The sequence below is a fragment of the Carettochelys insculpta genome, chromosome 1 (genome assembly GCF_033958435.1).
Source record: "Carettochelys insculpta isolate YL-2023 chromosome 1, ASM3395843v1, whole genome shotgun sequence".
NCBI lineage: Eukaryota > Metazoa > Chordata > Testudines > Carettochelyidae > Carettochelys > Carettochelys insculpta.
In genome coordinates this window covers 228,321,772-228,375,801 of record NC_134137.1, presented here as the reverse complement: position 1 = coordinate 228,375,801, position 54,030 = coordinate 228,321,772, and the positions used below count along the sequence as shown (strand labels likewise).

The 54,030-nt window shown below is 44.7% G+C and overlaps 1 protein-coding gene across 2 annotated transcripts; it reads left to right on the top strand.

Annotated features, from left to right (window-relative positions):
• Positions 1-6,725: 6,725 nt before the first annotated feature.
• On the top strand, positions 6,726-45,284 carry SPICE1 (spindle and centriole associated protein 1). Of its 2 annotated transcripts, XM_074983580.1 has the most exons (17): positions 6,726-6,842; positions 10,267-10,314; positions 11,364-11,510; positions 14,023-14,125; positions 15,400-15,521; positions 16,957-17,063; positions 19,707-19,843; positions 22,038-22,178; positions 24,435-24,700; positions 30,098-30,229; positions 31,065-31,200; positions 33,982-34,206; positions 37,580-38,052; positions 39,689-39,860; positions 41,379-41,481; positions 42,525-42,612; positions 43,383-45,284. In XM_074983580.1, exons 1-17 carry the CDS (start codon positions 6,750-6,752, stop codon positions 43,434-43,436), a joined length of 2,547 nt encoding a protein of 848 aa, XP_074839681.1. In that variant the 5' UTR covers positions 6,726-6,749; the 3' UTR covers positions 43,437-45,284. The 2 variants fall into 2 exon arrangements, with proteins under 2 accessions (XP_074839681.1, XP_074839680.1); XM_074983579.1 differs by lacking the exon at positions 33,982-34,206 and having other exon boundaries at positions 6,730-6,842.
• The last annotated feature ends 8,746 nt before the right edge of the window (positions 45,285-54,030 follow it).

Here is a 54,030-nt window from a genome sequence, read left to right as displayed (position 1 = left end):
CCTGCTGCTCTGCAATGAGTTCAGCTGGCCCCTTTGCTACAAACAGACTAGCGGCATAAGGGTTCTGAGGGCTTCTGGATGCCAGTAGCAGCTGAGTTCCCTGTGCTGTTGTCACTCTCTGGAGTCAGATACCAGCCTAAATCACCATTGCCCATAAAGAGGGGCATCATGGCTGCAGCCCATCACAGCTCCCAGGCTTGGCGGGGTCAGTCTTGCTGACAACTCCATGGGAAATGGTGGGGTGAGCTGGCTTTCCTGCTCCTGAAACCCAGTGATCCTGATCTCAGTGAGCCCCCTCAGTGATCCATCCCCCATCTCATCCTGAAAGTGGATGTAGAGGGGCCAGGGACACTGACATTTTCATGTAATACAAGGGTCTGACTTCCCAACTGTGCCTCTCACTGCGTTGTCTTATGCTTTGCTGTGTCCATCGTAAACAGTATAGAGCATAACAGGTGCTTGTTCGAGCAATCCCATGTCCTAGCATAAGTAAAGGCACCAGCAGTGGCACAGAAAAAATACAGCTTGACATTTAAATACAATTGGCTTTTGGAAACTGTGGAAACCAAAACAATGTCCTGTAAAGGGTCCTTTGAAATATGGGACTTTTTTTTTGGTTCAGTCAGTATTAGATTGGAAGTAAATTTTATTCTGAAGCTAAAGCTAAGTGAACAGAGACTGGACTGTCTAAAATGTCTCTTATTATCTTCAGAGAGCTCATGTTGATGCAGTGAAAACTCTACTCAGGTGGAACTATGGCTTTGGAATTCAACATTTAGCAGCAGAGTCTACCGCAAACTGAGAGAAGCATGTTGAAATGGGGAAGGGGTGGTGCATATGAGGTCATGTGCAAACACCATGGGCAGGAGGAGCAAGGGGCTAGTCAGCAGCCAGTGAGGGAAGAAGTTGGGGGGCTTGGTGCACACAGCAGGGGTCTGTTTCCCCCTCCACCCCAGCGCTCACTGGCAGTAGAACAGAATCAGAACAACATGGCACAAGCTCACTTCACTATCCCAGGTGTGGGTCACCCCCACACTCACCAGTGGGAAGTGGAGCAGCACAGCCGGAAGAGCAGAATGACCTGTGGACGCATTGCTCTGCTTTTGTTGCCTCCGCCAATAAGTGCAGGCGGGTGGACCCCAGCTGCTGGTGCTGGCTCTGCTGTTTTCCCCCGGATCCTTCGGTTGTCCCCTTCCCCAAGCTGGGGCAGGGGTGCCATGTGGGCGGTGCCCCCCACCTCAGGTCCCCCTCACCAGTTGTTCCTGATATGAGGGAATGTCTGTGAGCAAGCTAGGCAAAATGAAAACACTGTTAGATAATGTACTCTTTGTTATGAAAATAAATTAAGCCATGAGGTCCATGCAGCACATTGGAGAACAGGGTGTGAAATAAGTTAATCTTCCTACCTACCAGCTGAAGAAGTATATGACTACATTAGTCCAAAGTGACACCACAGCAGCTCTCTGTAATTCATGCTTAGGTAGTCGACTAGAACACTAAGTGTGTAGGCCCCAGAATGTTAACCTTTAGTAGGATGTTTTTAGCTCAGAAAGCTACCAACCACAAGACTGCCTCTGGTGGCGTTACTCTGCCATGCACTGTTGGGCGTATAAAGAAACAGTTCTACGTGGATCACAATCTGGATATATAGTCAGTAGTGATGATCATGTCAGATGGCACCTCCAGATGGCAAGCATAACAGTGTAGGTGTACTAAGAGAATGTGTACCACACTTACCAGAACAGTGCGGGCTGTCCTATAGAGAAGACCCTACCGATGCGTGAAAACACATACCCAGGAAGGAAAGAAGTGGCAACATTATGACGTGCTGTATGTACACAATATTGAGCAGATCAGCTGTTAAGAAAGCTAGCGTATTGGAAGTTAACATATTGTTATTCAAGCTTTTGAATGACGTGCACTGGTTATCACATGACTGCTGTAAATGTCATTCTGAAAAATCATGAAAAACAAGCAGTCCTGTAGTACTTTAAAGACTAACAAATTTATTTATTAGGTAATGAGCTTTCATGGATAAGACGAAAGCCCATTGCCCGATAAATAAATTTGTTAGTTTTTAAGGTGCTACAGGACTGCTTGTTTTTTTGTGAAGCTACAGACTAACATGGCTATCCCTCTGAAAAATCATGATGTAACGGCAGACAGCTGTATTGTGGACACAAATGAGAATAATGATGCTGTAACCAAGAACTGTCTCATAAAGCTTACAGGTCCCCAGTACTGTACAGCACTGACTCTGCTTCATCATATTTGGAAGGAACTATATCTCAGCCATACCAAATTTTTCAGAGACATTATCTCACTACCATTGAAGTATTTAGTTATGCTAATGCCAAAATAGCAAAGTTTTGTCACCAAGTCTTGCAGAAAAAACCCTTTGCAGTGAGGAAGTAAAGAAACAAATGGCATCTCCTGCCAATACCATTATTACAATAGGTGTTCTCCATTTTATTATATAACTCTGTGAACATTTAGACTGTTGATTCCCAGAGAATGAGCTGCAAGAGTGGCCTGCATTTGATACTGAAGCACTGGTTTCATCTGAATTTGATTACTGCATAGAACGTGTTAGGCAGCTCATGGGCAAGTACGAAGTAGTCTTGAATCTACCAAGGCAACAGGTGGATCAATAATGGGATGCATCTGCAAGCAGAATGCACAGGGTGAATTTATCATTGTGGAAAAGTGAAATCAGATGCAATAAGAACATTTGCTGACGTGGTAACTAATGTGCTGAAATAAAATCAGTTTATAGGCCAGGCTGTTTGTTGATAGACGTGGCACTTTTCAAGCTGCGAGGGCTGACTGTGAATGTGAGTTTAGTTTAATGAATCGGATCAAAACTAAGTCTTGCAACAGACGAGACATTAACCATACAGGCCAGCTTGTAGGAATTAAATATTTTCCTGCCTCTGCCTAAGAGATGGCAGAGACTGAAAAGCAGCATATTGGACTGGGAGGTTTTAACATTATAGAATGGAGAAAAAGGCATGATGGGAACTTGATATTGAGGTCCCAGAAATTGCTGGCATCCCACAAACCACTGCAAAAATGTCTTACAAAGCATTGAGCTGAACAATGGCATGGAGTACCTGGGGGTTCCCACCTGCAGTGTATTTTTCATGTATGCAGCTATCCAAGGTGAGTATGGAAGCAGCCAGCCATCCTGTGCACATGCCCAAGCTATATACAAAAGTCAGCAGCTGTATGCAGACAAAACTTGCATTGACTGAATTTTGTAGTATAAACTTAGACCTAATCCAAGGGATACTTTTACTCCAGAATAAGAATATCTACACACAGAGTTAATCATGATGAACTAGTCTACTTGAAAATCACACCCTACCTTATTCTGGAATAATTTTCATCTATAGACAAACCCAACTGTTCGACAGAGGGATTCTTTTGGTTGATCCCTTTCACATCTTTCTTCAGGTGCTCAATGGCACACCTCTAGTGGCAGATACTCTGGTTTCATTCTTAATATGAATTCCAGACACTTCTATTTGTTTTTTCTGGAAAACATTGGAGATAATTCTCCCACATCCTCTTGAAATAGCACCCAGTCTTGAGCTCCCTGAAAGCAGAACAGTTCCTTTCTCATTACAGTGACCATGTGTCCCGTATTGGGTGGAACAGTCCCATATTTGAGACTCCAAATGAGAGTCCTGACTTATTTTTAAAAAGGGAATAATTGTCCCATATTTCGGCCATCCTCCCCCTGACCCCCACTGACCTTTTCTGCCTGCAGCTGTACAGGTGGAACTGCTAGCAGAAGTCACTTCCCTGAGCCTCAGGGAAGCAGGGGGAGCGTGGGCAGCTGCTGCTTCCTAGGTTCCTGGGAAGTACCGGCAGCTGTGGCTTCCCTGGGCTCTGGGGCAGAGTTGGTGGCTGTGGCTTCCACAGGGCTCCGGAGGAGGGCCAGCAGCTGCCACCTCCTTCCCAGTTCCCCAGGGCTTGTTGGAGCTGGGAGGAGCTGCCCTTCCCTCCCCCCATATCTCCCTGACCCTGCCCTATTTCTCATGGAATCAGGTGTAAGGAGCCTCTGAGTTGTGAGGCTTGTGGTACTAGCATTTCCCTGCCAGCAAACCAGAAGCTATTTGTGTCTGCTATTGAAAACCAATGTCTGTCCTTTGCCAGCTCACTCAGACTTAGGCTAAGGGGGCGTTTAAGTGCCATGTAAATGTTCAGCCCCCAGGGTGGAGCTAAGTTCTAGGACTACTGAAAGAGGAGTGTGTGAGTCAAGAGAACAAGAAGAAGTCTTGTGGCACTTTATAGACTAACAGAGATTTTGGAGCATAAGCTTTCGTGGGCAAAGACCCACTTCATCAGATGCATGAGTGGGGGAGGGTGGTTTCAGAGGGGTATTTAAAGAATGGGGTCCCAGAAAAAGGGAGGGCCAGAGCTGACAGGGTCTATTCAGCAAGGTGGAAATGTTTCAGATCCCAGAACAGCCATTCCTGTTTTCTAATCAAACAAAAGGCTATGAATACCCCCATCTACAGGTCAAAACCTGCAAGTGTTGTTACCACACAAGCCCTCAGTTTAGTGCCCTTTCTTGTGCTGTGATTAGCACATACAATATTTATAGCTGAATTCTGCTCAGGCAGTTTTCAGTCTAAGGTTGAGACAGTCTGCACAGAGGGGAAAAGTCAGTCCAAGCTATGGAACCTGAAATACATTAGGAGCATAACTCAAATTGACATAGCTTAGATCTATTTATCATGGGATCCACATTGTACTGGTTTGATGAGAGAAACTCCTCTGCCAACTCCCCTTACTTCTCTTGTTCCAGTGGAGTAACGGAGTCAACATTTGAGTGGTGGATGGTTAATCCCCTTTTGGTAAATCGGCACAGTGTCAATCCTGGCTGTAGTGGAGACAAGGGCTGTGTCTGCACTAGCTCCCAACTTTGCAGGGAGCATGGTAAGTAGGGTGTTGGGAGATTACTAATGAAGTGCTGCAGTGCACGCAAGCCAGCACTTTGAAGTTTAACACTTTGGAGTTGCTGCAGAGGAGAATTGGCTTCATGAAGTGCTGCATATGCAGCACAGCACTTCATTAGGAATCTCCCAACACCCTGCTTACCATGCTCCCTTCAAAGTTGGGAGCTAGTGTAGACACAGCCAAGTTGTATCCTCCCCTGTCCATTTGCAGGCCTGCTCCAGCTAGAACTCAGCTACTCCCAGGGCTTCCGGTTACCTGTTCCCAGCAGATTGCTGCCTCGGGTCCCTTCTCCCCACTGCCAGCCCTGATTTTCCACCTTGCTCCCACCTGGGCTGCTGCCTGGGCTCCCCACACTCAAAGCCAGGGGTCCCAGCTCCCCAAGGAGATCCCAGCTGCTCTGAGCAGAGACAATAGCATCAATTTCACTGCTGGTAGGTTCTATGCTGTGACACTGAGTATGCAAAAGGCTCTCAGCTGTGGCTGTCACTCCAGGGTGGATGGGTGGGCTCCAGCTGTGAGCCCCATCTGGCTGTCAGTGACTCACACTCAGTTGTCAGGGTCCCACAATACCCCATTTCATGTAGATAGGAATGGTGTTCCTACCTCTGTCAGAGATTGGAAACGGATGACAGGAGAGGGATTGCTTTGGTGATTACCTGTTCTGTTCATTCCCTGTAGGGCATCAGGCATTGGCCTCTGTGGGAAGACAGGACACTGGGCTAGATGGACCTTTGGTACCTTTAGTACAGCTGTTCTAATGTTCTTATGCAGTGCAAGCACCCCGGGGAGGATGGGTTCCACCAGCAGCAGAGCAGTACCAATGCCAACAGCCCAATGAATAACTGCAGTGGCTGTAGACTGACCTAAATTGTCAGCCTAATTCTGTAGTGTAGCCAAGCCAGGAGACTTCCATAACATTGTCCACAGCCCACACACTGAGTTTCCAAAAAGGCCTACAACTCCTCCATTCAAAAATTTGTAGAGGCCCACACATGAAAAAAGGTTGAGAAGCCTTGGTCTGCACAGCAGTTAAACAGCTCCTAAGCTGGAGCCCCAGACAGCTGGCACGGAGCAACCACAGGTGTCTAATTGCCATATAGCTATGTCCTGGAAGCTTTCCTTCTTACGTCCTCCCATAAGAAAATCAGGAGGAAGTGATGGGGAGTGAGGACAGTGCCCTGAGCTGAGAACAGTGTGGGAGCATTGGGGATCTGTGAGGGGCAGTGAAGAAGATCTTTGGGGGTGCAGATGGGACTGGTAGTTTGGGTAAGGAGCAGTAGTAGGGTGGCTGTGGGGAGGACTGAGGGTGGAGAGGGAGTAAGCAGGGTCAAGAGAGGCCGGGTGCATTAAGGGCAGCATCATTGCAGTACTGAGCATGCAAGTGGGGAGGATAACGAAGCAGTGGCACGTAGAAGGCTGTTGGGGCAGCTGTGGAGCTGGATGGGGTGGGGGTAAGGCGGGGAGCGGATCTGTGGCGGGTACTGAAGCAATGGTGAGCATGCGCAGAGGTCAGCGGGGTGCACTGGGGTGGGCGTATGTGGGGCAGTGAATAGTGGGGGCGGGGGCTGGGCCACATGGGGGGCAGTGGAGTGGCGCAATGGCTATTGCATAGGGCACCGGGGGCAGTGAGCAGTACGGGGGGGGTCTCCTGCCGCTGGGGGCGGGTCGCTGGCCGGGGCGGGGTTTCCCTGGTGACGGGCGGGACTGGGCTGCGGGCGGGGTCAGGGCGGCCTCTAACGGCGGCGAGCGGCGGCGCGGCTGGCAGAGCGACGCTTCCCGCCATGTCCCTGCTGAGGCTGCCGCGGCCCCGCGCCCCGGGGAAGAAGCCGCCGAAGGCGAAGAAGAAGCCGCCGCCGGCCCGGCGTGACTGGGACGTGAGTGAGGCCGCCCCGCTTCCCCCACTCCCCCCGCGCCGTGCAGCCGGGGAAACTGAGGCACGGGGCGGGCGGCGGCCCCCGTCCGCTTCCTCGTGCCGGTCTGTGGCCCCGCCGCCCCCTCGCGTTGCCCGGCCGGCGGCTCCTCGTCCCGCTGGCAGGGGCTGGGCTTGGGAGGACCTAGGGACGGGGCCTCCCCTTTGACCTGTGCCCTGTGCTGCCAGCACTACCCCTACGGCCCCGAGCTGCGTGGGGCCCCGCTTGGCTTGGGGGAGCTGGTGGAGAGCCCAGGCGCTCAGAATCTGGGTTGGGTCCCCGCAGTAGGTGACCCCGTTTGGATGGGAGCAGAGAGGGAGCCGTGTCAGTCTGTACTCAGCAAAACAAACCAGCAGAAATGTAGCACTTGAACGACTAACAAAATGACTTATTCGGTGATGAGCTTTCATGGGGCAGACCCACTGCTTCAGACCCATCTCATTTCCAGTGCAGACTGACATTTGTAAGTTCCGAGGACCAAAAGAAATTGCAATACAAACTGACAAGTCGAATCCCCCTTCTGTGTACTTGATATGCCAGTTTTTATTGCAACTTCTTTTTGGTCCTCTACTTATAAATGTCAGTCTGTACTGGAAATGAGATGGATCTGAGGAAGTGAGTCTGTGACACAAAACCTCATCACTGAGTAAATCATAGTATTAGTCTTTAAAGTGCTACAGGACCGCTGGTTTGGTTTGTTAGAATACAGACTCACCCGGCTACCACTGTGTTACTATTTGAATGGGGTTGCCAGGGCCAGCATTAATTGCACTGGGACCCAGGAAATGTTCCCTCTTATTTTTTTCCATCCAAGGCCAGAATAAATTTTGTTATGTGCAGATGTGTGCCACTAATAGAAGCGCACGCTGCTGGCGGCTCTGGACGCTCTTCTAATCAGTTGGGTGGCACCTGAATGTCTCCTGGGTATCCACCCAAGCTCTCAGCTTCCACGGAACGCTGGACCCAGGCTGAACCTGAAACGTAACTCAGCCCCACCTGAGGCATCAGGGCTGAGGCTGTGGCCACCTTTCCTCCTCCCCCAGATTGGTGAATTTTAGGCTCCACCTCCCTCCTGGGATCATGTAGTCATTGGGAGTTGCAGTACAATGAAGTTTTGAAAATCCCTGGTATAGACTAGACCTTCTATTTAAAGGGGTAATGTTAGCATGTGTTAAGTAGGGAAAATAGAGGGTTTGACTTGAGCAGTTTAGTGTACATTAAATGCGCTAGACCTTGTATACGTTAAAGCTTAATGACGTTTCAATTAATATCATGCCGTAAATCTTAGACTAGACAAAGCCTTTCTGGCCGATCCAAGGTAACGTGTTTCTTTCTTCTAATGCCTGATCCTAAATCACTGAAGTTGGTGGATCTGGCCCTGTTAGATTCTCATGAATGCAATTTCAACTCCATGATCTCTTCATTATTATGTAATCTCTCCAGTCTCCTGGTTCTCTGAAATTTCTCCAGTGTGTAATACAGATCTTTTTATTAGACCATACAGATCTGTTGAGATTATTCCACAGACATTCATTTAATCTGTTCTCGTACTGCTTGTTGGTAGCTGACATCTTTAAGATTGCACTTTTGCTAGCACTTCCAGTCTCTGCCTCTCTTTTCAGCTAGTGGTTCTTAACTGTTCAAAAAGTTCACCTTGTGAAGTTGAAAGTTCCCAGGTCTCTGCCCTCAGAGTTGAATTTGGGAAAACTCGTGATAAAACATTTCAGCGGTTTGAGTGAAAAGACAAAAGAAAAAGGAAAATTTCTCTATGACACAAATTGCTAACACTTTTTACTATTTTGAGCAGGAAATCATCTGCATTTAGAAAGTGCACAATTTTTTATGTTTAAATAGAAGTGACCACTAAACTGGATGCAAGCAAACAATATGTTTTTAATACAGCTAAATATAAATGTATACCTTTAGGGACAAAGAGTGTGGGTCATAGTTACAGAATGGAGACTCTATCATGGGAAGCAATAACTAAAAAGACATGGGAGTTGTGATGAATAATCACCTGAACATGAATGCCCCATGTTATGTTGCCAAAAGAGCTAATATGATCTTTAAATGCATAAAAAGTGGATTCTTGAGTAGCAGTAAAGAGGTTATTTTTACCTGGGGGTTTGGTGATGGTGTTGGAGTATTGCGTTCAATTTTGGTGCCCAGAATTCAAGAAGAATATTGATAAACTACGGAGGTTTCAAAGGAGAGCAGCAGGAATGATTCAGTAGAGAATTAGAAAACAAGCCTTTAGGGTTAGCATATTTGAACTTGCAAAAAAGAGGATACTCCTGAGCGGGAGTATATCTGTATCAGTATCTACCAACTCACATTGCTTTAATGTGTTATAGTATAGTGTGTGTGTACACACACACACACACACAGAGATATATATATATACCTTAGAGTATTTATCCTTCCAACACTCTGTGAAGTATTACTCCTATTTTACAGATAAAGAACTAATACTGAGTGGCTAAATATAGTGTGTATGTATATGTGTATATGTGTGTGTGTATATATGTGTGTGTGTGTATGTATGTGTATATATATATATACATACACTATAACGCATTAATACGTATGGTGTGTGCAAAAAGAAAATGATAGTTTTTACAAATGAGGTTGTTTTCATTACACAGGACATTTAAAACTTAAATTATACAAGGATTATCATACTGATGGGTTACAGTTAATTAAGCATGAAAATGAACACAACCATCTTTTATATGAAGGTACTGCAAGATTTTCAGCCTGCTGCTTGAAAGCATCATTGAAACCCAGGGACCTTGAAATAGAAATCACTTGCTGTACAGCATGGTTTCCCAAACTGGGGGGCGTGCCCCCTGGGACAGGCATGAAGAAATTCCAGGGGGGCACACCTTTAGAGTATTTATCCTCCTAACACTCTGAAGTATTATACATTTTTACAGATAAAGAACTAAGACAGGGTGGCTAAATATTTTGCCTGAGGTCGCACAAGTAGTCTGGCTGAATAGGAACTTGAACCTAAGTCTTGTGCTATTGCCCTAGAACTTGTCTGTCCTTCCTCTCTTCCTTTTGAGAAATATGTGATTATCACATAATTAAAGATTATGTCATGATGTATGTGCCCAAGGAGTCAATGTTAGGTTGGCTTAATGTTATCATTGCCTGACCTCTGAATGCAAACTTAATATTTTTTAATGGAATACTGTGTAAAACTGTAAATTGATCTATTACCGATTCTTCTGCATCTCTGTTACATTTATCAATACACACTTGTCTCAACTTGGAGGGCTGATTATTTTAGTATCTTAAGAGAAAAATAATGGAGTATTTAAAATAAATGCCTGTTTCCACCTTTGCTTTTGAAGTTATCTTGTTTTCTTCTTTGTTTTCGCAGAGCACAGTCCATGATTTAACAGTGCATCGGGCAACTCCCGAGGACATGGTAAGTCAAAAAATCTGTTCTTGGACTGCTGTAGAACAGAGACAATCTTCTTGGTCACCTGGGGCAAATATAAGCACAATGAATAAATATAAACAAAATAACATCTCTCTCCCTTCCCCATCCACCAAAAACTTTATTTTTACCCCATTAATTATGTGGACAGCAGCCCGTTCTCGCAGCAGTGCTCATCTGCTTAAGGTCACCTTCAGGCAGCTTACTCTAAACAATATTCTGATTTATTTTCCAGTGATTCCTTCCAGAATGTTTTCCAATAGGGGGTTATGAATGGCTGGGGGGGAAGGGGAGGAAGAGAGAGAAAAGTCTTCCGGTAGATGAGTTTAACCTGCAACAAGTTCATTGAAGAAAATGGCTGAAAAATGTGTTTGTCTTGGAATTTCCTTAATTTGGGAGATGGCGGTGGAGGGGTTGTACATGTTCACACCACTACCACCAATTCTTCATGAAGTAGGATTTCAATTCCACCCAGCTGAAGCACAGCTATATAGTGTAATATTGAGGATAGAGTGAAGGAATTGTGCTCATTTATGATTATATCTCTTGTGAAGAGGCTAGTCTTGATGACATAAATTTCTTTTTAACTTTTTCTAAATTCTGTAATATAATTGCTCTCTTATCCAGGTGCCCGGAGCCCTGTGAGAATCTAATGTACTATTAAGCTGAATTGGGTATGGGTATCCCATTCAGAATTGGAGACATTTTTGCCTTGTTTTCAGTGCACTGGGTGATGGTATTTCTGTGGCAGTTGAATATAGTTGTTGCTGTTATTTCACTAACACAGGGCAGAAGGGAACAAACTCATTTTCCCACTTCCCTTTATGCTATGAGGCAACTTAAACTTTTGTTCTTCACTGAGTGGTCAACAGTGATTATAGTTGACGTTTATAGATGGTGACCCTACCGGTATCACCAAAATGTGGTCTGACTTCATGATATCCAGTGCATAAATTGGCAAACCCAAGAAAGAAAGGTTGTTCTCTCTGCTTGTAAGAATGCCTTAGCTCGTCTGATTCTCTTCCTTGCGCACATAGGTGCGGCGTCATGAGATACATAAGTCAAAGAACAAGGCACTGGCGCATGTGGAGCTACAAGAGAGAGCATTGAAGAGAAAATGGAAGAAGCAGAGGCAGGGAGTTCCTGATTCTCTGGAGAAAAGGAAGTTGGCCCTGATGCGAGAGGTAAGAGAGGGTCTGGACTTTCAACACCTGTATTGAATTTGCCCAGATTCAGAAGCAAGCACTTCATATCTTCTTCCTCATCTCCCTTGTAGAGGACTTGTTACAATGGAAAATTGCTCCTGGCTGAACAACCAAGCTATTGTACAAAATCCTCCATCCCTACCAGCTCTTCTTTCAGCTACTGCAGAACACTGATTAGAGTAGCTCTGGGGCTAACAGGTGCCTCAGGAGACATGATCTACACAGGGGTGGAAAACCTTTTTTTGGATTGGGAACCATTGACCTGTAGACAAGTCAGTCAGGGCCACAGAAGTAAGAAGGAAAACAAAACACCTTGCTTCTGTGGTCCCCGACTGTAAGAGCCAGGGCTGTGGGGTCTGGGTGGGAAGGAGGGCAGAGAAGCGGGCTGGGAAAGAAAACAGTTGATCCTGCTTGAAGCAGGGGCCTGGACTCAATGACCTCTTGAGGTCCCTTCTAGCTCTGTGATTCTATGATTTGGAAGTCAGGTGTGGATGATCTGGACCAGAGTGGGGTGCAGGAGCAGGCTGTGGGTGGGGTGTCTGGGCAGGATGGAGATGTGGAAGAGGGGCGGGGGATCTAGGCAGGAGAGGGTGTAGGAGCAGGCTGGAGTGTGGGTCTAGGTGAAAGGGAGGTTGCAGGAGGATTTGGGCTGTGGGGTCAGGAGGGTGAGGGGGTTTGGGAAGGAGGGGGAAAAGAAGGGTGCAGGTGGGGAGTCTGGATGGGAAGGAAAGTCCAGGAGGGGGTGAGGGGTCTGGGCTGGAGGAGGTGGGGGTTTGGGGTGAGGGGTCTGGGAGGGGTCAGGGTGGGGGTGAAATGGTGGTCTGGATGGGAGGGGGTGCAGGCGTGATTGAGGGGCATGGGGTCAGGGCGATGAGGGTGCACTTACCTTTGTAGCTCCTCCCAAGGATACGTTCAGCTCCGCTGCCCCTCCTCCCACTCCCAGGCGCTGCCCAGGCTGCTGCTGGTCCTCCCAGTTGGGAAAAGAGCAGCAACTGGCAGCTGAGACCGGAGCTGCTTCCTGACCCTCAAGCCCTGGCAGAGCCCACGATCAGGATCTGGCCTGTAAGGCTCAAGGCTCTGCACCTGCCACAGGCCGGATACCATGGAGTGGAGCACCAAGCCTTGGGGTCTGGATCCATACAAGCTGTGGCCCAGATCTGGGGGTTCCCAACCCTTGATCTACATAGTATCAGCTCTTTCTCCTGGTTCCTGCCCATGGCCTGTGTCCTGCCATTTCTTAAATGCTGTTGGGCACATACCCTTGCAGTTCTAAATTCCAAGTTGTGCATCCTGTGTTGTCTCTTCCTTTTTGCACACACCATGTAGTCCATTGTTTAGTGGAAATGCTGTGTCTTTTGTGTTTGTACTTGTACTGGCTGCATTTAATTGGAATAAAGAAGAATAGTAAGAGGGACAGAAAGGGTAGGGAGAGAGAGAAAATTGACAGAATGAGTTGAGGAGCTGTAACCACTGGCAGGTGATCTAATGTTCCTCAGTTTGGAATTGAATTTTGTCACTCACTAACTGGGCCTGCCATAAAAACTATGTAATATTCCTATTATTAAACTAGCTTTTGAGTTCTTACTGTAGCAGCACTTTGACTTTCACAGTCAGGATGCACTAGCTTCTCACTCAATGAAATGATTCTACCTGATTCAAGCAGACACTAATTCCCAAGAATGTGATTAATAGAGAAATACCAACTGCTGTGGGCCATGGAATTAGTCATAAATTCATCCTTAAAACATTTGTAGGTACGTCTTTGAGCTTTATGGGATTGTATCTTAGCTTTGTGGGGTAGGTTACTAAGCTTCCCCAAATAACTAAATCAGAGGAAGTGAATTACTGCAACTGCTTGGACAGGTAAACAACTCCAAAGAAGTACCACTTTCTAAGGGATGTTGCTTAAGGAAAGAGCTCCAAGTCAATCTGAGTCAGTTGTGTATCCCTCACTTTGATCAAAAAACTTACAGGAGATTTTAACCAAAAGGTAAATCCTGCTGAAAGGGTTTGAAGGCCTAGAGCATTTTAGGGTCTGCACATGGAAGAAGGCTTCACTAAGTAAGATTAGTGCATGTACATGATTTTTATATGTTGTCATATGTACTGCAGGACAAAAGCATTATAAAATTGTGCTGCTCATAGCCCTGATGTTATCCTTCAAGAGAAAGCAAACCTCAGGTGCTGGGCTAAGGTCCGTTGTGAACTACATGGACCTTGTAAGCTTAAGTCCCCAGTCTGAAGGGAGAGAGACGTAGTCCCAGCCCATATAGAGGTGACAGCTAGAGACCGAAGACAAGGCACTTTTGTGCAGACTATCAAGGGGCAGAGGTGCAATTAATGATCTACCACAGTTCTAGGATTACCTATTGTGTTATTAACTGCTGAGGATATGAGACCAAATCACTCTCCATAATCTATGTATTTATCCTTATTTTTGGGAAATCAATGTATGTAATGTTATGAAGTGTCTCCTGTGCTGTACCTTCAGATTCTGTCTGATCAGTATCAACTGCAAGATGTGTTGGAGAGATCTGATCAAGCCATGGCTGTGGTGAAAGACCTGTTCGGTGATGCGCCTCGTAGGCATACAGGTAAACTATCTAAATAGTGTAGGACAAAATGGTAGAGCAGTTCATTTAATATTACCACTCTTTTTAATAAAATGTGTCTAATTTCACAAAATTTTAGATGGGGTCATCTGGATTAGTTTAGCTTGCGTAGTCGATGTGGCTAGTTAGCACAGCAGGGTTTGTTCCCTTAAAGTAGCACAAAGGAGAACCAACTCTGCTTAGCTATTACAGATCAGAGGCTATGTTTACACTGAATTCCACTTTTGGAAGCAGAATGAAATAAGCAAGATTGAAAATGCAAATGAACCACAGATTTGTGTATCTCACACCTCATTTGCATATTCGTACACTATCATGCTTCCAAAAGAGGCTTTTCCAAAAGCAAAAACAGCCGTGTAGATGGGGTTCTTTCAGAAACAAAATAGGAAGAAGGGCTCTTTTGAAAATGGGGTTTGTTTGTGAAGGAACCCCATCTACACAGCTGTTTTTGCTTCTGGAAAAGTCTCTTTTGGAAGCAAGATAGTGTGAGAATATGCAAATGAGGTGTGAGATATGTAAATGTGTACTTCATTTGCATTTTCAATCTTGCTCATTTGCATTCCACTTTTGAAAGCGGAATGCAGTGTAGCCGCAGCCAGAGGGACAACCCTAGCCGTCCAGTGAGTATGTAATGTTACATTGTGGCTGGCTGCTAGTTATTCAGACATGGCATTCACCTCCCTGTCCCAAGTATGGGACAGGGAGATATGATGGGAGGGGCAGCTCTTCCCAGCTCCATCAAGCCTCAGGGAGCCATGAAGCAGGTGGCAGCCACTGGTGCTCTCCCCAGCTTCACAAGGCGCAGGGAGCTGGAAAGTAGAGCTCCAACCTACCCTATCTTTTGGAGGGCTCTCTGCTGGCTCCCTCTCTGGTGGTCAGAGAGCACTCAAGCTCTCCAGGTGCTCTCCGGCCAGCAGCTGTGCATGCTGCTGAGGGAAAAGGTCAGCTGGACCGGGTTCAATATGGGGCAATTATCCCCTTTAAAAAATAAGTCTGGATGCCTTTCAGGAGCCCAAAATACAGGGCTGTGCCACCCAATACGGGACAGATGGTCACCCAATCTCCCTTTGACTTATGTGAGATAATGTGGAGCCAAAAGGGACTTAATTTGTGGTACAGAAGTCTTGAGATACTGGTAGGATTTGGACCCACTTTCTCCTTTTAAAAAAAAAAAAAAAAAGGGGGGGAGGGGGGAGGGTATTAGCTAAGTTGCCTTTTGTGTACTGTGACTTCGTGTCTTCCTCTGCCTATTCTAGGTTTCCCTAATGTAACAATGGCTCCTCATTGTAACCTGGAATCATCTCAAGGTCCCATTGTACAAAAAAGTGATCCTCCCACACAGCTCTCCATCCTTAGTGAGTCCATCATGGATCCCCAGGTAACAACTGTGCACGTGGACTGTATAACACCACAGAAAACACAAATAAATCAAGTTTAATGCAGAGTTCTGTGGCTATGTTTTCACTTGCATAGAAGTCAGGAAATCTAAAATTAAGTTCCTAAGCAACCCTAAATCAACTCTTTTGTGCATACTGTATGTATTATTATAACTTATATTTAATACTGCATACAGAGATAACTACCTATATTATGCAGAAAATTTGTTTGAGGTTGCTTTGGGAACCCTCACTTTGGATTTCCTGACCTTTTTGCACAAAAACTTGAACCTCAGTGTTGTATTAAAGTGACTTTCATTTGTGTTTAGTTATTTTAAAAAATAAAAAATGAAGTGATTGGTTCCAGATTTTTATCATCCTCTGTTAAATCTACTCAAAGTTTTTATTTTTGCATCGTTAACAGAGCGGACATAAACTGCAAATTTATTTACCTGAAGCAAAAATGATTTTGTTTTGAAAGTTCAAAGTCTGAATAAGTTTAATATGTTTTTTCCTCACATGACTGATATCTGAAACCATAACAGATATATTCACTTGGCGTTGAAAATAAGAGACTTCATCCCAAAGGATTAGCTTTCAGAAAAGTTACCAGTGGTGGAAAAGATGGTCTTGGCATGAAGTGTCATCTCTACCATAATTATAGTCTTCCTCTTATGTTCTGTACTAATATTTACACTACGGCACCTTGTATCAATACATAGTGTCTTCAGTTGAATTCAGGAGTGCTTGGCCAGTCAGACTGGGTTCTGCCAGAATTTACTTACTGTTGTAATATTAATTCAGCCACTCAATTACATGATCGGTTGTTAGATTTTTTTTCATAGTATCTTTTTTTCTCATTTGATGCCTAGAAAGGCCACTGCTCAAGAAATGGGACTGCTGTTCAATATTTTTATCTTGTCATTGTGCAGGCCTTGCCTTACTGTACACCATCAAAACAAAGCACTGAATACTGAAGTGTTCATTTTCTGTGGTCTTTTCTAAAGTGCTCATCAGTGTTCTCTGTAAGCTGAGATCTTGGGCGGCTGCCCAGGAGAGATTCAGGTGCTGCCCTAACTTAGAGTGCCAACAGCCACCCACAGTGTGAATTCTGTGTTTCTATTGGTGATGCACATCCACTCATGCCTTGGTGTACATAACAAAATTTATTCCACCTATGGGTGGAAAAAAATTAGTGGGAACATTGGTGCTTGTTCCTATAGTATGCCAGTGTTTTATAAATATTAATGAATTTGTTTGCTCTCTTCCTGTAAAATGGATATTTTTGTCTCTGTTTTAGAGGTGAGGAAGACAAACGAGATTTATTTGCTGCAAAGTGTTTCCAGTGAACTACTTTTTTTTTTTCCTTTTTGAAGGGCAGATTCAAAAGTAACATTTAGTATGTCTTGTGTGTTTTTGTTTTTCCTCCTGAGACAGGCTCTCAATGAAATAAGAGGGGAAGGTTCTTCCTCCTGTCAGTCAGAAGACAGTGTGAATGAACAGGATGTGTCTTTGCACTTCGAGTCCAACATTGACACAGACAGGTCAGCCTGTATGTCTTTCTGTGTCTGTCGTTATAGATAGATAGAAGATTAAGGTTTCTGTTCCCATAGTGTTTTTAATCGCACATTCTGATGTCCACAGACCTATGTGCTTTCTCCATTTGCTGTCTCTTCTGCATGGGAGATGATGCCCATAAATATCCTCAAAGCTAATATGATATTCTCCTTCAGATCTCTCCTTTAAAACTCACGTCTCCTATAAAGCCTACAAAACACTTAGCACTGACTAGATACTTAGTGTACAGTGACTGTTTTTTATTACACTTACTAAAATTCTCTCACTGTTACCTTGTGTCATTCCTCTACCCCCACCCTATTCCCCAGTGTCATATCTTCTTTGTAAACTACTTGGAGACTAGAGTCTTCTTTCTGTTGTATGGACAGTGCTGTGGACTCCCCTTCTTGCTTTGGACTGCTATGCATTACTTCAGTACAAAGAGGTTGACTTATGGAATTGGATAGGTAGCTGAAAATTTGATAGCAATGAGGCACTACCAAAGAGGCGAAAGTGTGAAAGGGTAAGGGGAGGAGAGCTAAGAACTGGAATCTCTGGGACCCCAGTGGACTGCAAGAGAGTGGAAAAGAAGGACCCACTGTCAGGGAAGGCATGGTCAGAGAGGAGTACCTGAAGAAAACTTCATTGTGTGCCGAGACCGGATGTCAAGAAGAGAGGTTTGATCTTTCTGTTGCTTTTGACGTGTTTGATCACGACTGTTGAGGATGGAGACCTTTGGACTTGACTAGAAAGAGTCTTAAACTTTAAGAACTAAATTTGGAAGAGATCAATGATAGAGATAGGAACTTGAGGTAACAGTGGTACAGGGTATGTTCTGTTACCTCCTATATGAAGGTTAGAAGGGGGAGAGAGAGAGGGAGAGGCAAATACAATTTGGATATTGTCCTTTGAGGGGGTGGGATGTTGATTACAACATGCTTGTATCAATAGAGGGTAAAGACATGCAGAACAGAACTGAAGGAAGTGAGAGGGAATGGGATCAAAGGCACAGGTAGATTATTAGAGCTGGAAAATGGGTCAGAGTCTCAGTGTTAAGCACAGGAGGGAAGAACAACAGGGGAAATAGCAGATTACAGCAGACCTCATCTTTTTGCATGTGCCAGACAAAGAACAGAACTCTTGCCCTGAAGAGTTAACTGCTAATGCAAAACCTCAACATCTGGAAGTGAAGTGAACCATATCCCTTTATCAACTTAACTCATACAAATATGTTCACTACATCTAATACATCACCATATGCACCATTCATCATCACAGCCTCCATTACTTTTTTTTTTTTTAAATAGTGACCTTTCTCTTTAAAAAAATGTGTGCTTGTGTTGAATATTTGGAAGCTGAAAGAGTACATTGTCAGTGTTATATGCGTGGTAGATAATGTATTTGTTTCATTGTTTAAGGCAGGTGCCTAATAAAAGTTAGCTAACATTTAGCATGTTTGATGATGGGGAGTGGTGTACGTTTGAAGGCCTGTATGGCTACATCTATGTGGCACTCTAAACTTGAAATAAGATACATAATTTGCATAATGCAAATTGCATATCTAATTTCTAGTTTATTTCAAAATAATGTGCTATTTCAAGGCAGTCCTTACTCCTCCAGCAACAAGGAGCGTAGGGTTGCTGAAATAGCATGTGCCTGTTATTTGGAAATAACAGGAGTGTTTCAAAGAGAGTAGCTATTTTGGGATACCGAGGTATCCCAAAATAGCTCTGCCATGTAGACATACCCTGTGTGTAGGATTAGTGTGGGTATCTATAATTTGCATAGGTGTAGTATGGTTTGTGTGGACTTGCCTTGTGGTTCTCCATCAGTGTTGTATTCACTTCAACAATTTATATTGTGAATGAAATTTTTATATGGTATTTTCGCTACATTTGGCCATGTTGGTTTGCAGCTCCAGCAATATGTATTTGTAGTAATTGAACAAAATAGCATTTGATTTGAAAAAAGTTGTGCTGCATTTCTTAAAGTAGCACGGAGGAAGTTTCAGGTATCGTCACTACATTACAGCTGTATAAGTGTGCTGCTACTGTAATGCTCCTCATGTAGACCAGAGATGGGCAACCGTGAATCATGAGTGGGTCCTCTCTCACCTCAGTGGGCTGGGGTTCCACCAGGGGCCCTGCAGCTCCCTTGTCCGGCTTCTCACACTGTGCACCAGGCCACCAAAGCACCGCACTTGACTGCTTCTCCCCCTCCCACCCAGCACTTCTGAAGAACTGCAAATTGCCTGAGTTGCTCTCTATCCCCACGCCTCCCCCTCCCTCTCAGCTGTTCAAGCTCTGGGAGGTGGGAAGAGGAGTGTGGATGGAGTACAGGTCAGGTAATTGACAGTGCTTTGAAAGTACAGGGAGGGCGTGGGAGGAGTAGGAAGTTTGGTGTTCTAGTGTAGACACACCTTGTGTACAGAGAAGGAGGACTTGTGTAAATAAAATACAATGGGAAGGACTTAACTCCTTTCTAGGATTTTGCAGCTTTGCATTAATGAGGAACTTGTTTGAGCAATTTTTTAAACCATGTTATGAACAGCTGGTAAAGATTAGCTGTGAGCATTATCATTTCAGAGTTCATTGTATCCTTACACTCTCTGACACTTATTTTATATGTAGGCTGCTCCAGTTACTGAACAAAGAAAAAGCTGCTGGGGCTTCCCAGGTATGGGCTGAGAAGCAACCGAGAACTCCTACCCCATCACAGAATGCAGAGGTAGCTGTGACCCCTCCAACTGTTCTACCATCATCAGAAGGTACGGGTTTGATTCTGCTGGAACATTTAACTCTCAAAGCTTGTAAGTAGCTAACCATATCTTTCTCAGAGTAGTAACAGAGAGGGAGCCGTGCTAGTCTATATACTGTCAAAACAAAAAAGCAGCAAAGTAGCACTTTAAAGACTAACGAAATAATTTATTAGGTGATGAGCTTTCGTGGGACAGACCCACTTCTTCAGACCATAGCCATACCAGAACAGACTCAATATTTAAGGCACAGAGAACCAAAAATAGTAATCAAGGTTGACAAATCAGAAAAAAAAATTATCAAGGTGAGCAAATCAGAGAGTAGAGGAGCGGGGGCGGGGGAGGAGTCAAGAATTAGATTAAACCAAGTGTGCAAAAGAGCTCCTATAATGACCCAGAAGATTCGCATCCCGGTTCAAACCACATGTTAACGTGTCGAATCTGAATATAAAAGAGAGTTCAGCAGCCTCTCTTTCAAGATTCTTGTGAAAATTCCTCTTCATTAAGACGCAGACTTTTAAGTCATTAACAGAATGGCCCACTCGATTAAAATGTTGGCTGACCAGTTTGTGGATTAGGAGTGTTTTTATGTCTTTTTTTTTTTTTGCCCATTAACTCTTTGTCTAAGAGAGTTTGAAGTCTGTCCAATATACAAAGCATCTGGGCATTGTTGGCACATGATGTCATATATGATGTTAGTTGAGGAAAATGAGAATGTGCCCTTGATTCTGTGAATAACCTGGTTAGGTCCAGCGATGGTATCTCCAGAATAGATATGTGGACAAAGCTGGCAGCGGGCTTTGTTGCAAGGAAAAGTTGCAGGACTGGTGTTCCTGTGGTATAGACTGTGGCTGTTGGTGAGAATCCTCATAAGGTCCCTGGGAGGTTGTCTGTAGGAGAGAACAGTCCTGTCACCTAAGGCCTTCTGGAGCGTGGCATCCTGATTAAGGATTCGTTCCAGTGGTTTGAGTTGGGAGCTGTAGGTGAGGACCAGTGGTGTTCTGTTCTTGGCTTTTTTGGGCCAATCTTGGAGTAGCTGGTTTCTGGGTATTCGTCTGGCCCTGTCGACTTGTTTTTTTTATTTCTCCTGGTGGGTAATTCAGGTTTATGAATGTTTGGTAGAGGTCTTGTAGTTTTCGGTCTCCATCAGTAGGATCAGAGCAAATGCGATTTGTACCTAAGGGCTTGACTGTAAACAATGAATCTAGTTGTGTGTGCAGGATGGAAGCTAGAAGTGTGTAGATAAGTATAGCAATCAGTGGCTTTCTGGTAGAGTGGTATCAATCAGGCCATCCTTCATTTGTACTGTAGTGTCCAGGAAATGTATCTCTCGTGTGAAGTAAACGAGGCGTAAGTTGATGGTGGGGTGCAGATTGTTAAAGTCTCTGGAATTCTTCTAGAGTCTCTATATCATGGGTCCAAATCATAAAGATGTCATCGATGTATCTTAAGTAGAGGAGTGGTAACAGGGGACAAGAGCTGAGGAATCGTTGTTTCTCAGAGTAATTTTAGTGGCTAGAAAGAGACCAAAGTATAGCTTCAGAAATCTGAGGTGGGTTGGCAGAGTAAGGAGCTGGCAGTTTGAATGCGTATCTATTGAGAGAGAAGGTGTGGGAGATAATGTGTTTTCTTGGACCAACTTCTTTTGCTGAGGGAGAAGAACTTCTGAGCTAAACAGAGCTCTTTATGTTTAGGAAAGATATTTAGCTATGCCACTGAGTGAAAGGTGGAATAGATTGATGATGATTATAAGTGGTTAAGATGTACTCTCAGTGAAGTGGCCTGTTAACATCTCTCCAGTCATAGGACTTAAAAAGGATGGGTTAGTGGATGATGGATTATTTTTACATAAATCCAGTATCTTCATTAAGACCATGTTTTTAGTATCTTGCAAAGTTATAAAATTAAGCTCCAGGCCCATCTTTTGAAGTTATGTGATTTTTCTTTTGAGGAGTACTGAGAGGTCAGATCTGGGGGGGGGTTGTTTTGAGAACAGTGTGATATGATAGGGTTGTTTTTGTTTCTGTTTTTTTGTCTTTTGTAATTTTTCTGTGTTAATTTGCTCAAGTATAATGATTGTGTGGGTGAAACCAGACAGTTGTTGTTCAGGCATTTAGTGCATTGAATGAAATATTTTGCAGTTAATCATTTGTTAGGCAAAGAACTCTACATGTGATTTTTTTTTTTCTTGTTTGTTTTTAATCAGCCCTCAATACGACCAGAGTAGTCCAGAGAGTCCATTCAAGGCTTCAGAATAATGATAAAGAGCAGGCTCCAGATTCTTCTTTCACTGTGAAACAAGTGCTGAACCCAAACCCAAGGAAGCAAAAGCAAGTTTCAACAAAAGGTTTGGTCCTTTTTTAAAATGAAGAATTCATCCAAAATACTTGGGACTGTATATATCTGCCTCCCCCCAAACCCCCAGTGCCCCTTAAAGCTCCAGTTGAGACCATGTTTTCCTTAAATGACACTGATTATCAGTGTAATTTATTGGAGTTTAAACCTGAGTTACAGTAGTAGTTGAGTATGTAGGCTGATAGGAAAGAATTCTCACCTTTCCCTGCCTGTGGTCTGTAGTTATAGTATATTCTCTTTGCTTAGAAGTGTACTTTCAGCTCTGGTGTGTGCTAAGATTAGAGATAGGGGTAGTGAAAACACTGCTGAGATTACATTGTGTTATACTCTTTAAAAGACTGAAATTTTTGTTTCGAATTTAGACTCCATATTTGGCACAACAGCCCCTCAGGGAACAATTTTGAAGTGTTCATGTAGACTGTTTTAAGAAAATACTTATGTTTTAGGAAATAATTTAAAAATGCTTCCTGTATGAAATTTTGATCCGGATGTTTTGGGGTTGTTTTGGTTGCCTCTAGCTTTAGAAGGAGGGGAAAAAACAGAACGGTCTCTCTTCTTTGGCACCTTCTCTCTTCCCCTCTCACCCCCCAACTTCTAAAATTTCTCACATAATACTATATGGACAGGATACTTAAGAAATCTGACTGTTCTGTGCATAAATAATAGTTCCCCTTTCTCCTCTTAACTGAATAGATGTGCACAAAGTGGCTGGGTTGCAGAAGACCAGCCTGGACTGAGTCCACATGTTGCTGTTACTGGCTCATCATCAAAAGAGGCAACAGTGCTATGAGGCGCTAGCTCAGTGTGCAATGTTGCATTGTCCTTGCCAGGGCTTCATACTGACATTGCTGTTTTGGTACCACCAGGCAGTAGGCTTGTGGGGAGCCAAGTGGAGGAGCTGCCATGTAAGACATACAAGGGTGTATTCAGAGGGACAGCTTTGGGGCATGGAATGTCATTCATGAGTTATGAGAATCTGGGAGATGCTTTTCTCCAGAAGCAGTTCTAGTCCTGCTGATTGACTTAAATGCATATGAGGACTCTCTCTTCTGAAAAACGAAAGGAAGCTTGTCAGACAGCAGGCTGGAGGAGAGGAGGTGGCACCTTGATTCTGCGTGCACCTTCTACTTCCTATGTCTCAGCTCTGCTATATTTTGTTCATCACAGCCAAGTCTTGGTCAGATATGCCTGGGCAGATCTGTCAAGCTTTGATTCCTGCTGGGGAGCATAGTGAACATTGGGGAATATAGATGGGTCATCTTTATGACAACTCACCTATTGCTTTCTACATGGCTGTCCTCGTGCACATCCTGGGACTTTTTTCTATGCTGTATTGCACAGATCTATGATGATCTTCAATCTGTCTATTCAGCATTTAGGGGTTTGTAGAAGAGTTGACTATCAATCATGTTGGTTTTGCAGAAATTTAGACCAGGGTTTCCCAAAACGAGACCTGAAGGAGGGGAAATCCAACATAGAGTTGTCCTTGTGGGTTGAAGGCTGGTGGATCAGCAGTATATTCCTATGGTTATTTGAGTTCAACAGCAAGGATTTTGCAGTTACCCACCAAGGGAGAAAACACTATAAACAAATGTTGGGCTTTGATGTTCATTTGTCATATATGTAAACCAGGTATAGTCTCTACCTCCTTGGAAGTTATGAGGGTGATTCTTAGAGTCATGGCTTAGGCCACATGTACACAGGCAGCTCACAATACTATGGGCTTGTCTACACTACCTCCCTCCTTCTTCGAAGAGAGCATGGTAAGTAGGGTGTTGAGAGTTTATTAATGAAGTGCTGTGCTTCATATGCAGCACTTTATTAAGCAAATTTCTCCCCCACCCCCCCACCCCCGCAGCAACTTCGGAGTTTTAAATTTTGAAGTGCCGAATCATGTCTAGCCGCGGCTCACCTGCCGGTACTTCGAAGTCTTTTTACTTCTCATTTTGTGCACACATGCACGAGCGCAGCAAGTTAATCTGCTGTAAAGAGCCAGTGAGAACCAGGCTACAGCTACAGCGCTGCTCCCAGCGCTGTTAGCTATTCCCCTCGTTAAGGTGGTTTAGATAGAGCACTTGGAGTTCTCCTCTCTCCCAGTGCTCATACTGTGCCACATTGTCAATTTAAAGCACTAAGTACTTCTCCAGTAGCATATTTCAACAAAAAAATACTTTTTTTTTTATTGGAATCAAAAATTTTGTTAAACTAACAATTAAAATTTAAAGGACTTTCTGTCTGTCTCTCTCAGTGAAAAGAAACCAAACTGCACAGGTGGCTTCCAAACAGAGGAGAAATGATTCTCTTGTTAATGGAGTTGCCTTTGAACTCCCAAGTGGCAATAAATCTAGCCTGGATGTTCTTAATCACATGATACATGATGTGGAGCGTGAAATGGAGGAATACGAGCGATGTACAGGCCGTGAGGTTCAGAAAACACAGAACTCTCAAGGCCTCACAGGGTTCACCATGTCACTGGTGAACATGCTCTGTCGTCTGATGCGCTACGTCAAGGAGGTGAGAAGTCTTATGTGAACTGCTCTTGCAGGTAGAATGAATAAGCCCAAGTATTCTAGGGTAATTTACAAACTTCAGTTGGACGTTTTCTAACTTCCAAGAGCTTTGCTTTGCAGCCTCAATATCTTTAATTTCTGAAACTGCACACAAGCCTAACAAAACTATTAATTATTCAGCAGAAACTATATTCCCTCTAATGATCAGTCAGGACTTCAGTGAACTGAATTGGAGGAGATCTCGCATAGAAGGAATCCTAGTCCATTTAGAACATGTTTAAATTACAAAAATGCGTATTCAGAATATTGGGTGCATTTAAATGTTGCTTTGTTCAGAATTGATTGGTACTTGTCTGTCTGACTGTATTAGGTATGTGGGCTCTGGGATTATTTATATACTAACAATCTCAGTCCCTTCCTAGTTCCTCCACATGTGCCTGAGAAATACATCACAATACTTAGCTTTTACTTGTTTCACAGTGAACGGTGCTGCACTGAGCATAGGGGTTTTTAGGCTCTTGCATCTGGGTGATAGTGCTCCTTTCTGTAGTGGTGGTTCCTCTCACTATGCTCCCGCTGACTGTAGGCAACGTGGCCCAGGTCTGGACTACAAATATTTGGTTAGGTTGTAACCCTGGGTCTGGGACACAGAGTAGATTGCATCACAAATAGCAGAACATGGTCCCTAGCTGAAAAACACCATGTTCCAGTTGGTACCTTGGGGTGCTAAGAAGCTGCCCTGCTTCCTATTCCAACCAAAAACTTCCTGAAATAAATCACATCAGTCACCGTTTTCTCCTTTTATAGGTTTGTACGGGTCTAGGGCATTGTTCCCAAGAAGCTGAGCACTTGGGCTTCAACCCAGGGGAAATTCAGGTGATTAGCACAGTGCCCTGTTTCTATTAGCAGTGCACATCCACACATGCCTTGTTGCACATAACAAAATTTTTTCCTCAGGCTGATCTGAGGTTAGGCCTCAGGCAAAGAGTTCCTGGGCAGTACGTTCCCTTGAGAGCCACTATCTGCTCCCTTTCACTGCCTCCCTATGGGCTGCTCTGCACACCTTTTTATAAGGCCTGCACAAGCTGGAGGCAGGACATCACAGGCTTATCTGGTTGGGACTCTTTGGGCCATGAGCTGTCTCTCAAATCCCACGCTTGAGAGCAAGGGGTTGTATATCCTATCGCATTCCAGTTTTAAGGTTCTTATCTTTTTTGATGCTTCTCGCTTTATATTTTGTAGCCGGTTATTACTTTTCATACTTAACCATTCAGACTTTGCAAAATTGCTTTTATTCTTTAGTTCAGTTTCCTCTTTTTTCTGTTTTTTTTTTTTTTTTTTTTCTTTTTGGTGCTTTTTTTTTCTTTTGTCCATCAGACCAATGATTTCATCGGATATCCATGGGTTTTACTTATATAGTAACTTCTTCCCTGCACTTTTTTCTGCAGATCTGTAATTAAATCTCTTGGGCATTCCTATGCCACTCGATCTTTTGTTTCTATTATTGATCCATAACACTTGTTCTTTGTAGTGACTTTGTAGCTCATGATTCATCAGAATTTCAAGAGTCCACTCTCACTAGTGTTTGTTTTTTGTTTCTCTTAGTTTAATATTCAGTATCATTAATTCCCCTGTATGATCTGATCCACAGTCTGCACTTGTCATAATCCTAACCTTCCTAACTCTTTTTCTGTACATATGGTTCATTCATTTTTATCACAGACTGGTTTTATACATCCTTCTGGTGATTCTCATGTATGCCTCATGCTTTCTTTTTTGGTCAAAATAAGCATCCCTAATAATGGGTCCTCTTTCTTGAAATTTGCAATGAATCTTTTTCCCTTTGTCACTTCTTTCATTAAGATCAAATGGGCTAGCTGCCACAGATGTTCTTTTCCTTCCTACTTCTGTTTTCAGTCTCCCATAAGAATTGCCACTTTGGTCTTTGCACCACTGATTTTTCATATAATTTTGTGACCTCATCAAAATCATTGGCTGTTGGGGCATATATTTGAATTATATTTTTTGGAAGTGCCTTTATCATTCTTATTGTTACATGTACAGATGATAGATTTACTTGTTTGATCCATCCAGTTATAAATCTATACACTCCTTCCTGCTTAGCCACCTGCACCAGTAACTGTGTATTCTTTGATGATTGGAAGACCTTAACAGTCCTATTGAGCTCTCCAGAAAGTGTTGCTTAGTCCCGCTATTGTAATAGCTAGCCTTTCCATTTCTTGGCATAGAGTGGCTAGCTTCCCATATTGAATCAGTCCCATTACATTTCATGTCGTGATTCTTGCAGTTGTCCATTTCACACGTCCAGTCTTATGGAGCACCAGTTCATGCTCAGTACCAGATTATTTAATTGTTGAGGAAGACTTAATTCAGTTGCTGTGGTAGAACTTTGAAGCTGTATACTGCCCGAGGGTCCCAGGAATCCAAGTGTAGCCAGGCTTTTGGGGTTGGAACACCAGCCCTTAGCCAGAAGGCTTAACCTGTGAGGCACTAAGATTTTTGGCAGCAGGCTTATTGAATGGCAGCTTGCATTAACCATGTCACAGTACTGAGTACCGTCTTTGGCCATTTGTGGCATTTGATATCTGTAGCAATGCCAGCTACTATGCCGAATCCTGTTGGTACTGTCATCAAATTGTTCACTACTACTTGTTTGACAGATTTTCCTGCTTATATTGCAGCTGATCTTTATATCTGAAGATTGTTCCATTGTCCACAACTTCTGCTATTGAGCATGTCCACATGGGAAGTTTACGCAGAGCTTGAGTGAGACCAAATCCTCTTACTTTTCTAGAGGAGAAGAGGATATTCTCCAAATCCTTGCAGGGCTCAAGTAGTCAGTTGTCATTCTCCATGATACAATGAAAGTCTGTTGGCCTGACTTCCTTCTGAATGATAGGCAGGCTGACAGTTTTCCTTCATGTCTAGGCCACCGCTTCTTGAGACAAATCGATCTTCCAAGGAATACTTCAAGATGGTTACCTGATGAGAGCATCAATATGAAAATCTGTACAAGGACACTCAGATCTGGGATGCATTGAACCTGTCCCCCCATACCACTAGGCCTGGAACTCTTATTTCAGTCTGGTTTGGGTTCCTAAAAAATCATGGAATCGTTGTGCTCATTCTTGGTTCTGCCTCTACCAATCAGTCAGGTGCACATTCAGGTGAGAAAACCACCTATCCTTCCTAGTTTAGGAGATTGAGAAGGTGGACAATTTGTGTTCCATAAGTTTAAAGGAGATGTGCCAGCATGTCACCTTCCATCTGCCTCTTAGTAACTGTGTGCTTAATTGTGGACAATTCTCATTTCCAATATCCAATCCTCTTTTAGTGGTTCTCTTTAGCTTCACTGCTTTTCTCCAAGATTTTGATAGCCAGGAGTACCTCCCTCTGGAAGGAGGAGATTTACATTTACTGTTATGCAGGTGATATTCTTATCTACTCTCAGTGCTTGCAGAAGTCATCTGAGATGTCCAGTGGGTAATTCAAGCTCTGCGGCGTCAACAGCCTTTTTTTCCTAAGTTAAAAACCAGAGGTCCCAGACACTTTGTTAGCATCCCCTGCATTTGGAGGACAGATGGTGCAGTCTCAGAATAAAGGATGTAATAAAGTCCTCTATTACTTGCAGACAGCCACTTGGAGGAGCACTCTACCCACTTCATCTGAAGGCATCTAGCATAGTTACAGTCCAGCAGATTTCTCCACATGCGATGAGTGTTCCCTCTAACTTTTTCCACCCCAAGCAAAATGCATTTTTTTTATCTGCGCCAGTGTGGACAACGGTGGTGTGACACGTCACCTTTATATTGGTGCACATAACAAAATTCATGTGATGGGGGCATGGCCAGAGGACTCTCTGTGGGGCAGTGGGTTGCAGTGCATGAGTTGAGGGCTCTGACTAGGACTGTGGGCTTTAGGGTGGGGCTTGGGTTGAGGGGCTCAGGGCTGAGACAGAGGTTTGGGGAGCAAGGGCTCTGATTGGGGATGCAGGATCTGGGGTAAGGCTGTGCATAAGGGTGTTGGGGTGTTGGATGGAGCTCCATTTTTGGGGAGGGGTTCGCAGTTGGTTGTGCAGGAGTAGGTGAAGGCTCTGGTCTGGGGGTGTGGGCTTCAGGGTGGTGCTGAGGATGAAGGGTGTAGAAGGGCGCTCAGGGCTGCGGGGGAGCTCAAAGTGGGGCAGGAGGTTGGGGCTCAAGCTTACCGGGGCAGCTCTGTGCTGGGGCCATTGGGAAGGCCCCTCCCTGTCAGACCCAGCAGCTCACCCCACTTCAGCTCTGTGCTTCTGCGGGAGGCTTAATAGGAAGCTATGCAGCCATGCAATTTAGAGGAAGCCATGAACAGGACCTCTCCAGATTCTTATGTGGTTTTTTTTATGGAAACTCACAGTGAGGCTTCCACTTGCAGTCCATTGTGTGTTACTTTATCAGTGCTGGTATCCCTACAGTGATAGCACAGTACACAAAACTCAAAGGCAATCTTTCAGATCCAGCAGTAAGTCTTGCCAGAGATGCCTGTCAGTCTTTATGCTGTCACACTCATAGAAGGGCAGATGACCTCCAGCAGAACCCAGGAGGAGCATCAGCTGGCTGGAGAGTAACACCATCACTAATATCCTGGGGCATTCCTTCCCTCTTGTCTTGACCACCATTGATAAGATGGCAAAGATTTAAGTTGGCAGGAAAGCCAGGACTTTCACTCCTCATTGCAGAGGTGGAGGAGTGTCTAGAATCCTCCTTGGACGGTGAGGAAATCTCTCTGTTGCATTAACTTATGTTAAAGTAGAAGATCAGTTTACAAACTGTCGATCTTGTGGGAAGGGGCTATGAACTGCAAAATCCTTTGCTTAACATTCTTCTAATGGCGTGTTTTCTAAACCAACTTGTTTCCCTTTCAGCAAGTTAAAAAAGGGAGCTCTTGTGCTTAAGGCCCTGGTAGAAGCAACACTGGAGAATAAATGCCTTCTCCTATGATTAGTCTGACCTGTCTTCACCAGAATGGGCAGGAAGGTCAAGCCAGTCACGAGTAGCATAGAGTAGTTGTAGCACCAGCAACTCTACATTTTCTTTTGTGCAAAATAATAGGGTACAGAATTAGTTGTGTCCTTTTGTAAAGGTTATGAAGAAAGAAGCATAGGAGTTTTAAAAGCCTTCACTACTCCTGTGCTGTCATGGGAGAATGGGGACAGGACAGTAGCACAAGTTGCACAGAGTGTCAGGTTGAATGTCCAGTAAACAGACACACAGTGGTAACACTAAGATCACCTTAAATCTGGTAGCAAAAGCTGTATTTCTATGCTAACTTGGTAGTGAGGCTTGGAGTTGCTCCTACTTGTAAGCATGAACTTGTTGGGCTTTTTTCTTTTTTGTTTTCCCCCCAGAGTGAGATGCAGCTGCATCAGGAGGCAGCGATGAGGCAGCAAGCTGAGGGGGTGCTGAGTGAACACAGAGCACTGATTGATGCTCTGACAGCTGAAATCCTTCTGGTCCGAGAAGAAAGTGCTGCCATGCAGGTACAGAGAGTTGCTAAGCCTTTCCTTTGACACCCTCTGAAACCCAAGGCAGGAACTAATGGAGTGAAAAATTTAAACAGGCTCTTCAGCTCTAGAGTGATGTCTGAGCAGACATACATTGGCAGAGCAGCACAAAGAAGAGGACCTTAAGCTTGAGGGTGGGAGCTCTGCAAATCTGCACTGGAAGTGTGATAGTAGAATCGGAGGGCTCTAATAGCAGATGGGGTTGTGATAGAGGGGTGTGTGCAAGTGTAATCCCAGCCATAAGTGCCTCATTCTAACTAGTGTTATATGCTCACTTCAGCAAGCTCCAAATTCGTATAAATTTAAAAGGGAACAATGAAAAATCTTTTTTTAAAGAAAATCCCTTTTAAACTTTGACAGATGACTGAGTTAGTATAGTATAACTTAGCGTGACTTCAGGGGATGCTTACTATGCAATCTACGTGTTTTAAAAATCTGTCTCTTTACTCTCACTGTATTACTACTGGAGGGGAAGTGAAATGGAACTGATTTGATATTGATTTCAGCATGCCCCTCTGCAGCTGTGGTGCATTTCGGTGGATGTTGCAGCCATAAGAGAAAGCAGCCTGGGGAAGGAAGAGATGGATGGGGGCAGTGGAGAATAAGCAATAAAATATCACGTTAGTCAGGAAGGGGTGGGGAAGCCACTTTTTGGCACCTTACTGGTCAGAGAAAAGCTTTGACACTAAGATGGGAAATATATATTCCTCCACTGAGAGGAATTAATCTGTATCTCATTTCTATCCCTGGAATGCTGATCTCCGTGTGTTTTCTTTTTTTTTTTTTTTTTTTTTCTTTCCCCTTCTCTTAGAAAAGGCTTCAACAGTACATGGTGGTGACAGATGAGCAGCTGATTTCACTCACTCGTGCATTCAAAAGCCTCCCTATAACAGATCCTAGCAGAGGGCAAAGTCCAGCAGATTTTGGAGTGGCAGTCAGCAGTAAAGGTGGGTGTCACTTCAGTGCATTAATAACTTTGGATAGTTGCCAAAAATCACTGATACAGACAGATACCTGTTATCTCATTGAATTCACTGGGACTATGCCAGATAATTTACTGTTGAGCATGATAATTGTTGTCACTGTCTAGTCCTTGGCTAACTAATGAATTTTTTTTCCACAGAAGAAGATAAATGGGTTAAATCTTTGTGCCTTCTAGGCACTTCCCATATAAACCTGGAAACTGTTATCTGCTTGTAGTCACAGTGAGCAGCTCTTCTCAGATGCTCTGGTCCAAGCACATAGCTGCTACTCTTTTTGGATTTTACAGACTTATTCTCCTCCTCTTTTCTCCTTTTTCTGTCTCTCCCTGCTGTACAGCTCTGGCTGAGGTCTCTCCCTCTGCTGGCAATTCCAAGTCTGTATCTGGACTGTGAGGTTTAGCCCTGTAAACAGTGGACCTATGTTGTAGATGTGATTGTACCACAAACACTTCTCTTGCCATGAATGACCCTTTCCTTTACTCTCCCTATGAGGATTCTGTTTTGGAAGAGGCCTCACAGCTGTTTCTGCCATCACTCCACAGGTTTCAAAGCAAAACTTGAACACAGGTAACCTCTCCAAACCCTCTGTTCTCATTAGGAGGCATCCAAAAAAAAAGGCTTTCAGAAGGATCAAAGCTTCAAAGCATGTTTCTTCCTGCAATTCCTGACCAAGGAGATGTCTTACTCCCCTCAGACTCCTCTCTGGGTGATTCCAGCACTGGAGCCATGTGTTTCAGATACAGTAGTAGACGAGGCTAACTCATTAGTTATTTTAACAGGTACAGTAAACCCTCGATTTAACGGACTAGTAGGGTGGATGGTGTCTTCTGTTCCTGAAAGTCTGTTAAATGCGAGGGTTTACTGCCCACCCACCCCTGTCAGTCCCTCCCCCCCCCCCCAAAAAAAAAGGGGTGCTGGAACAATTTGTATAATGGGGGTGCTGAGAGCTACTGAACCAAACTGTAAGCCCTGTAGGCGGTGGTAACCACTCCAAGCAAGCGGGTTTGGTAGCATGCCAAAACCCCTATTTCCAGTGCCTGTGTTTGGATGCTTCTTTAGGAAAAGGTGGAAACCAACTCTTATGTCAAAACCTAGTGAGGGGCTAGTGGATTAGAGAGCTCTTTTTTTTTTTTTTCCTTCCCACTCTTGACCTCACTGTTAGAATGTAGTTTGCCCTAGACACTTGATCTGGCAACAACTTTAGCAGTGAAATATTGTACATATTCATAAATAGGTGTAATCAGTCTTTTCAGTCCACATTCATATGTCTGCACTCCATAGTCCGTGCACTGAATGTCTCAACTGCTAGTGTCCTGCAACCGTGAGGCAGTATACAAGGTCTTTTCATTCTTATTTCTCAAGAAAGCCATTCATGCTGTGTCATTATGAAAGGTCCTGTCTACAGAGTTCAGGTGGAAAATGGTGCATTACCTCTACAGTACTCCTATGTCAAACGGGACTGGGGGAAGAAAGGTGATGTTCCAAATGACCATTTAATAGTGATGACTGTGTTGTAATTGGAACCATGTAGTATGACAGGATGGGGGTAAACCAGAGCTGAAAGCAAATAAGTTTTCACCCACTTGTTTTGAAGATTATTTTGGTGTTCCAATTGAAAACATCTGCCTAAAGCTGGGAATATAGCATGGGGCTTGGCGCTCATACTCTGTTTGGACACCAGTGCATAAATGAGATCTCTCTGCTTTGCAGTTATATGAAAATGAGAGCCACAGTTTAGATGACTGTGTGCATACTAGTTATAGAGAGTGAATTTGGAGGGAGGATATTGTCAGACCTTCCCTGAGAGTTATCCCAGGCCCTCACTTTAGTGATGCCCCTTGTTGGGCCAGAGCCCCAAGCTGGGTCTCGAGAATCTCCCTGCTTAGAGACAGACTTACCTTCCCTGTACCAGACCCCTCAAAGAATGTCTGCTGTTTGTGTTAAAGTTGCAGCTGCAAAGGACCCTGAAGGTCTTTTGCTCAGAAACTATTTAGCTTCTGTTTCTGCTGCATGCTTGTCTTTTTGGTACACCCCAGCCCCTCCTGCGTTCCCATGCTTTTCCCACTTCTTTTTACAAGGTCTGTCTCTTGTTACACAAAGGACTAATAAACTGGACTAGTTTTAACTGGCACAATAACAATATGATAATGATATGCATTACATATGTAACCTCTGTATAAGGTCCGTGTTACTGACACATCTTTGAAGAGCATTGCTGTTAAGTTTCTTCCCAGTATACTTTAATAAACCTGCTTAGTTTTTATCTGTGTGACTAAATTCTTGGGAAGAGAATTCCTTTGCTTAACAGTATACATCACCAAATGATAGGAAATACAGTGGTAACCGGTATTTCTCTGTGAACCGATCCACTTTACAATGAAGAGCCAAATACATAGGTGTGTATTTTGAATGGCTGACAGTTGCACACTCAGTGACAGTCTTTTATTGAGGTGATCTACAATCTGATGTCCTTTGGATCACTGAAGTTTTTTAGTTTCCATCTTGGAGTTTTGGAAACTTGTTTCAGAGATAAGGTTACCTTAGGTATATTAAGGTTTTGTGTTCTTTCCATGCACGCTTATTGTATAGGTCTTCACTGACGGTAAAACAGTTAGGTGAATCACACACCCCCATATTTTCAAATATACAACTGCAAGATCTGTCTTGAGGTGAATTTATTCTTCTGTTGCTCATATACTAAAATTTGTTTCTAACGCACCTGATTCTTGCTTTGTGTCTCTTTAGAGAAGCCTAGTATATACTCCTCTGTGCCCAGGAACAATATTTTCAGCAGGGAAAACATACCTGTATCCTCACAGGAGGAGTTGCCTGTGAAAATTTCCCAGTGGACAAGTCCCCCAGACACTGCGGTGGCTGGTAACAGTTTGCCAACTCATATGTTCCAGCCAGCTGTGTTGTTATCTCCACCTAGACAGAGGAGTATCCAGGATTTCTCTCATTTTCAGAATGGTAAGATGGCCTCTCTTTGGACAGAATGAGATCCTACACATATGGGGTGCGTCTACACTAGCCGGCTACTTCGAAGTAGCTGGCACAATGTCGAAATAGCACACGTCGCGTCTACACGCGCTGTGTGCTATTTCAATGTTGAAATCGACATTAGGCGGTGAGCCGTTGAAATCGCTATTCCCATCTGAAGATGGGAATAGTGCCCTACTTCGACGTTCAACGTCGAAATAGGGCCTGTGTAGATGATCCGCATCCTGCTACTTCAAAATAGCGGGGTCCTCCATGGCGGCCATCAGCTGAGGGGTTGAGAGACGCTCTGTCCAGCCCCTGTGGGGCTCTGTGGTCACCGTGTGCAGCAGCCCTTAGCCCAGGGCTTCTGGCTGCTGCTGCTGCTGCAGCTGGGGGTCCGTGCTGCTTGCACAGGGTCTGCAACGGGTTGTCGGCTCTGTGGATCTTGTGCTGTGCAGGGCAAGTGTGTCGGGGAGGGGCCCTTTCAGGGAGTGGCTTGGGGCTTTGCTGGCCTCTTATTTCAACGGGGAGCGCTTGTGTGTGTGGATGCTCCGCATTTCCTTCCGGGGCAGCTCCTTTCGATGTTCCCCATCAGTACTTCGACGTGGAATGTCGACGGCACCAGCCCTGGAGGACGTGTAGACGATATGCGTCGAAGTAGCCTATTTCGATGTCCTTACTTCGAAATAGGCTACTTCGACGTAGTGTGCTAGTGTAGACGTAGCCATGGTGTCATATATCTTGCGTTCCCACTCTCAAGTATGTTGTTCTCTATTGAAAGAACATTCATCAGCATTTGGCCATGACCATTTGTTTGGTTTGGTTTAGAGGTCTGCAACCGAAATCACGAGAAGAGCCATTTTTTTAAAATTCAGTCACAAAATCAGTACTTCAAAAGCCACAATGTATGTGAATATGAGACAGTCCTTAGTAAATAACATCAAACCGTGCTTTTTGTAACCCCTATTTTAAGAACAGCGTGCACACAATGCTTTGTACCAGTTAGAAAGTTGTTACCTCCATCTCCAGGCTTTACCCATCTTAGCCCCCTATTCCTAAGCTTAAACCCTGGCCCCATCCCCAGGAGTAACTCCTCTGAGCCCCAGCGTCCTTCCCCCCCACCCGCAGGCTTAAATCACCCTAGCGCATGCAGTTCTGTGGAGGTCACAGATACCCACCTCTCCCTTCTATCTTCTCCTTGGTGTCGTTGTATGGCTCTGACAGGGGCAGGCTCGGCCACCCTCCTCCCAGTTCTTCTGCCAGCTTAGACTTCCGCCCATGTGAGGTGGCTCCCTGCCCAGCCAGCTTTCACTTCTAGGCTCCCTGCCACAGCTGACTGCTGAGTGGCTCCGGAGGCTGCCACCACTTAAACAAAAAAACTAAGTATAGTTGCTTCATTAGCAGACAGCTGAATTTAGACTTTTGTTTAAGCAGTGGCAGTCTCCGGAGCCCCAAGAGGAGCCAGTGGTGGCAGTGGTTGGAGCCAAAGGTTGCTGACCCCTAGTTTACTTGGTTGATGGGTTGGTTTTTGGAGGCAGCCTTCCTGTGCAAGTTCACAGTTTGGGCAATCAGGTACCTGGCATCAGAACCCAGGTCTCTTGCCTTTGCACCAGGAGCTGTGTCTGTCCCCTCCCTGCTTGTCTTTCTTCTGACTGCTAATTGTCAATTTGCGCCACCCCTTCTGATGAGCAAACTTTCAGTTATGAAGCATGACAGGTAGAAATTACCATTAATCCTCAAAAATAATTATTAAATGTAGCCTATGTACTAAGTTTCAGTAAATTTTAACAATATGGGAAGTCTGAAGAGTTTGCACTGTATGGTTATTAGGGATAATAAAATGGTCTGCCATTAGCTGTTTTAAAGAACTGTTAACATTAACTCCTAAACCACAGATTTACTTCCAAATTCTCAGAAATATTACTCTGTACCCAAAAGCAAATTCTAAAATTTGGGGAAAGACAAACTATGCTAGCTTAGCAGCAGGTAACTCATATGCTATTTTCAGCATTTTGCATTTTCCCTTTGAGTTTGATTATGAGAATAATTAGAGATCATTCTTTATAAAATGCAGAACATACTGGCTGTGTCTACACAGGCATAAATCTTTGAAATAGCCATATTTCGAAGATTACTAATGAGATGCTGAATTGAATATTCAGCACCTCATTAGCATTAGGACACTTCCAGCCGCGGTGCTTCGAAAGCGCATGGCTCCCTGCAGCTACACGGGGGTCCTTATTGAAAGGACCCGCACCTTTCGAAATCACCTTATTCCGATCAGTGAGCGGGATAAGGGGATTTCGAAAGGTGCAGGTCCTTTCAAAAAGGACCCCGTGTAGCTGAGCCACGCACTTTCGATAGCGGCGCTTTTCGAAGCGCCGCAGCCAGAAGCGTCCTAATGCTAATGAGGTGCTGAATATTCAATTCAGCGTCTTATTAGTAATCTTAGAAATAATTTTATGGCAGAGTGGGCGTGTCTACACGGGCACAAATCTTCGAAATAGCCATGCTAATGGCCATTTTGAAGATTACTAATAAGACGCTGAATTGAATATTCAGCACCTCATTAGCATTAGGCTGCTTCCGGCCGCGGCGCTTCGAAAAGCGCTGCTATCGAAAGTGCGCGGCTCAGCCACACGGGGGTCCTTTTCGAAAGGACCTGCACCTTTCGAAGTCCCTAATTGATATTACAGACTGAAAAGTTAAGTTCCTCACTTCCCTGGCACTTCACCCCACTTGCTTCTGCTAGTTTAAAAGCCAAGTACAGTAGAACCGCAGAGTTACAAATATCTCAGGAATAGAAGTTGGTAGTGCTGAACAAAAAATGGCTGTTCTTTCAAAAGTTAACTGAACATTGAATTAATAGAACTTTGAAGGTTTATCATACAGAAGAAAAGTGCTGCTTTTAACCATCTCAGTGTAAATGAAGTAAGCACATAAACATTTCCTTGCCCTATCAAATCTTTTAAAAGCTTTTTTAAACTTTGCTTTTTAGTAGCTTATGTTTAATACAGTACTGTACTGTGTTTGGGTTTTGGCTTTTGTGTGTGTGGGTTCTGTTTTTGCTGCCTTATTGTAAACTCTGGTACCAAATAAGGTGTGTGGTTGCCCAGACCATTGGTAACTCTGGTGTTTTGTAATTCTGCAGTTCTATTGTATTTGTGAAAATATTTGCAGTAACTTCGTTTGGGGAACATAAGCCAACAGTGCAGCCTGAGTAGAAAACTATCCACGTCCCCATCCTTAGTTGTGTTACAGTTGAAGCCCTTCTCTGTGACTTAACTGCATTAGGTTATCACTGCACAGTCGTTCCCCTTACAGGAGACAGTTTGTTTACTATTCCTTTGCTCCTTGTCTACAGCACTGAAGACGGCAGCTCAAACATGCCCTGCATCCCACATCTCTCCATCTATGCAAGCCTCTGAGGGAGCGCCAAACTGGCAAAAGAGCTCACCTTCCTCTGGGGGAAATCGGAGCGCAAATGAAGAGAATCGCCTTCTCACCCAGAGGTGGCGAGTTCCTCCTGCTCACAAAGACTTGGAGAGTTCTTTACTGTCAGATGGTCAGCAAGGGAGAAGCACCTTGTCTCCACTGGACAGATGGGCCTTTGCTGACTCTGGAGTGGAGCAAAAGCCCAGTGCACCTGAGGAGCACATTCAAAGCAAGGATTTGCTAGGAGCCATAGCTGAGCTAACAATGCAGAACTCCATTATGAAAGCACAGCTGAGCAAATTCAGAGATTGCTCTCAAAAAGCAGCTGATGGCCTACACCAGGAAATGCCAAAGCAAAATACAAACACTAGTTTAGGATTGGCTGTGCAGGGTCAGGGACAGGTAAGAATGTAACCAAAGGTAAAGACAGAGTTGCCCTTCATCCCCCTTCTCCATTTCCTCAAAGTCTTGACTTGAGATGTCAGGTCTAGTGGGGGCACGGGGTCTCTCCTTTTTAATTTCCAACTATGTCATTTGCTGTAAGGGAGTAAGTACAATTTGTTTTGTGTACAGGGAGGTCTTCCTTTTTTTCTTAACTTCATCTCTAGCCAACTTGTCTCCCTCATCTTCATGCTTCCTTTTCACTGAAGACTGCAACTGCAGTTCCCTATCTGAGGCCCTGATGATAATGTAAGCAGCCTTTTCCCAGGTGGAAGTGAATGCTGGCCACTGAAGAATGCATGGCAGACTTAAAGAGGCCTAATCTGTTGTACCATGTAAGCATGACTGGCTTATCCTTAATGTCTGCGGGAAGAGAGGTCTCTGTCTACACTAGGAAAATTGGGACCTGATGTTAACCAGCTGTGCGCTTCCACCAGTAATGGTGTAGATAGGCTAGCTACTGCTTTGAGTAGGAACGGACAACGTACACCCCTGAAACTTCCCTTCACTACAGCTATATGCATGCTGCCATCACTGGTGCTGCATTGCGGGTGACCTAGGGGCTTAATTCTTCATTGTCTTACATAATGTCTAGCTGTTTACAACTACGGAAAGTAGATCTAGAACTGTATTAACACAGAACGGTCATATTACCCTCAGTTTGCCCAGGTGTGTGTGTGACTATGCAACAGACAAAACAGTGGCTAAGCCTCCAGAAAGTAAGCATGGCTTAAAGAGACAGTAGATTTCTGTTTAAGCATCTCGGAACCCTTTCTCCCTCACACATCTAATGCATACTTCTTTGGTGAAATAATTGCTTGGCTCTAGTTGGTTGATTGATTGGAATGATACAAAGAAGAAAATTGCCCATAACAGACAGCATAAAGCAGTGGTGTCCAAAAGGAAGACACCCACTTGCAACATGCTGCCCCCCTCACCCTCCGGCCAGGCACTCTATTTTCCCCCACCCCTGTAGCCAGGCACCCTACCCTCCTTCCCCCCGATAACTCGCCAGAGCCGCCCAGCCCCAAGCTGCACAGCCCTGAGAGTGCAGTGGCTCGGGTGGTGGCTCCAGGGTGCTCGCACTGCAGCTTCTTAGATGCTATGCGGTGTCAGGAGCTCGGGCGCCGCGTGACTGGTGTGGCACTGCGCTGTGCAGCGCTAGGGGCTGGGCAGCTCCGGCCATGCGGCCCCCAAGGTGCCACTGTGCAGCACCCAAGGAGCTGCCGAAACCACCACACAGCCCCTGAGCCATCCACATGGCGCACGAGCTCCTGAGCCGCTGCGTCAGCCCGCCGAGCCGCATTTGCCACAGTATGCTTCTCCATGCACCACGTGGTGAACAGAGAGCGTGTCGGACCCAGCAGGCGTAAAGCTTAACTTACTGTGAAGATGCATTTAGTCTATCAAGCACCCAGATGCTAGAGCAAAAGGGCATATAAAATCACAAGTTTACCTGAAAGATGCTCTCGTTCTTTATAATTACTGAAACCAAACTCTGCCCGAATGATCAGTTTTTGTAAAATGGCTTAATCTACTGCAGGTCTTCTAAGGCTACAACTTCCACATTTATTTTGTTTGTAACGATTTGTGTTAGACTTTGCCAGAAGAACCAAAGAGCTTGGAGGAACGAATAGCAGAGCTGAACCGCCAAAGTGCGGAAGCCCGTGACAAATTGCTGCAGCTGATAGATCAACAAAAATCAGCTGCTGTCAACCCTATCTCTCCAGCCGTATCACCTATTTTACCTCCTCCTGTAAACTGGCCTGGTACGTAGTCCTCATTTTTGCTACGCAGTAAGGTATGTTTTTCTATGTATCCTCTATCTTCAGTTGATTTAAATCATCTGTTTCCAAACAGCGTGGTAAACAGTGCACTTGCTAACAGTCAGCTGAAAGCTGTCTGGCCATGTGGTATAGGCTATCCTTGTTTACAGATGTTACATTTTTATCTGTCTTAATGAAATGTATCTGCTAATACTTCGTAAAGTTACTTTTCTGTGTAATTAATTGTGGCAGTTGTCATACTGTAGTCAGTTTTCATCATGCTAATGTCCATAGAGCCATTAGGAGGAGTATATTAGTCTGCTTACAATTAGGGCATACAATTGAACTTGTTAGTCATGGGCAGCAAGAGTGCCTCTTTCTCCTTCCCCGTCCCCTTGTTCTGCTTCCACAGTGGTTAGGAGCTTGATGAGGCCTCCCTGTTGCAGAGCTTTTCTGTGGGGGGCGGAAGTCCAGTATGTTATTGAAAATTTGACTAAAATCCCCGCTCGGTGATGTCACCATCTTATGCTTGGTCATGTCCCAGGGCTTTCTGCCCTTTTGAGGGGGTCTTTTTCCTCAGGACTGCTTTCCTAGCTGAGAACCTAAAGGATCCTCTGAGGTGATTAAACTGTATGACATACACTAGACCCCGACTTACATGTAGGTTACATTCCTGGGCAACCATGCCTAAGTCAGAACCGGGTGGGGGAAGGGGCCTTGACACCGTTGGGTCCCCTGGTTCTGGCTGCACCTGGCTCCCTGCTCCCGTGAGCGGTAGGGAGCCCAGAGTCAGGCGCAGCAATGCTGGTCAGTTTCCTGGCTCCTGCAAGTGGCAGGGAGCTAGGAAACGGACCAGTGCTGCTATGCCTGGCTCCCATATGCCTACCGCTCCCAGGAGCCAGGAAGCCGACCAGCGCTGCCAGGAGTGGCAGGGAGCAGGGAACCAGGCGGCAGCCTGGCTCCTATCTCCCCTCTGTTTGTAGGAACCAGGAAACTGACCAGCACTGCTGCCCCCTAGTTGCTGGGTCCCCAACGCTCACAGGGTTGACTCGCATTGTTGCAATAAACACTTAAGTTGAAATTGTGAGTCAGGGGTCTACTGTACTAGAAAAAAAGTTAATTCAGAATTTATTCTTCCAGCTAGCCCAAGGTCCATGGACTAGCTAACATGGTATTTTTTAAAGCTGTTCAGCAGAATCAGGACTTCTCAATCCTTTTGTTTAGTAGCTAAGTGAAATGTCAAGCAAAATGTGGAAGCAGAAAAGGCCATTAGTTAACGAACCACTGAAAAAGTCTAAAGGATGGAGCTTGAAGCTTGTTTGTAGGGGAGTATAGAGTGCCTATCCCAGTGGGATCCTGGTCCCTGACTGGAGTCTGAAAGTGCAATACAAATGGTACACTAAGAAACTGGGGAAGTAAAAATATAAATCAAAGGGACAGAATGAAAGGTGCTACATAATATATGAATGGAGAGGTTGTTGAACCTTCACCAGAACTGAGCAATACTCCTTTATTCTCTAGAAAAGGTAAAGAGGACAACTGAGGTGTCCATTCCAGTGGCAGAAACTATGGACAGCTCCAGAGGAGATACTCCTTCTCCTGCCAGTGGGATAAGCATAAAAAGGTAAAAACCAACTGATTAGTTTCTGGCTGAGCAAGTGACAGACAAATGCTGAGAGGCTCTTGATTTATCTCTGGGAGGAGTGGGTAAAAATACTACTTTCCTATACCAGTGAGAGCTGTTTCCCCAAGTGGAGTTTACCTGCCATTCACCCTGAGATGGTGTTTATCCTGCAGCACTTAACCACTTTAACTTCTGGCCTGGATTTCACAGAAAGCAAACTAATGTAAGCTGTCTCTCCTTGCTTTCATGTGCTAAGGGTATGTCTACCCTAGAAATGCTGTGCAGCTCTAATATAGATGCTTACTATGGCAACTGAAGGGGCTTGTCTATCACTGTAAGAAATTTAAACCTATAGGGAACACTTTAACCTCCCTGGACATAATGGATTTATAAGTACCTGTTCTTCTACAAAAGGATTTTACTACAAGATTACAGAGGGAGACATATGAATTGGAATTCACTTGCAAATCTGACACATCTAAATGAGGCCTTAACAGAGATCTCAGTTATCTTATGTATTCCACGGACAATTTCCCCACCTTTTGATATTTGCAGGAACAACGAGTCCTGCTTAAATTAATTTGTTTAATCTACTGGTCCTATCGATAATCCCTTTTTTCCGTCCTCCTTCCTTTCCTTTCCATATAAACTCTGGTTTCTAATTATCTACCCCAATAACCTGAAGGAGTGAGTCTTACCCACAAAACCTCATGACCTAATAAATTTGTTAATATTTCAGGTGCTGCAGGAGTGCTTGTTGTTTGTGCAGCTACAAACAAACACACCTACCCCTTTGGGATACTAACAGGTTGACATAAAGAACAGTAGCTCTCATGGCAATCAAGTGGATAATACAGAAAAAAATGTATTTCAGTTGTTTGGGGTTGCGATGGTGCATGTTTCCATTTCAGTAACTTTCAGTACTTGCAGTTGGCATAGCAGCACTACTTGTGACATAGATTTAAATAATTTGTTGGAGGCTGTTGGTGTAGATGCCAGGCTCATGTCTCTGATCTTTTTCACCTCACTTCATACTCCTATAGATCTACAGGTGCCTCTAGCAAGACCTGTTCTCCATTAAGTACTACTTCAGGAAGTATGAAATTGACACCTGTCAATCAGAGGACAAAGGTAAGACTTAAGTATGGATGTACATTAGCATCTTCAGCTATGGGATTTCACTTCTGTTGTGTTCCACGGATGTAATGAAAATTCTAGACACACATTGTGACTGGATTCTGCTCCTTTTATTTCTGCATGCAGGGGAGTCTGTTGCAGTACATTAATGTGACTAGTCACTTGTCTCTAGAGACTTGTGTTAAAGAACTACAAGTGATAAATGAAGTAATGCTAGGACTGTATTCCCAGTGCATGTTATCAAACCACCATAGAATTTGGTACCTCTGTCAGTCTGACTGGTCTTTTAGTCACTGGTGTTCCTACACAGGGTTTCAAGTAAAGGTAGATACATTTGGAAGAGCCATATATAGCACGAAGAGGCTGGCAAGCTTGCAGAGAACCTACCTGGCTTATCCGTGGCAATAATCTGTGCTGTCTGTCACTCACTTGTATGAATGCTACTTTTTTTCTCCAAGCATAAGGAAGAGATCAGAATCAAGATTTCCAGTATCCTGGTGAGCGTCAGATTTCCTTCAGAGCTTCCTTGTTTAGCAGGAGAGGAGGGTGCACTCTTAACGCTATCTGCGAGGCCATTGTCTGCTCTGCATGTGGTGTTGAGATGCATCATAGTGCTGATAGCAGAAAGGGAAGTTCTCGTAGTACCGATCACATAGTGGGGAGCTAGAGGATCTGTAGAAGCTGATAGTAAATGGTATCTTGTGGGAGTAACAGGGTGGTGCAAAACTCACCTCAGTACCTTTCTCCACCCCTGTCTCCTGCAGGTGGAGCGGCAAAGAGAAGAAGGCTGGTTTGCACTATCAATGCATATAATGTAACTGAAATTGAATCACATAGACTCTGTTTTATATTTCTTTTGTGAATCACCTATAGATGTCTCCAATCCCTCTCCCCAACGTGTGAATTTTAATTGTCGAGGTGTGAATGTGTCCGTGCCACCGGGATACAGAGGTCCATCAGCTTATGCTTGTGCTCTATGCTTGTGCTCTCCTTCACACTAATGCAGTAACAGCCTTGAGGGTGGAGCTCAGAGGTGGGAATGGAATTTGACATTCCAGTCTCCGTTGATGCAGATTTAACCCATTTCTTGGCATCCGTTCACATAAGGCATGCTGAAGAAAGGGATTTCTGGAGAAGACACCAACTGTTCTTTCATGCACCATCTCCAATACTTGTCTGCGAAGCCAAGGAAATAAATAGGACAATTCAGTTGAGAAGAACTGTATAGGTAACAGAACAGGTTGGAACATCATTGGTGAGTCCATTTGGAGTCACTGAGTAGGGACTTGTTTCAAAAATAAAGAAGTTCATTATGCTTGGAGTGTGGAATCTGTTGTCTTGTACAAAGAGAGTCCTCTTGTCTGAAAGCCATAACAGATGGGTTAGTCATGACCACGGAGGTTATTACTGTTCTGATTTTTGGCACCCGAACTTCCTTAAGCCTCACATGACAACTCCAGTTTTATTGGCACAGTGAGCAGCTTTTCTGTGCCACCCTGTTCCAAACTCTGGGACTGAGCAGGATTTTCCTTTTTACCTGGGGAAGAGGGACATTTTAAAGAGAATTCCCTTGCTTTTTTGAGATTCTGCTACCATTCTTAACATTGAGGTGTGAGGGGAAGGGTTTAATTGATTAAATGACCAGCATCTGCCACTTTCTTACAGTATATAGCCTGATTAGATTTAGATATTTTGTTTTTCCCTTAGTCAATAATAATCCTTTTGTGGTTAGTTTCTTGCCTTCAGTTGCCTCTCACCCACTTTTTGGTAGTTAGAATCTTCTTCCACCATTTGAGACATTCTTAATATTTTAGGGCATCTAAGTAAGTGACTGGATTGCTTCACAGTTCATCTGCTTGTCATCTTCTGACACTTCCATTTCTAATACCTTATTTTCCATCGTGTAGGGCCAAGCAAGTAAGTGCTGCTTAGTCAGTACAAAATCCTAAACTCTGCTGCTTTGTCTGTGTTATAAACTAGCATGTCTAGTGTTTGGAAATATATCAAGACAGGTATAAGCCTTTCAGGTCTCAGCACATTCCATAGATCTCTTCCAGTTTTCTTAAAATGGAAAGAATTAAGAGTATTGTATGAGACGATCCCCTGCTCTTAATTCTGTTCCACCCTCCTCTGTTCTAGGTGGACAAAGCTACTCCCATCTGGTAGAATTTAAAAAGAGACTATGCTACATATAGTATGGACGATTTAAAAATACAAAAATCTCCCTTCCTAACAGGAAACCCTTTATTCTGGCATTTTTCTCCCTATACACATTTGAATGTTTGTAGGATTTAAAAGCTAGGGGCATTTCTTAACTAGGGCTGCAATGTACTTCATAGAGGGACCAACTCAAACTCTCAGCGCATTAACTGCTACTGGGTTTGAAGCATGGTTAACTCATCACTTATGACTTCCAGACCTTAAGGTTTCTTGTTTTAGGGGGACATCTATGACAAATCTAAAATGTTTATTTGAGGTTGCAACCCTTACCTCCAAGCCATTTGGTCTTTGATGCAGTGTTGAACTACGTGATGTACTATGCCCAAGAGCTGCTGCAGCTGTGTTAAATTGTTTTTTATCCTGTGAGTACATATCTGGGGCCATCACCTTGTACAGATTGATTTGATACATTAGATTATCAATTTTTAATTATAAACTGTAAATAAAATGCAATAATCAAAATATGTTCATAGCTGTTTATTTTGTTACATTATTATAGCATGCTTTGGTAGCCATTTCTAGAGTTAATTGTTGCTGTATAATTTTTGGCACAAGGAGGAGATTTCATAGAAACAATAGAATCTCCTAAATGTGGATTTTGGTATGCACTGATCAAACGTTCATTGTAAGCTACAGGAGACATTTACTCTTGACTAAACCAATGCGAGCTGAATCAGATCCTGTGTTTCATTGGCCGTGTCTACACTAGCCAAAAACTTCGAAATGGCCATTTTGAAGTTTACTAATGAAGTGCTGAAATACATATTCAGTGCCTCATTAGCATGCAGGTGGCTGCGGCACTTCAAAATTGACGCAGCTCGCCGTCGCGCAGCTTGTCCAAACGGGGCTCCTTTTCAAAAGGACCCCGGCTACTTCGAAGTCCCCTTATTCATATGAGCAGATTGGAATAAGGGGACTTCGAAGTAGCTGGGTCCTTTCGAAAAGGAGCCCCGTCTGGACGAGCCACGTCAATTTCGAAGTGCTGCGGCTGCCTGCATGCTAATGAGGCACTGAATATATATATTTCAGCGCTTCATTAGCAAACTTCGACATGGCCATTTGTGTGGCCATTTTGAAGTTTTTGGCTAGTGTAGACGTAGCCATTATGTCATTAACGCTAGCTGTTAAATGATAAAGTTAAGACAGTTGGAGAATCTCCATCCAGGCTGATGCCTGGTGGAGATCAGTTTAGACAGGCTGCATACCCATGTACATTGACAATAGCTCTGATATTGCTGAATTGTCCCAAAACAGTTCACACACTGCATATGTTCCAGAATGTTAGAAGGGGTGTACATGGTCCTCATGCTAATCTCTTGGCCTAGTTTCTTACCTACCAGGTCATTTAAGCCTGTGCTCAATAGCTTAAGTGCGTGAACTAGTGTCGGGGGAGCTTCTGTATCCCTTGGTTTGAAGGGGTTTCTATCATATACAGGGTTTACAGTTTGGTTCAATGGCTCTCAGCTCCCCCACTACAAAAAATTTTCTCATGCCCCTCCAATAGGGCTAAAAATGCTGTCCCATTGAAGTCAGTGGCAGACCTTCCAGTGGTCTCAGGAGGATCACGTGCTCTCAAAAATGAGTATTAAACTAAATGTCCCCGTGCTTGTACCTTAGGATGTCTCTTTGTTTGACATGGCAATTCAGCTTCAGATATGGAACTTTCCTCATCTGGGTTGAAAACTGGCTGCAACTGGGATTTAAAAGTCTTGTTTGCTAGGGTGCTGGAACCTCTCATAACCATGTACAGCAGAAGAGAGTCAACAGTGCAGAGAAGGCAGAGCAGCCAGTGGAGACGTTATCATTCTCTGCTGATCTGTCAGTCTTGGATTATGCAATAGGGTGAAGGTGTCACCACTAGTCCACACATCTTTTAGTGTAATATGGTGTACTGGTGAAGTGAGTCTCTGGAGCAGGGAAAGATTTTACTGAGTTAAATAGAAACACAGGTTTAGTCCCATCTAGTCCATCTCCGGGGGTCCTTTGATAATGGGTTTCTGTTTTCACAGAAGCCAGACAGTGGAAATGTTTCATTTTTCCCCAGGCCTTTCAACTTCTTGCTTTTGTTTTAAATGCAGTATTTTGCAGCATGACAGCCACAAGCCACAGCATACACGAAAACAGAGACTGAGAGGGGGCATCTGTCTGTTAGGAATAGGTTGAGTAGAGTTGGTTGATACTCGAGCTGAAAAATTCTAAACTAAGTGGATATTTGTTTTTATTTTGCACTTTTTTTTTCTTAAACTAAAGAAAAACTTTTCATGGTTTGGTTTTGGTTTTCTGTAGTTGATTTCTGGAGTTTCAGTGAACTTCCCTCTCTTCCTTTTACCCCTTTTTGTTTCGTTGAAGAAAAGTTGGAACATTGGGGTTTTTTGAAGTGCTTTTCTCCTCTTTACTTGCAAATGATTTTGTTATGTAATATGTCCTGTCCCTGGGTCACCCTGCTGGGGCCTTCAGCTACACCCATCCGCAGCAGTCTCCCCCTGCTCCCCCCATTCCTGATGATGCAATGAAAGTATGTTGTTGTGGCAAACTAAATGTTGTTTGTTATTTACAAAGGGGATTCAAGAACACTAGGGAGAGGGTGAGGAAGGAACCAGCAGAGTGGGGAGGTGGGAGGTGAATGAAGGTACATGGGGGAGGAAGGCTCAGGGCACAGGCTCTGATGGGCGGTGGCCCCCACAGATTGCACTAATCTAGGGGGGCCTCATGAGGAGAGGAGGGAGTGGAGGGGGAGGCAGTGCGTTGAGAGGGGTTGGGAGGAAGAGCTGCGGCAGGCGAGGGGCTGGAGTGGGCCGGGGTAGTGTGCTCTGCATGAACTCATGCATGTTGTGGCCCAGGGAGCAGCCCTGCTCCAGCTGCATCCACCAGCTTTCCTGCCAGAGCTGTAGGTCGTCATGGGCCCAGCTGACCATGGCATGATGCATGGCCCAGAGTGCCATCAGGTGCTGCCACAGGTAGTCTTCCAGTGGCTGTGTGCACCTGCATCTCCCTGGGGCTGGGAGGCCGTGCTGGGGCATGTGAAGTGCCCTCCCCTTGCAGCTGGACAGGCTGTATAGGATAAAGGCAGATGATCACTCATCCCAGGGAACACAGTGCCTGGAGCCTAGCCACGAGCAATGGTACTTGGCTCTGTCGCAGCCACTGTGTTTGGATCCAGCCCATGTGCACTCTGGCCAGTGACCCCTGATGTCCCCAGAAGCGGGGGCTGACATGGGATTGTGAGCATGCTTATGGGCCAGGTGAGGGCCTGCTATTTGGGTGTAAGATGATGTCCCCTGCTCCCTGTGGTGGCTCGTGGAGGGAGGGTCTCTTACCTGGGGGTTGCAAGGATGGAAGGTCTGCTGTGGCAGCTGCCTGGAGCTGCATGCCTAGGAGAAGCATGGCACGGACAGCAGAGGCCAGCCAGGAGCACCCAGACCCACTAGCCCATGTACAGGGGACAGTGATGGCATGCACCTGATGGTCCCTCACCTGCATCAGCCACTGCCTGCGACTGCTCTGCCATGTGGCCTCTGGTCCCCTGGATGCCTGGTGGTGACAGGCTGGCCATGTCCAGATCCTTCTTGCTGCCATCACTGCCATGCTCCACCAGGACAATGGGCATCTCCAAACCAGAGCTGACCAGCAGGCGTGGGGATGGGAGTGGCCTGCCCCCGAGGGTCCAATCCAGGTCAGTGAAGTAGGGGCAGCTGGTGGGTGCTGCCCCAGATGGGGACCTGCCCTTCCTGGCTCTGTTGTAGGGCTGGCAGAGCTCTTTGACCTTCATCCACACATGCTCCTGGGTGCAGATGTGGCCCATTGCAAAGCTGTTGGCCATGCAGCCATTAGACTTTGACAGTCCTGCACCAGGTGTGGGGATCCTGGACGTTGGCCTCTCTCCTCCAGACTTCGATGAGGTCCTGGATCTCCACACCTGACCAAGAAGGTGCACACCTCCTGCATGCCTGAACCAGCTCTCGGTAGAGGGGGCTGAAGAAGGCTCCCAGGGAACTGATGAAAGCTACTGAGACGTCCTCATGGTGGCACATGGGCGCTCAGAGCAGCAGGGTGGTTTGGTCAGGGGCGCTCCAAATCACAAACCCTTCCTGCAGCCTCCGTGGGGAGAGGGGAGTTTTCCCTGTTCATGGTCAGCCAGGCACCCTGGGGAGGGGTAGAGGTCCCCTGTTTCAATTAGCTCTTAGTCCACATCTAAACAGTGCTTATTCTGAAATAACTATTTCAAAATAGGAGCTATTTCTCCTGAAATGAGGATTACCAGTTTTGAAATAACACACTGGCTATGTTGAATTTATTCTGAAATAGTGTGTGCGTTGTGCAGGTGACAGCAATGTTATTTCAAAATAACTGCTGTTCTCTCAAAGTAACTTAGCTGTGTAGCCATAGTGTCCTGGTTCTAGTCCTACCTTTAGTTAAGTGACTCACTTGAGGAGCAGGGATTTGAGACCTTGGTCATTACAAGACTGCCTGGAAATTTGAGAACAACAAGAAGTTTTGGGGCACCTTATAGACCAACAGATATTTTGGAGCATAAGCTTTCGTGGGCAAAGACCCGCTTCATCAGATGCACGAGTGGAGGGGTGGTTTCAGAGGGGTGTTTAAAAAGTGGGGTCCCAGTAAAAGGGAGGGCCAGAGCTGACAAGGTCTATTCAGCAAGGTGGAAATGGCCCTGTATCAGTAGTACTTACCAGAAGAGGTAAAAACTGGTTAGATCCGGCAGGGGGATGTGAGCCTTTGTCAGAGTCTAATGGGGAGATAGTAACGCCCAGGGCAGAGAAGCTGGTTTTGTAAACTGCGAGCCACTCCGTCTGTGTTTAATCCTTGGTTAACAGAGTCAAATTTGCAAATGAATTGCAGCTCGGAGATTTGTCTCTCCATTTGATTTTTGAAATGTCTTTGTTTCAGAACTGTCACCCTTAAATCTGCCACTGAGTGTCCAGGGAGATTAAAGTGTTCACCCACTGGCTTCTGTACATTACCATTCCTGATGTCTGATTTATGTCCATTTATTCTTTTACGTAGCTACTGTCCAGTTTGGCCAATGTAAATTGCAGTGGGGCATTGCTAGCACATGATGGCATATATTATATTAGTAGATGTGCAAGTAAAGGAGCCCCTGATGGTGTGGTTGATGTTAGGTCCTGTGATGATGTCACTGGTGTAGATATGTGAGCAGAGTTGGCAGCAAGGACTATTGCAGGGGCTGGTTCCAGGCCTAGAGTCACTGGTTTGTGACCTGTAGTGGCTGGTGAGAATTTGTTTAAGGTTGGCAGGCTGTCTGTGGGCAAGGACAGGCCTGCCTCCCCAGGTGTGTGAGAGTGAAAGATCATTATTCAAGATGGGTAACAGATCACTGATGATGCGCTGGAGAGGCCTTAGGTGGGGGCTGTATGTGATGGTCAGTGGTGGTCTCTTGTTTTGCTTGTGAGGTCTGTCTTGTAGCAGGTGGCTTCTGGGTACCCATCTGGCTCTATCAATCTGTTTCCTTGCTTCCTTAGGTGGGTATTGTAGTTTGAGGAAAGCTTGGTAAAGGTCTTGTAGATGTTTGTCTCTGTCTGATGGATCAGAGCAAATACAGTTGTACCTTAGTGCCTGGCTGTTAACAATGGATCATGTAGTATGCCCTGGATGGAAGCCGGAGGCATTTAGATAAGCATAGCGGTCCGTGGGTTTTCAGTATAGGGTGGTATTTATGTGACCGTTGCTCACCTGTACAGTAGTGTCCAGGAAGTGAATTTCTTGTGTGGACTGGTCCAGGCTAAGGTTGATGGTGGGGTGGAAACTGCTGAAATCATGGTGGAACTCTTCAAGAGCCTCCTTCCCATGGGTCCAGATGATGATGATGATGATGTCATCAATGTAGCGCATGTGCAGGAGGAGCGCTAGGGCATGAGAACTGAGAAAGCGTTGTTCCAGGTCAGCCATAAAAATGTTGGCGTACTGTGGGGCCATGCGGGTGCCCATAGCAGTGCCACTGATTGGAAGGTATAATTTGTCCCCAAATCCGAAATACTTGTGGGTGAGAACAAAGTCACAAAGCTCCGCCACCATTTGTGCCTCAGTCTCATTAGGGATAATGTTCCTAACAGCCTGGACTCCATCTTCATGGAAACTTGTGGGGTTGGTAAAAGAAGCACGAATGGGTGCTTAACCTGGTGCACAGTGGTACTGAAACAACTGCCAAGAGAGACTGAGCCAAACTGTGAACCCCGAGCGCAATGGAAGCGACTTCACACCAGCCCTCCTAGTTCCAGCACCTATGCCAGGGCTCTTCCCTCTAAGTTAAAAGATGCTGTGGGGGAGAGATCTTTCTGGCCATTCTGTCTCAATTCTTGTGAGCCAGATTGCACAGCTCTGATACAAGAGCGGCATAGGCTTGTGCAAGTCAGTTCTGATGCTAAGCAGTTTCTGTACAAACCAAGACTGGCTCGCTCTCCAAAGCCAATCCAAATGTCTGACAAGTTCTTGCTAATAAGCTTTTGAACTTGACCCCGATGCCTGATGTCAGTGTAGGCAGTCTGAGGATGTATGTTGCATCCGGATCCTCCCCACAATTTCCTCTGCATTTCTCCATTAAAAATGTGTAAGTTTGAGGTGTGTTAAAACCAGGAGAGCAGGAAGAGTGGCTCCTGCCTGCCCATACTAATAAAGCACTTTGAGCCCCCAGGTAAATAAGCACTATGTAAATGTAAAGCATCAGATTAGACTCTGCATAACTTTAAACCTATGCTACAATGCATGGCTGAATAGGTATGGATAACTGATGTGCTTAAAATCAGGCACATGCTTTCAGGTGCTTTGCTGAAGTAGTGCTTTCAGGAAGGATTTTGTGATAGATGTAAACAGATAAAGGTACTGGCAGGGTGTTTGGGGACTAGATAATACAAATAAGTTTGCATGCAAACAAGTAGTGAAGCTTCAGTTATTCCCAACAGGAAGATACACAGACTCCAACATAGTCTCAGAGGGATAGCCGTGTTAGTCTGTGTTAGCAAAACAAAGCAAGCAGTCATGTAGCACCTTAAAGACTAATAAATTTATCTATTAGGTCATGAGCTAATGAGTCTTTCCCATTAAGACTCCAGTAACAGTGGTTTGCTGAACTGAGACATTATAATAGCAGAACATATTGTTAATCTGAAATTATTAGGTTTAGCATCTGGATTTTTCAAACTGTAAAGCATCATATTAGAATCTGAGAAATGTAGAACTGCAAAGGATCTCAAAATGACATCTAGTTCATCCCATGCTCTGAGGCAGGACCAAATACACTGAACCAACCCTGACTGCTGTTTGTCTAACCAGTTTGCAAAAATCTGCAGTGACAGGGACCCTATAACTCCCTTGGTAACCTGTTCCAGTGCTTAACTACCTCTATAGTACCTTTTCATAGTATCTAGCCTAAACATCCCTGGCTGCTTATTAAACTTCTTGCTTCTTGTCATACTCTCAGTAGACATAGAGAACAATTGATCACAATCCTCTTTATAACTTTTTCCATGTTTGGAAAGAATTCAGGAGGATGGCCACAAACATAAGAGATTTAGAAAACCTGACCTCTGAGGAAAGGTTGAAAGAATTGATCCAGGTCTAGAGAAGGCTGCAGGAGGGCATAGCAACAGTCTTCACTACACAGTATTCACCTATTTGTTAAAGTTTGGCACTCAGAACAGGGCACAGTCCTCCAGCGGAGACTTCACCAGTCCAGAGAACAGGACAACTATCTGCCATATCTTACACTGAACACTTCCATTAACACACCCCAGAAACACATTTGCCTTTTTTCATAATCCTGTTAATTACTATTCAATTTGCAATGGACTATAACACCTTTGATCCTTTTCTGCATTACTCATGGTTACCCAGTTCAGCCCCATTTTCTATTTGTGCATTTGATTTTTCCTTCCTAAATGCAGTACTTTTGTCCTTGTCTTTATTTAATTTTTATTTTATTGATGTCAAACTGTCTCCATTTATTAAGAGCATTTTGAATTCTAATTCAGTTCTCCACAGTGCTTCCAACTGTTTCCAGCTTGATGTCACCTTTGACTTTTATAAGCATACTTTCTACTCCATTTTCCACACCATTAATGAAAATATTGAATAGTACCAGACCCAGGATGGACCCATGTTGGAGCCTACTTGATATAGCCTCCCAGTTTAACAGAACCATTAATCACTGCTCTTTGAGTACTGTCTTCCAACTAGTTTGTACCCATGTTATAGTAATTTCACCTAGGCCCTATTTCCCTAGGGCTACGTCTACACGTGCACCCAACTTCGAAATAGCTTATTTCGATGTTTCGACATCGAAATAGGCTATTTCGATGAATAACGTCTACACGTCCTCCAGGGCTGGCAACGTCGATGTTCAACTTCGACGTTGCTCAGCCCAACATCGAAATAGGCACAGCGAGGGAACGTCTACACGCCAAAGTAGCACACATCGAAATAAGGGAGCCATGCACAGCTGCAGACAGGGTCACGGGGCGGACTCAACAGCAAGTCGCTCCCTTAAAGGGCCCCTCCCAGACACACTTTCATTAAACAGTGCAAGATACACAGAGCCAACAACTAGTTGCAGACCCTGTATATGCAGCACGGACCCCCAGCTGCAGCAGCAGCAGCCAGAAGCCCTGGGCTAAGGGCTGCTGCCCACGGTGACCACAGAGCCCCGCAAGGGCTGGAGAGAGAGTATCTCTCAACCCCCCAGCTGATGGCCGCCATGGAGGACCCCGCTATTTCGATGTTGCGGGACGCGGATCGTCTACACGTCCCTACTTCGATGTTGAACGTCGAAGTAGGGCGCTATTCCCATCTGCTCATGGGGTTAGCGACTTCGACATCTCGCCGCCTAACGTCGATTTCAACTTCGAAATAGCGCCCAACACGTGTAGACGTGACGGGCGCTATTTCGAAGTTACTGCCGCTACTTCGAAGTAGCGTGCACGTGTAGACGCAGCCTAGTTTGCTTATGAAAATGCCACGTGGAACTGAATCAAATCAAGACACATTCGCTGCATCTACACCAGCATGCTCTTTTGAAAGATTTTCAAAAGAAGGGGGCTCTTTCGAAAGGTCCCGTGGAACGTCTACATACAAGAAGCATTCTTTCGAAAGTAAATAGAAAGAATTCGGTGCTCCTTTCAAAATCAGTCTTCCACTCCCGTTTCAGGAGGAGTGCCCCCTTTC

Excerpts from the sequence above, each read along its gene's own strand:
- SPICE1 (XM_074983580.1), top strand. The coding sequence starts at position 6,750 with ATGTCCCTGCTGAGGCTGCCGCGGCCCCGCGCCCCGGGGAAGAAGCCG. Across the intron at positions 11,511-14,022 it reads AGTTGGCCCTGATGCGAGAG|ATTCTGTCTGATCAGTATCA; the intron begins GTAAGAGAGGGT and ends CTGTACCTTCAG. Across the intron at positions 38,053-39,688 it reads CTGTGCAGGGTCAGGGACAG|ACTTTGCCAGAAGAACCAAA; the intron begins GTAAGAATGTAA and ends GATTTGTGTTAG.